The 60,705-nt window shown below is 41.6% G+C and overlaps 4 protein-coding genes across 4 annotated transcripts; 3 read left to right on the top strand and 1 right to left on the bottom strand.

The window, feature by feature from the left end:
* The first annotated feature begins 1,869 nt into the window (after positions 1-1,869).
* On the top strand, positions 1,870-5,198 carry tmem86b (transmembrane protein 86B). Its single transcript, XM_080723931.1, has 3 exons — positions 1,870-2,100; positions 3,360-3,603; positions 4,094-5,198. Exons 1-3 carry the CDS (start codon positions 2,050-2,052, stop codon positions 4,549-4,551), a joined length of 753 nt encoding a protein of 250 aa, XP_080580057.1. The 5' UTR covers positions 1,870-2,049; the 3' UTR covers positions 4,552-5,198.
* A 763-nt stretch (positions 5,199-5,961) lies between these two features.
* hspbp1 (HSPA (heat shock 70kDa) binding protein, cytoplasmic cochaperone 1) lies at positions 5,962-11,626 on the bottom strand. The gene is made up of 8 exons (XM_080724344.1): positions 11,569-11,626; positions 10,716-10,836; positions 10,227-10,443; positions 9,231-9,455; positions 7,644-7,799; positions 7,113-7,209; positions 6,913-7,024; positions 5,962-6,366 (listed from the first exon to the last, which is right to left on the bottom strand). The coding sequence occupies exons 2-8, from the start codon at positions 10,830-10,832 to the stop codon at positions 6,286-6,288; spliced, it is 1,005 nt and encodes a 334-aa protein (XP_080580470.1). The 5' UTR covers positions 10,833-10,836; positions 11,569-11,626; the 3' UTR covers positions 5,962-6,285.
* An 874-nt stretch (positions 11,627-12,500) lies between these two features.
* On the top strand, positions 12,501-23,982 carry LOC308283786 (elongation factor Tu, mitochondrial-like). The gene is made up of 10 exons (XM_080724280.1): positions 12,501-12,544; positions 14,669-14,715; positions 14,897-15,035; positions 15,755-15,921; positions 16,919-17,188; positions 17,818-17,950; positions 18,411-18,515; positions 19,779-19,930; positions 21,723-21,842; positions 23,798-23,982. Exons 1-10 carry the CDS (start codon positions 12,508-12,510, stop codon positions 23,972-23,974), a joined length of 1,347 nt encoding a protein of 448 aa, XP_080580406.1. The 5' UTR covers positions 12,501-12,507; the 3' UTR covers positions 23,975-23,982.
* A 27,132-nt stretch (positions 23,983-51,114) lies between these two features.
* kcnj12b (potassium inwardly rectifying channel subfamily J member 12b) lies at positions 51,115-52,431 on the top strand (the record flags this gene model as incomplete). The annotated part of the gene is made up of 1 exon (XM_080723172.1): positions 51,115-52,431. One exon carries the CDS (start codon positions 51,115-51,117, stop codon positions 52,429-52,431), a length of 1,317 nt encoding a protein of 438 aa, XP_080579298.1.
* Positions 52,432-60,705: the final 8,274 nt, after the last annotated feature.

The following is a 60,705-nucleotide window of genomic DNA, read 5'->3' as shown; positions in this document are numbered from 1 at the left end:
CACGATTTTTCAAAAATAGCAGATCTACAAGCTCGCAGCGCGGCACTCGGTGCCGCGCTGTGAGCTTGTTTATCTGCTATTTTTCAATAGTTAAAGCATAAAAATAATGGTTAAAGTGGTTCAAATCTAACGCGACTCGGGCGCGTTCCAGGTATTTGAGAGATAAATAGGGATTGGGGAAACAAACAAGGGGGACCAAAACAAAGCGACGCCACTTCATCTGCCTGTTGCCGGTTTAGGCTACACCTAGACCAGATCACACGGCCCATTTAAAACTAATACCAGGCTTTCCTCTGAGTTGGAAAGTCTGGTGATGCGAGGTTACCCTATAGGCTGTCCTGAAAACTGACCTTTTGTTCAAAAAGGGAAAAGGTCAACATTACATAATAAGTGAATGTCTTTTAGAACAAGAGATGTTTTTTTACGGGCTGGGGTTATTTAAAAAAAAACTGTTGTGTGATGCTGCATCCATTGGCAAAGTAAGACAAGTTGTAGGTTGGGAATGGCTTATTGTCGGTATCAGCCAGGGGTCTGTCCCCGTTACAATGCGCTAGACCCTTGGGAGATGGATTACTGAGGTGGAGCGCCACACCTACCATCAGCTCCCAGTACTGGCCGCACGACCTGCCTCACCAAAGCCATGCTACTCATACCATACGCGCTGAGTTGGCGGTACCCAGAATCTAACCCATGACCTTGTGGTCCACAGGCGAGAGTTCTACCGACTGAGCTAACTGGACACATCATTGGCACATGATAACAAATAGTAAAAATTACTGCCACCAGGAGCACAACACAAATTGCTTCATTGTAAGCTACCTGTTTAAGACATGGACATTGGGCGATGGTGGGAACTTTCATCACAGATGCCCAATATTTTACTACAGCATGTGCTCATGAAAAAAGATACCTTATTCTTCCACTACACCCTAGCCTGGTGGCACACAGTGTCCTCAAGTTACCTTTCCAGTGTCTTACTGTACCGTGTTTTGGGGGAAACTCTCTGCTATTATGTGAGATAATCTTGGCATGGAAAAGAGTGCAGTAAATTAAAAATGTAATACAAAAATGATTCCTCAATGTACAAACAGAACATAATCGGATACCATGAATGAGAAACATTTCCCCATACATTTAGCAGGCATAGGTGCTGTTATTAGAAATGTTCATGTTCATGTCAGATATACTATCAGTAGTTCAACTTTGCACTCTATTTGATGCTGTCATCTTCCAATTGAATGGGGTCAAAGGTCTCTTTGGCTGAACATGAAAACTCAAAACATGGAACACATTGATTATCGCAGACAGTGGTGTAAAGTAACAAAGTGCATTTACTTAAGCACATACTAGTTTAGTCTTTAGTCAAACATTTTTACTCCACTACGATTATTAGAAAACTTTAGTCACTTTCTAGATTTGGATTAATATTACATAACATACATTAACCACTTCAGCTCTATTTAAACTTTAGCTTTTTGAAAATAGCTGATCTATAAGGTCACAACGTGTCACATCACAACGCTTTGTGAGCTTGTAAATGTGCTATTTTCAAATGATTTTCATACATTGTATACATTTGAAACCTGTGAAAAGGGACATTCTGCATAATGGGTATTTTAAGTATATTTTGATGCCAATACTTTAGTACGTTTACTCGTAAGTAAATTCTGGACCTTCACTTGTAACAGAGTATTTCTACATTGCAGTATTGATATTCTTAATATTTAAGGTAAAAACTGTGAGTGCTTTTACCACCACTGATCACAGAGCTATATCAGACACATCCCCTGGCCTGCAGAGAGGATTGGTCCAAAGTTCATTGTTGTCTGAACACGCCAAAGAGACACGACACTGCTCTGGCGAGAGAGAGAGGACAGACTGTGAGAAGGAGACAGGGGGAAAGAGAAGCTAGAAGCTGGACAGTAGCATGTACATTTAAGTACCAGTGTGAATAAAGGAAGGGCTGAAGCAGGAGGGAAGACATATATTGAGCTGATAGGACCAAAAAGAAGGACGTTCAACACCTGAATCAGCTTCAACTTGGAGAAGATGGACATCCTGGAGACACACGCCTACGACAGGAGACAGAGGAGAAACACGGTAGCTAACCAGTAAGACTCCCTAATCGGGAGATAAGCGACCGTCAGGTCGCAGCGTGATTTTAGGCCAAAATGTGTAGGAGCAGTGTCCAAAAATGTGTTATAAAAAATCGGCCTGACGGTGGCGCTATATGGGACAGATCCATATTGATGAGATGAGTGTAGACATACTGTGTACCGATTTGCGTGATTTTAGGTCAAAATCTGTAGGAGTAGTGTCCATAAATGTGTTTTGCAAGAATCGGCCTCATGGTGTAGCTAGAAGAGGGCCATGTGAGAATTGATGTTGTGGTTTGGCAGGCAAGGAGTGTGTGCACAAAATTTGGCATGGATCGGGGCAACGGTTGCAGAGATATGAGCAGGGCAAAAGTGTGACGTGTGACGGACAGACTGACAGACAGACAGCTGGTTGAGTTTTTGACAGTAACTGCGACGTGACGGTCGCAATAAACCAATCAGAATGACATCCAGTGCATGCGCTTGTATTGCCTAGTACAGTGTTTCTCAACGTGGATTCCAGGGACTCTGTGGGTTCCTTTAGGGAGGTCTAAATTGACCCATACAAGTCTGTAACTCTGACAGTGTAGAAATGGAACCAAATAAACCCTAATGGGTCCATTTGGTTCCATTTGTACACTGTCAGAGTTAAGGGGAGACCTTGAAATGTGAAGGTTTGAGAACCACTGGCCTAGTACACTGTTTCTCAAACTTAAATTTCAAGGCCCCCTTAACTCTGACAGTGTACAAATGGAACCAAATGGCCTAGTAGGCTGTGCCACTGGTTCTGGTGCAAACACAGTATAATTGCTTGTGATCTTTGCAACCATTTGGCAGAATGCGATTTGTGATGTTTCTTTTCAATTCAATTCAAAGGAGCTTTACATTGCCAAAGCAAGTTTCAAAACATAATAAAAACAGTTGAAAATGGGGAACATAATATACAGTTGGAGGGGGTACAGCATTGTGTAAACAGAGCTATGTCACATTTTGTGACATACCCTGTACAGTACAGGGTATGAAGCTTTTTTGAACAAATATCATCATTTCTTTTTTCTCAATACAATTTAAATAGCATACAAATGAGGGAAAAGAAAAAAGCCTCAAATTGAAAAGGTGTTTAAAGGTAGCAGCTCTGTTTATGCTGTATGTGCAGTAGGTCAGGATGCCATTCAATGGTTTTAATGCCACTATGATGCCTTCTCCCCCCCCCCCCCCCCCACACACACACCACCTTTACTCTCTCATCTCCCACTCTATCAGTCCTGCATTCTCTTTCTATCTCTCGTGCCCTTCTTTTTGGCCACTGCTGCCCATTTCTACCTGTGGCACGTTGACTCCTCCCCGTCTGTCCTGACTGCAGGTGTTAAGACAGCCCCGGTAGTCCTGTTGGCTCTGACCGTGCTGAGTTGGAGTGGAGCGCAGAGTGTCCTGGGTGTGGCAGGCGGACTGGCCTTCTCTGCCGCTGGGGACTGGTGCCTGGTGTGGCCCGAACTGTTCCTCCCAGGTACAAGGCTGTGATGGAAGAAGTACTCACAATTGTTAAGGAACCCCTTTTTGTGTTTTTACCCTGCAGGCAGGGAACATATTTTTGTGTTGTTGTTGCTATGTAATAGCAACATTGTTTTGTAATTTAATAAATATTCTAGGTTTTTCTGAAAACTTAGGTCAGGCTTTAGAAGGCATTTTTAGAATCAGGTCTAATTGGGATATGTAAAAGTGTCAATACTGCAATGTAGAAGTACTCTGTTAAAAGTCCAGGATTCAAAATGTACAAGCGCAGAAGTAGCCTATTTGGTGTCAAAATGTAGTCTACTTGAAATGTACAGTGAAATACTGTTCTTGTTCATCTGAATAAGAAATTATATTTAGATATGTCATACAACAAGATTTTATTATACATTTGCTGTCAAAAAAGTAGATACCCTTCTATGTGGAGCTCTTGCATTGCAATGTTTAATTCCATCAGTTCATGTTGGCTTTCACGTCTGTCCTAGGAATGGCAGCGTTTGCTGTGGCCCATCTTCTGTACTCCCTCACCTTCCTCTCCACTCGATATTCCACATATACCTCCTCATCCTCCGCCTGCTCCCGTCTCATTTACGTGATCCTGTTTGTGCTGGGAGGAGGCGTCTACGTCTACCTCTATCCGTACCTGCAGAAGCTTCCTGACCCAGGAGTACTGACTCCGGCCGTGGGAGTGTATATATGTTTGCTCGTCCTAATGAGTGGATTGGCCTTTCAAACCCGCAGAGCGGCCACGCTGTTAGGGGCCATGTCCTTCATGGTGTCAGACCTGATACTGGCGCTCCATACGTTCAAGGTGATGGAACAGGTGGAGCACAGGTGGAGCATTGTCATGGTTACCTATTTCTTGGCTCAGCTGCTCATCGCTGTGGGAGATATCCAGGCAGTGGAGAACACGGATGACCTCGGGAAATGGAAGAGGTCTTAGTCAGAAGCCTGCTGGCGTTGGAAGTCTCAACTGTCTGCCTCACTTTTTATTCCTTTCTAAAATCCCAATAGTTGCTTTAAACAGCTTCCATTTCTCATAGCTTTTCTTTACATTATAGCGCTTGGACCAAGTCTGGTCAGCACTTGTCATTTGCTGGCTGTATTGAGAACCTTACTGTACCTAGTGGGAATGCCCACAAGTCATGTAAGAAAGGACAATTCATGTAAGCATTCATCTTCTGCGCGCGCGCGCACACACACACACACACACACACACACACACACACACACACACACACACACACACACACACAGTATATGCTATAATTTACATTTTATATTTAATGATATTTCCCATTCATTGTTTTTCAAATAACATGTATGGCAGAATCCATACTGTACATTAGTGCTTGTGAATATACATAAGTTGATAATACTTGATGTGCCTAATTTGTGGGAATCAAGGCCTCAAGGTTTCTGTTAGTCCTTAGGTTTCTGTTAGGCCTTAAGTTTAGGTTATTCATGTTGTACTGTATGCACACACACGTTGCTTCACTGAAGGATGTAATGTGTTTGCAGAATGTCCCACTTGTAAACTGTTTATGCACTGAAATTGACAACTGTACTAATAAATATGGTATAAAACTATTATTTGATGTTATTACGAGAAATGTTGACTCAAAAGTAATAAATGAGTAGCAAAAGTAATACATGAGTAGAATAATGTGGGAGAGAGGGAAACTTGAAGGACCTGGAGACCTGTTTTTTAAGAGATGAAATTAGCCAGTATACTGTACAACGCATCACAACGTGTTGCGGAGAGAGGGCGAGTGCCAAAGTCCGGCCGACGGCCGGCTGGACTTTGGCACTCGCCCTTACTGTGCGAGCTTATAGATCAGCTTAGGCAAAGAGATTTGGTTTAAATTAGAGGGCCAGGAAAAGACAGCAGGGGAACCTCACAGCATACTTCATAAGTAATGTCATGTATGCTGTGAGTTAACCATTTTCTAAAACATACTGCACATTGATTGATTTTCAAGGATGCCATGGATTCCATTAATTTCACAGGATGAAAATCAACATGCAGACATGAAACTTGCTTTATTTTTCATCATGCATTTCTTAAATAGGGCATTATAGAGAGTCAGGAAACAAAGGTCCGAGAGAGGATAGACATTCGAGACAAGACCGGGAGATGGATTTGACCTGCCAGGTCCTTCAGGCTCACATCTTTGCAATAACTGGCTGAACCAGAAGGTAGTCCGAAAATTGCTTTAATCTAAGTTACTTTATCACTGAATCTTTTATACATTTTTACAATGTACATTTATTTGGAAAGTCTACAGCTGAAAATAGAGAAAAGATTGATTTATGAATTCAATTCAAATTTCCATGACTTACAACCATACAATGTTTACCCAACATTAACCAGTGAATATCTGCAATATTTTAATAACTATTGAGAAAGTGTAAACAAACAAAACTTCAGAAATAAAACAATGAAATGGATAATGGTCTATGTACAATATATAGCCAAAGCTTTAAATAAATACGTAATGGCCGGTATGGTCCATTCACTTATCATCAGATTCGTGAACAATAGAGAAGTCTGCCCTCTGAGAGGGTTTCTGTAGTCCAGTGACATGGTAAATGTAGTCCAGTGACATGGTAAATGTAGTCCAGTGACATGGTAAATCAATGGACAGCATTCATTAACCATGGTACATGAGGGAGCTCAGCGATCCATTGTGTTATCGTCCCCCTGCCATCCACTGAAGCACACAGCTCTCAAGCGCTCACAGAAGTCAAGTTCTTCCTATGGGAAACAACAATTGCAATGCAATACATTTATATCAATCTCAAATTAGTCCAGATAAGACGACACAATAAATCTTTATGGCCTCATCAGTTGCTGAATTAGCTTTGGTCCATTTCTGCAACCTTCAATGAGGACTTTGCAACAGAGAGTACAATTCCTTTACAGTACAGCTTCACATAAGAGCAGTGGTTCTCAAAGTGTGTGTGTGTGTGTGTGTGTGTGTGTGTGTGTGTGTGTGTGTGTGTGTGTGTGTGTGTGTGTGTGTGTGTGTGCGCGCGTGCGCGCGTGCGTGTGTGTGTGCGTGCTTGCGTGTGTGTGTGTGTGTGTGTGTGTGTGCGCGTGTGTGTGGCCCTTATTGACCCTTACAAGTCTGTAACTCTGACAGTATACATTGGAACCAAATGGACCCGTTAGGGTATAGAAAGGGGAGAACTAGATATGTATAAGTTTGAGAACCATTGAAATAGAGGACTGCTGCTTCATCTGTTTTCCCATTAATTGACTGACACACGGTTAACACAATAATAATTAGATGCATTGTACCTGACACTCTTCTTTGCCCTGGAGGTCTTTGGCTCGCTGTTTGAGCAACTCCTCCAGGCTCAGAGAAGGACTCCTGCATTCTCTGACCCCCTGGGGGTTCTCCTCCACCAGACTACAAAGGGGATGAAAAAGACTGAATAAGGAGAAGTTCTAATGGTGGACTGGACTGAGCTAAAGAAAGCAAGATGAATGTTTCTTACCAGCAGAGGGCACCAAGGACGTGTTCGTGAAACGTGGAGTGGGGAGAGCGCAGAACAGACACCAGCTGTTGCACCATACCCATGGACAGAACCGTGTCTGGAGGAAAGATTACAAAGGTGATTAAAATTCATTTATACTTTTTGCACAATGCTTACCTGTCGACAATGTGTTTCAGTTGAAACTGTGTCATTTTCAGCCTTGCTAGCTGCTGCTGCTGCTAAGAAGCAACAAAAGCGTTCTCAATCCACCAGGCTCAGTGACAGTTTTGAGAACACAAAAAGTAACCTGTAATACTAAAGATATGAACTGTACAGATCCCATTCACAACATTTCAATTGCTATGTTTTAGCAGATTTTCGGTGTTATACAGCCCTTCATAATGTTCACTTTACTGTCACCAGTTCACTGTATTGCCAGAACTGTCAGCCGTGGCTGAAGTCCACAAAGAATGTAGGTTTAAGTGGCGAAACTGACACAAATACTTTCCCAGTTGGAATGGGTTAATGAGTCAAGTACACAACTCATCCTACCTTTCTGCTCTGGGTGCGCTGTGAGGAGGTTGAGCAGCAGAAAGGCCGACTTGGTCCTCAGCTTCTCGTTGTCAGACTGCATTCCTCTCATCAGCACCGAGAAGCCATCATGAGACAGGAACGCTCGGAGTCCCGCCTCCTGCTCCCTGACCAGACCTGGGGTGACGGATTGGAGAGGAAAGTGTTGTAGACAGTGTGTTTAATTTTGGACCACAATGCTTATGAGATCATTTTAAGATGAGACAATGTTATTCTCCATAGAGAAAAACTTCCTCTATTGCACCCATAAACTAATTTCATACCCATTCTGTAAGGCTTCTTTGTGGTATACAGGCAATCCCTGTCCCAAAATGAAGTGCATTTCACAGCATGGACAGTAACTACTATACCTACAGTAAATTCAGTGTCTTACTGCTGTCCCTGTCTTGTGCTATGTAAGCTACCAGTAAGACTCCCTAATCGGGAGATAAGCGACCGTAGGTCACTTATCTCCACAAATAGGGCAAACATTTTTTATTCCATAAACTTCCTGATCCATGTTGATGACATGAGTGTAGACATACTGTGTAGTGATTTTCGGGCCAAAACTGTAGGAGCAGTGGCCAAAAATGTGTTTTAAAAATCGGCCTGTAGGTGGCGCTAGAAGAGGGCCATGTGAGAAATGAGGGGTGGGCTGTCCGCGTTGCCTTGGCGGACGAATAGGTACTGGCCCCGGCTCTCCCGGACGCTCCTAGCCTGAGTTACGGCATTTTATGTGAGCTGCAGTGGCAGGGGGTCCTCCACTGGGGGCGCCACCACTTTTGCATCCGTTCTGGAGCACCAGGAGTGGGTGGTCCCCAGGAATTCCCCGTGAGCAGCTCCGTTGGGGTGGTCATTTGGTCATTTTTGCACATTTGGTATTTTTTTTACACCTGGGGGTCCCCCAGGGACCTGGGGGTCCCTGGAACTCCGGGGGTCCTTGGAACTCCGGGGGTCCTTGGAGGTTGTAGTTTGGCAGGCAAGGAGTTTGTGTGGAAATTTTGGCATGGATCGGGCCAACGGTGGGCGAGATATGAGCAGGCCAAAAGTGTGACGTGTGAGGTGTGACTGACTGACGGACGCACGGACACCTCGAGCAGCTTTCTGTAGTAAGATGCGACCTACGGTCGCAATAAATGTGTCACTAAACTGTATATGGCAATTGAATGATACTGATACTGTAGCATTCTGGGGGGTAATCTGCTAACAGGAATGTGGACAAGCCAAATGAATTAGTGATTGTACATGGCATACATACAGTACATTGGCCAACCGGTCCAGAATTATTACATTACATTTGTTATTATTGTTGTTATTAACTAAAAGAAAATCAGTTCGGCTTTTGATTTACTTTTACGAGTGCATAATGGTATTATGCACATATGTAATTTTAGATTATAGCTAGATATACTGTATAGCAACTAAAAAGGACTTTTTTTTTACACAAATCTTCTCTTCGTTTTGGGGGGGGGGCCTTGGCACGAAAAGAAGTTCGAGAAACACCGATTTAGAAGGTATTCGAAGAACCAGGCCTCAGGTCTTTAATGGGTGAACAAAAGGTGTACTCACATGACACGGCGTAGAGGGTCTTGACCCTGACTGTGGGACTGGGGTCCGTGTCCGTCAGCTGCAGCAGCTTGGGCAGCGCGCCCTTGTTGAGCAGGTAGCACTGCACCTCGGGCATGTTCTGGGCACAGGAGGCCACGAGCTGGGCGGCGCGCCACCGCACACCGCTTTGGGCGTGACACAGGCACTGGGTGATGCACAAGTCCAGTCCACCCAGTACCATCAGGTCTGTACGTCGTTGGGTAAAAAAAAAAAAACATTGTTAGAAAGGAGTTCCGTTATTATGCAAGTTTAATACTTGACAATGAATTATCGCTCAAATAATTGCGATTAACAATTTAATTGTGATTCTGTCTTTGACCATTGGAACATTGTGAATGAAAATTACATTTCTGTTTGGCTGTTAGGCTTTGTAAACAAAAAGGTGCACAGGGAAAGATATGGCAAATGTAACTTACATTGTTTAAGAACCTCATACTTTATATGAATAGTGGAAATTGCCGATCTACAAGCTCAAAGCGTCACACGCGTTTTGATCTTGTAGATCTGATATTTTACACTATTTTTGAAAATGTTTGAAGATAATATGAACATTCTTCAAAATGGAAATGATTATGACGATTATTATCAAAACATCATGCGATTATAGCAAACAATTGCAATTAGGCAATGTTGTAATAATTGTGACAGGCCTATCCAATGAATGTTGGAAATTTTGGCACATAGACTGATCACTCAAGAGTGGCAGCCATAACTGCGGTGTCAAGCTGTATCTATGTGTGTGTGTGTTTACAAAGCTTTCCTGCTATTCTGCTATCAGTATATAACATCAACACATCTCAAACTGAACTAAAACATTTTGTCGTCACTGGCTTATACCTATCAAAATGTACAGACAAACAATTGCCGATTTACTTAACCCATTAAGACCCAAGGCCGATTCAAAAATGTACATTTATTCATTCATGCCACCACATACAGTACAGTAGTACCACTTACCTCTGGCATTATCTAGGTTCTCACAAAAGTCTGACAGGAGCTCCAGAGCCGTTTCCCGCTCATCCTCTTCGTCTTCGTCTCTCTCCTCCTCTCCCTCTCTCTCCTGGACGCTCACGCCGTCTTGGCGTAGGACGGCCAAGCACCGCTTCATCTGCTCCACCTCGTCCATCTGTCCTTTACATACTTCTGCCAGAGCTGCTCGCAAAAACTCTTTCCTCTGGAACAAAGAGAGAACTGCAGTTTAGGGCCGTCACGGTCACATTAAGCTGACGATTAATTGTTAAGCAAATCGTTGCGATTAGAACTGAACTGTTTAGAACAAATGTGTTTTATTTGGTCTTTTAGGCTTTGTAAACAAAAGATTCAACAGGGTAAATATGACAAATAACTTAAATATACAAAGAAATGACTGACTGGAAACACTGCTACACTGGTGAGCTTATGTGCACCTGAACTAATAGATGTATTGGTTATTGAACATTGCTGTACCTCCTCTGTCATGGGTTCAACGGGGGCGGGGCCATCTGCAGCATCCCCAGCTTCTACTGCCAGGGCCAACTGTAGGACACCCTGGAGGTTGTGGGGAACTCGTCTGCCTTCTGCCATAGCTCTTTAAAATAGGAGAAGTCAACTTTGTTTTATAAACAAAAGCACCATAATGTTTGCTGGTTCACATAACAATAAATCCCATAATTAGGTACAATCCAATCAGTGTTGCAATGGTCTTGGGTCCCGCGCCCCCGACGACCCATATCTTTTTTGAGCCGGGGTCTCGCACCCACCGAAGTTCACACCTCGACAACCGTTTAACATAGAAACTAGCCTATTTGCATATCAATAGACCTGTATAGTAGGTGTCGAGCGACGTTCGCAACCCCCCAAACATTGAATCACCACTGCACCACTGAATCCAATAGAGCACGGAGCTTTGATAAATGTATCAGCACTTCAGCAGTTTAACTATGTCCATATGATGATGAGTTACTTATCCCATTTCAAACGCTACACAGTACAAACAGCTATATAATTTTAAAAGCACAAGCATACTAAAGACAATCACAATATTAACACATTTATTTTCATTAATAGACGTTAATTAACTTGTTATTATGATTTAGTAATCTCATGGTTTTCAAAGTGGATTTCAGGGACTCATAGGTTCCTTTGGGGGTCTATATTGACTGAACCAAATTTGGTTCCATTTGTGCACTGTTACAGTTAAGGAGAGAGCTTAAAATGTAAAAGTTTGAGAACCACTGGTGATGGTCTAATCCACCACCACACACCACCATCCATACAGCTTGTATTTGGCACATCAGCTGACCATTAGTCTGTAGCCTACCTTTCCCAGTGTCCAGAACAAACGTGTTAAGATAATTCCTCCTTCGAGTGTCTCCCAATAAGTCTTTAACAGGGTAGACAGGCAGCAGCACTTATAAATGAAGACATATGAACACACTAGAACGTTCTAGCTAGATGATCTCATCAGGATCTCATGGTGACAAGGGGGCCGCCATGTTTACCGTAAAGCCTAGACCAAACTGTCAGACAATTTTCATCATGAATGTGTAGTTGCGCCATAAATGAATGAAGAATGTTTGGGAAAACATACTTGCAAAAATAATGTATGATGACTGAAAAAGTAAGTAAATTAAGTCACCATGGGACTACGTATACACTCAGGATATGAGGGGGTTGTATTGAAGACAATAAAAATTGCAGATATAAAAAATGTATCAAGATATATATAGCCTATAGAGGGTATGCGCATGCATAAAGTGAATGACAAATCGAGTGGCACATCGAGTGGCAAAGTGATGATGAACATCATTTAACGTTGTTTAATGCAATCAGATAGGACCTTTCTGTTTGGTGTATGGGCTGTCAAGTGCAGAAAGTAGTTTTTTTGCCACTCAGTAGGCGTTCCTGCATAACTTCCTGGTATGATGATGATGTCACGCGCATACCCTCTATATATATAAAATATTATTAAGACATAATTTCAGTGGCTTGACTGCATTCATCAGATCAGTACATTTGTTCTTAAAAGGGGGTTTATGGTTCGTTTTAACTCATTTAATACAAAGTACAAATACAAAGTAAGTTTCTCCTAGCAAAGCTTCATATTTTGCGGAGAAACGTAAGAAAATGTGTTCCTATGAAAAAGTATATTGGTCAGAATAAAAACACATGCGTGGATATTATTGTAGTTTAGGTAATGCTAATGTAATGTATTTTGTAAATGTCGCGTCTTAATGACGCGTTCATTCAGGAGTTCAAGATGGCGGCGCTTCTGGGATTGCGTGCATGTTGCTCTGGTAAAATGATCTATTCTGCTAAAATACCTTGACTCAAGCCGTGTCTCTGTGTAGTTAATGTGATGATATTTAGATTTATATTTTATAAATATACAGAACAATAATAATATCAGTAGAAATGCGTCAAAACATGAGGATGCTGCTCTTCCTCAGGAGAGCAAGGTCACTGTGTGTGCATTATAAAATACCAGTAAGAACCTAACGATAGGACAGACATAAATGACATGAATTAACGCCATTGCGGTTAAGGGCGTTTGGTTGACAATATTACGTCTAATTTTGAAGATCGACTTCTCTGTGAAGTTTTAACTCTCGCCGGCTTCCCAAACGGAATGAAATGAATCCATTTGGCAGATGATCTAGTTCTGTTCAGTGTTTCTCTAACTTTCACATTTCAAGGTCTCCCCTTAACTCTGACAGTGTACAAATGGAACCAAATGCACCCGTTAGGGTTCATTTGGTTCCATGTGTACACTGTCAGAGTTACAGACTTGTATGGGTCCATTCAATTTAGACCTCCCTAAAGGAACCCACGGACTAGAGTCCCTGGAATCCACTTTAAGAACCACTGATCTAGTTAATTAAAGAGAAAAGCCACCCTAAAGCAGAGCTCACATTGTGCTAACATTATTGATCCTTATAGCTGCAATGTTCTTGAGTTTAATGACGTTTGATACAATCAGATAGGACTTAGATGTATGGGCTGTCAATGGTTGAGGTTGGAACTCAGTCATAATAATATAATAATAGATCCAGAGTTGCACGTTGCGGCTAAGTCAGCTCTAGAATTTACCTTACTACAGTATTGTCACTCTGCTATCAAAGAGAGACTTATGCAAATTCAGAAATCAAAACTTGCTGCACATTTTAATATAAATAACTTATAGTATTGTAACGTTAAGCGGACTGAGTGAGGCAGCTCGCTCCCTACTGGGACGCGAACCCTGGTCCCCCACTCAGCAGACAAGGCAAGCATGGCGGAGCGAGTTACGGCCTGATCTCTTGCAGGGGTTAAGTTATATTGTAGGGAGGATGCGGTGTGTGAGTTATATTATAGGGAAGATCTTCCCTTTAACTTGCAGTCGTATCAGGAAGATTTTGTTTAAATATAGTTCTATATTTTACATTGACTTTGAGTTATGTTGAATGAACCACGTTGAACTGAAGCTACAGTAAGGCAAATGCTGGCTGGCATAGAAATAACTGGAAATCAAACTTGGTTTGACAGTGTTCCTGATGCTGACATCTACTTTGATTATCCTGAACAATCGATATCTGTCAACTTGGATCAACTCTGTCAATGTCCCATCTTAGGCCATGGCTACACAGAGCTGGATATTTCATATATCCCGGTTTTTCAGATATCCACATAGAAAGATATCTAGGTCCACAGCACACGACAAAGATATCTAGGTCTAACAAGCACACACACAGTAAAGTCTTCAGAGATATCCGGGTTCCCTGTCTACACGGATCCAGTGAATTGGATCTTTTTCAATCTCTCCACTTATTTATCCGGTTTAAAAAATATCCAGTTTCACAGCCAAAATATCCAGCTTTGTGTGGCTGCAAGCCCCAACACCACAAAAAAATGTCTAGCTTCAGAAATATCCAGCTCTGTGTAGCCGTAGCCGGCACCTGAGAATCCCACTACTAACTACAAAGTACTATGTTATGGTTTAGAGCACACAACACAATTTTAAAAGCAAGGTATTTCGTTTAAAAATCTCAAGCACTCAACAAATCAGTCAAACATTTGTTAAAATTGCTTTTAAGTAAACTGAAAGAAACGTCTTCAGTTCCTAATTTTGCTCATTCTACCTTCAACATTGTTGGCTGACTTTTCATGAGATTGGTCTTGGATGGGCATTTGTTTCTCTGAACCAGAGATAGTGACAGCTAAAATTGTAACCTCGCCCAGTGCCCACCTCTCTTGTAAGGCGGGCAGGTCACACATAAAGTCAAGTTCTTTCCACAACTGTAACTGTGTAATTCATCATTGAATCATTTTACAAAATAGTTAGGTTTTAAACCTTGAATCAATCCTTTATATTATTGGCGGTAAAGATGTTGGAGATTTGTTTGAGATAAAACATTCCTCACATTTTTATTTTTGCTGTTTAGCTCTCCAGATTTCCTCGCCAGGCCTCCTGCACAGTTCCTTCAAACTGGTCAGTTTTTGCACACATTTTTCATTCACAGCAGATAATTATGGATCTGTTGAACATGACTAATAATGTCAGACATTGTGATACAAGGCAACACCATCCCACCATAGTACTGCTAGTTCTAAGAAGAACAAAAAATAAAGACAAAATCACGTCTCTCCATTGTTGTCCATCTGTGTGATAGTGTGCTGTACCCCTGAGTCGGCGGACATTTGCTGCAGAGGCTAAGAAGACTTACTCTAGAGAAAAACCCCATGTCAACATCGGAACGATTGGGCACGTTGATCATGGCAAGACCACCCTGACTGCAGCTATCACCAAAGGTAGAGAGAGAGAGTAAACCAAATGTCTATAATGTAACTTTAATGGGATTTAGAATCGTGAAATGTTATACTGACAGATATTTTAATTGTGAAGTAAAATTTTCCTGCAGCTCTGCGTGTCTAAATTTGAACCCCTTAAAACCTATATACTATCTTTTGCTCTCTAGCTTATCTCTTGCCCAGCCTATCGACAATCTCACAATGCATCGTAACGTGTTGTGAGCTTTTAGATCTGTTATTTTCACTGATTATTGGTCTATTTTTGCTTAATGTTTTCCTATTATGAAATGTCTAGAATAGGGATGCAAGGTTTAAGGTGGATATTTTATTGGAGACATGCATTACTCTTTCAACTCCTATTCACTTAGTTTAATTATTGTCATTTTGTTGTTTTGGATTTCCTTGACCTACACTTTGTTCTAGGCTCCAGAGTGATTTAGAACTGTAAAAAGACATTAGACTTAATAGCCAATCGGTTTTTATACCACATCTACTGTAGTATCAACCAGTAAGAGAAATTAATCTCACTACCTCTGGGGGAAATTGGGAATCAGAGTAATTGATGCTTTGGCAATGTGAACATATGTTTTCTCCTGTCAATAAAGCTCCTTTGAATTGAATTGAAATTTAACTTAATTCCAAGTGCACACTTAATATTTTTTGGACCTGTGTATATGTGTTCTTTAACTATTATAATAAAACCTATTCCTTGGCCTCAGTGCTGGCAGAGGCTGGTGGAGCAAACTTTAAAAAGTATGAGGACATTGACAACGCCCCTGAGGAGAAGGCCAGAGGGATCACAATCAACGCCTCTCATGTGGAGTACACCACAGCCAACAGGCACTACGCCCATACAGACTGTCCTGGACATGCCGACTATGTCAAGGTACACCACAGTCCCAAACATTTTATTTTATTTCATCCATCCATCCATCCATCCGCTTATCTAGTGTCGTGTCTTGGAGGTAGCAGTTCCAGCAGAGAACCCTTTTCCCTGGCCACATTAGCCAGCTCTTACTGGGGGATCCTGGTGCTCTGTTTGCCCTGTGGACTCTTCCCAGCAGGGCATGCATAGAAAACCTCCATGGGGAGTCAACCTGACCTAAATGCCTCTAAGACAGGGGTCTTCAACATTTTCAGGCCAAGGACCCCTTATTTGAGAGAGAGATGAAGCAGGGACCCCCACAACCTTTTCATAGATTCCATATAGTTTAATTGTTTGACAGCACGATCATCAGTGTATTTTGGAATCAGCGCGAGGCGTTGTGATCTTGTAGATCTGCTATAATCAACTTGACCTTTCACTCTGTACTTAGTCTGCTCTTTTTCCCCTCTGTACTTAGTCTGCTCTTTTTCCCCATCTACACCAAACCTCTTTGCGGAAAATAGCCGATCTACAAGCTCGTAGATCTGCTATTTTTGGCTAAAGTTCTCAGAATATGGACACTAGGGTTCAAGTGGTTAATATAAAAAAGGAGAAAAGTTTTCTATCACACAAAGATCTGGAGTACCCCCTGTAGTAACTCTGAGGACCCCCTAGGTGTCCCGGACCCCCTGTTGAAGACCCCTGCTCTAAGCATTTTCATATTTATTTACTCCAGAGAGGCTGACACTAAGGGTGTTCTGAAAAGGGTTAGTTGAGGTGTGTGTAACTGTGTACATTGAATTGCAGTTTTCTACGTCTCTAAATAATAACTATTTAACTCTTCTACTGTGCCAGGGTAAAAAAATATCATGCCGTACATTTGACTTAGGAAATTGTTAAATATTAAATAGGCAGTCATTTCATGTTCTTTGTCATTATGTGCAACCTTTGATTACGAACCCGTAAAGGTAAACAATAGAACATGATCCCCCCCCCCCCCCCCCCCCCCACCCAATAGAACATGATCACAGGCACGGCACAGATGGACGGCTGCATCCTGGTGGTGGCCGCCACCGACGGCCAGATGCCGCAGACCCGGGAGCACCTGCTGCTGGCGCGGCAGATCGGCGTGGAGCACGTGGTGGTGTTCATCAACAAGGCCGACGCCGTGGACGACAAGGAGATGCTGGAGCTGGTGGAGCTGGAGATCCGCGAGCTGCTCACAGAGTTCGGCTACGACGGCGAGAACACGCCGGTCGTCATCGGCTCCGCCCTCTGCGCCCTAGAGGTGAATTGAATAGTTTTAAGATGTTGGATTCTCCACTCCAATTTGAGATCATGTTTTTGCCCCTGTCTGTGTATCTTTGTGTGTGCATAGCTTAGCTTGCAAACCACTGGACCATTCAGGGTCTTACTTTGCCTGCACAGTCCCATTAGACCTCAAATTCTTCAAATTGACTACATGGTGGCGCTATACCAGGTCGCGTTGCGTTCTGGCCTATGGATATCCAGAACCATAGGTCAAATCAAATAGGTCTCGTGGTCTGTTCAATCCCGCCCGCTACTTTACTTTTGACTGGAGTAGTCAAAGTTGAATTCGGTTGAAAAGCGGCAGACAGTGGAGATAATGGCTGGCAAGCAGCAAATTACTTTCTGGTCCGATGTGAGGTTAAAATCAAGTGGGTCGCTACTGATGCTTACTGTTCTGAATGTTTCACTGAAGAGCTGTGGAACGATATCAATGCAGTGTTAAGTCTGTTCAACCAAGAATCACGTGGCAGAAGCTCCAATGTGCATCCATCTGTTTTCTAAATGTGACAGGAGGAGGGGTAGAGCCCTCTGTGAGTGTGAAATGCTTGCATGGCGTCAAGGGGAAGATGAGAGTATCTGAACAGTGTGCTTTGTGTTCCATCTCAGAACAAACAGCCTGACATTGGAGCGAATGCTATCCTGAATCTGCTGGAGATTGTGGATAACTATGTTCCACTGCCCAAGAGAGAGCTCGAAAAGCCTTTCCTGCTGCCCATTGAAGGTGTCTACTCAATCCCAGGTATGGCAAGACTAACCCAAACCACAAAATTGTATGTGGCAACTTACATGTTGTCCATTTCCAGTTATCCTTAACCACTTATTTTATACTTTTATACTTCTTTACTATACGTAGGGGTGGGCGATATGGCAAAAATATTCAAATGTCATGATCTTCTTACAATATAAATGTTTTCTTCGCGTTTTGTACTGAGCTGTACAATCAAACTTTCATAATATAGTTCTAACTACCGTACCCCATTTAGACCTGAGCAGCTTCACTTACTTAGTCGTTCGATTGTGTCTTGCGGTGAAAATCTATAAGCTCCTAATGCATTGTGCATCCGCTATTATTGAAAGATTTCTGATTTTTGCCTTGGCATGCAACATTTAGATAAAGTTAGGGCAATATATAAAGTGTTAATTCTTTGTTTTCTTTGTATTTTTTGTTTGCTAAGCAGCTAATACTTTCTTCTTTACAGGCAGGGGCACTGTTGTTACTGGAACATTGGAGAGGGGAGTTATCAAGAAGGGAGATGATTGTGAGTTTGTGGGGCATAATCGCGCCTTCAAGTCTGTGGTCACAGGTGAGTGAAAGGGGAGAACTAAAAAACCATCTCTTTCATTTAGATCCGATTTTATAACGCAACAAATAGTATTCAGTAGTCCAACACATTTTAGACACAATGATGTTGCTTTTCTTTTGTGTGTACATCAATTGGATTAAATCCAAGTAACAGGAAGCATTTCTGACTTCATCACTAATAATATTTGTATGTGTATGTATTGCATCCAAAATTCAGTGACAGTTATAATCTAAGATATTGGTGATTTTGTCATTTCTCAGTGTTTAATCCAACAAAACAAATGCAACTAAGCGGTAGTTTAAGTCCTGATGCAGATTCAGTCGTATTACATTTAAACGGTACACTTCCCTTTTGTCCTGTTCGCATTATTTCACTCCCAATCTTCAATCTTCTGCCAAAATCTTCAGATTCCAGTCACTCCAGCACTTGCCCTAGCCTTTACGACCTTGCAGGCTTATGCAAAGGTTCAATTGTAATTTAGACCCCTTTTTTTAAAGAAAGTTTAGACCAGCGCTATTCAACCTGCTGCATGCGGCACCTGGGGCATGTCTGTGTGGCCCGTCATGGTCATACCAATACAAATATATTTTTCAGTTTCGCTCCAAAACACCTAAGAAAGAAACTATTTTTGTCTTGTTTTATGTAAGACGTTTTTTGTAAAATGTTCTACATTTTGTGAATGCCTGTTTCTAGATTTGGAATCTAGCCTGAACAAAAAGTTATGTTTTGTTTCCAAAATGTTATTTTACAGTAGGTAGGTATTTGCCCAAGAAAGTGTGATATGGCTTAATTTCAGCTGAGTATTAACCTTTTACCACTGATAGTTGTCCTCTGATTTATTGCAACAGTAATGTTCTCTTCACGTTTTGTGAATCAAGCCTTATCTTATCTTTTTTGTTCAATGAGGTTTGACCTTATAGACGGAAACGTGGCTGTTTTCTGTGCATTTCCTTAATTTTTTGACTAGTCATGTTATGTAGCGTGTTACAAACTCATTGTCTAAACGGCCAAATTAGGGCCGTCATTTTTAGCTTGCGGCCCTTGGACCTTTGGTATTTAGCTGAGTGGCCCCTGAGCCATCTTAAGTTGAGTAGCCCTGGTTTAGACTGATGATAGGTATTTGATTTACCTATGATCGTAGATTATTAACTCTCTGAATTTGATGTATTACCTCGTGTTTACTTGATTAACTGTAAATTGTTCTGGACTGAGAGCGTCTGCAAAATGCCAAAATTTGTATTTCATTCCTCCTGTCTGGATCAGGTGTTGAGATGTTCCACAAGTCTCTGGATCGGGCAGAGGCAGGAGACAACCTGGGCGCTCTGGTCCGAGGTCTGAAACGAGAGGATATCAGGAGAGGCATGGTGATGAGCAAACCAGGATCCATCATGCCACACCAGAAGGTCCAGGCACAGGTCTGAAGCAATGTTGTTTTTGACAGCACATTTTGATTTAGTTTTAGTCATAGTCTTTTGAATAAAATGTAATTTAGTTTTAGTCATAATTTAGTCACCTGAAAAGTTTTAGTTTTAGTCTAATTTTAGTCGACTAAATATCATAAGATTTTATGGCGACTAAATCTACAGTTGATTTACTCAACTAAAATGTATTTTGGCAGGCCATAATGGCATCGTAATGACTGATTTTACACTTGATTGCGTGCTGAAAATAGCCGATCTACAGCGCGACGCGTTGTGAGCTTGTAGATCTGCTATTTTCAGCACACAACACCTGAGAGCAACCAAACATAAAATGACACTTCAGCACTAGTCCCTCCCTAACGTTTTAGTCTAGTTTTTATTTTGTTAACGAAATTGTCAATATATTTAGTCTTAGTTTTAGTCATGACAGCTTAGTTTTTTTCATTCATTGAATTATTCCAACACTTAACGGTTAACAAGGCTAGGAAGTTTCCCCAATCAGTTATGATTTGGGGTGCTATGGCTTCTGCAATGCTTTTTTACACAATATTCTATTTTTGGGGGGGATAGACCTGTATATTGTCACTGTCTTTTCTATGTCCAAAAACCTATTTAGTCATAAGCTCTTAATACTTTTCATTGGTTAAATATTTATAAACCCTACTGTACAGACTTGTAGGTTTACCACTTTCAAAAGTCAGGCAGAAATTCACAATGTACTTCAGATGTGCTATTTTCACAAAACTAGCTTTACAGTCACACTCTTTTAAGAGAATGCAAAATCAGCATTTTTAAATATCTTCACCCTGGCCTCAGGTTTCCAAAAAGTCCCCTATTCAGGGTGTGGATGAAAGGCTCAAAAAGGCCAAAAGCACTGAAAAGGTTATATTTATTTTTTTAAATACCTTTTTATATAGAGTAGAGTAGTATTAATATAAACGATGTGTAACTTATCTATAATTGTGTGCCTGTATATAATAATTGTATTACATTACTATTGCATCAGATCATTTAATTTTATTCATAACGGGGGCCAGTACTGTTTTTCTTTTTTGCAGAGTCAAAAGTAATGTTCCTTTGCCAGTGGTTACAATAATAGAGATAGGGAAAGTCAATCGCCTAACCTTAATGTCAAGTGGGGATGTTCATAGCTGAATGTGTATAGAGCCCACCTGGGAAGCAGAAGGTTGGATTCCTGTCTCCGGCAGAACAGAAGTGTCCCTGAACAAGACACTTAACCCCTAACTGCAACCCTGTACTCCTCTGTGAGAGCACTAAGCACTAAGCTGGGTGAAGCTGAAAGGTGAAAACTGAAGTTCCCCCACAGGAGGAGATAGATCTAAGGCAGGGGTCTTCAACGTTTTCAGGCCAAGGACCCCTTAGCTGAGAGAGAGATGAAGCAGGGACCCCCACAACCTGTTCATAGATTCCATATAGTTTCATTGTTTGACAGCACAATCATCAGTGTACATGCATTTTGGATTCATTGTGTTTTAAGATATGTAACCACTTTAACCGTCAATACCTAATAAACCTGACCATTCACTCTGTACCTAGTCTGCTCTTTTTCCCCTCTACACCAAAGCTCTTTGCCGAAAATTGCCGATCTACAAGCTCACAATGCGAGGTGTTGTGAGCTGGTAGGTCTGCTATTTTTGGCTAAAGTTCTCAGAATATGGACACCACGGTTCAAGTGGTTACCCCCTAGGGGTCCCGGACTCCCTGTTGAAGACCTCTGATTTATTACTTATTAAGTTACCTCTGTGATGTCCTCTCTCTTTGTCAGGTTTATATTCTGAGTAAGGAAGAAGGAGGAAGACATAAGCCATTTGTCACCAACTTCATGCCCGTTATGTTCTCTCTAACTTGGGACATGACGGCTAGAGTCAGCCTGCCAGAGGGAAAGGTTTGTGTCTGTCTGTTACTTTTAATCTCTCTTTGGTCTCTAGTGGGACTCCTTGGTCCCACTAGAGCAGTGGTTCTCAAACTGTGGTACGCGTACCACCAGTGGTACGTGAGGCCCCCTCTGGTGGTACGCAAGGAGTCTCCCCAAAAAAGAAAAAAAGACTGGGACTGTTGCGATGTCAAATTTCCCCAGCATGTACCGCTCAGCCAATGAAAACATGCGTTTTTACGCTTGCCCTAAATGTACAGCTAAGGCCATCCAACCACAAACCTTTCCTTAGATTGACAGCCGAAGCCAACCAATCACAAACATCCCCTTGCCGAGGCAGGAAACATTACATGCATGCTGCTGCACAGCGCGCTGCGCGCAGTGAGCGACTGACTTCACACACTTCACAGCAGCTGCACTCACTGACTGATCTCACGTGCACGGAGAAATGAGAAGCATACAGAGAGGTGGATGTGGAAGTCAACGCCAGTGCATAATCGGCTGTTTCTTCAGATTTGGTGTTGAAAAATAAGTCAACCTTGATTGTGTGGATATATTTCGAGTTTAGAATGGAGGAGTTAAAAACATAGCGATCATGTGCTGCGTAGGTCGCGCCGTACGTCCTCCGCATTGTCACGAGGAAATAAGGAAACATGCAAGCAAAGCAACTCCAAGATTGTAGCCTACAGTTCAATGAGTAGTCATTTACCCATCAAAATAAATAAACTCCTCAAGCTTACAATACAATGAACGAGTCGCCGCTATCCACGAGACTGCGACGCCTTGTGAGCTTGTAGATTGGCTGTTTTCAGTGTGCAACACTGCACCGCTAAGAGTTTAGAACCAGCTTATTTAGAGAGAGAGTCGAGAGATGAAGCAGGGACCCCTTAGCTGAGAGACAGATTAAGCAGGGACCCCTTTTAGCTGTGAGAGAAATGAAGCAGGGACCCCTTTTAGCTGTGACAGATGAAGCAGGGACCCCTTATAGCTGAGAGAGAGATGAAGCAGGGACCCCTTTTTAGAAGGTAAATAATAAAAGTCTGTTGCACTAATGTGCTGATGAGTCAAATATTATAACCATTATTAATATTATAGCTGAGAGAGATGAAGCCTTATAAAGGTCTGATGAGTCAAATATTTGACTCATCAGACCTTATTATTAATTTACACATTTGACAGCACTTTTCCACGTCCATTTGGTATTGTGCTTTTATTTTATTTTTATTTTAAGAATGCTTATTTTTCACTGTTTCTACAGTTACAAAATCAAATAATAGTCGTATCGTATTATTATTAAATGTTAATTGGAATGCGTATAATTAATATAAATGCCTCCTGGTTGGGATTAGGGTAGGTGTAGCATCGCTGGGATAGGGTACGTGTAGCAGTTTAACATCAGTTATTGGTGGTACTTGGAGAGCCAAATATTTTCTGAGGTGGTACTTGGTGCAAAAAGTTTGAGAACCACTGCACTAGAGGCTTTACATTGGTTTTCTGTCTTAGAAATTCATCAAATATGACAGAGACAGTCTCTCGTGGCTAAATATGATTTGCCATTATTATTATGGTGCTGTTTTTATGTGAAATCACTGAAGAGATTATTCCCTTCAGAAGTGGTATTGGGGTGCCGATGGCCTAGTGGTTAAAGTGCATACCACACATGGGCTCTAATGCATCCTGAAATCGAGTCGCAGGCTTGATTCCAGAGCCCTACACTGCGTGTCTCTCACACAGACCTACACTGCGTGTCTCTCACACTTCAACTGTACTATCCAAACAACGGCTGAAAAAGCCCCAAAGTCTGTATTTATGTACTGTTGTATCCATTGTTGATATTAACCAAATACATCCGATTTGGAATGTAAGGCGCCCCATCTCAGAGCGCCATGTTTTTTTAGGCTGTTCTGTCGGTATTTGAATACTTGTAAAATGGACAGTGACCATAACTCCTTTCTTTTTCCCTACAGGAGATGGTGATGCCTGGGGAGGACACCTCGTTGATACTGACGCTCCGCCAACCAATGGTTCTGGAGAAAGGCCAGCGGTTCACTCTGCGCGACGGCAACAAGACCATTGGCACCGGCCTGGTCACGGACATCCTGACCATGACAGATGAAGACAATGTCAACTTTGGGGGCACATAGAGGGCCAGGGGGAGGGAATGTTGGGTGGGATGGGCTGGGGAGGTTGGGGTTGGGGTTGGGGTCTGTATGTGTCTGGTGGTCACTTCATGAAAATGAAGTCCAGCACACATTGTAGATACAAATAAGTGAGAGCTCAGACGAGTGCATGGCTCTATTGTGAAATTCCCCCTCCAAGTTCAATATAAAAAATTCCTCTGTCTGACAAAAGTCAAGTTAGTTTTAGCTTCTGTCCTTTTCTCAAATTATCTTGATTTGTGTCAGCAACAGGAATTTTAGATTGAACTAGGAAAAGGTTTAGCCTATTAAAACCAAAAAACATTTAATTTCAACAGCACTTAAGGGAGACGGGAACCGAGAAACTGATTGCTAGAGATAACAGGTGATTTCCACACTACAGTGCATTACCTGTGTTTTTATTTTGGTTTGTGCTGGAAGTAAGATCTAGGCTATGTGTCTGGGGTGTTTACGATGGTGAGTCAAGGCCTGAAAGTAGGCTATTTTGATAAACAGCTTGGCTGGTGATGAAAGGAAGAATGTCTGAAAAGGTTATATGTTCAGCAGTTTAATGTTGAGTTAAGACTATTAAACCCCACTGTCTGGTTATTAAACTGTACTTTGTTGCTTGTGTAATAAAATGTATTTAATAATAAAACAAATGACTTCTCCGGTGTCTGTTTTCTGGAGTATTACTGATTCAGCCAGAAAGGGAAACATACAAATATCTTCAGAGTTCAGTGGGGCCGGAGAGATGACAATCCTCATTTGAATTCATTAATCCAACAGATGTTGGTGGATCTTTTTGCATTATAAATAGGCCAGTCTACTTTTCATAGTTTCCCGTATGTTGATTTTTTAACAAAACAAAATGTCATGACAATTCAAGTACTGGAAAGAAAGAGGCCGCACAGCTCTTCAGCCACGATGCAAAAATGTCATTCAGGGTACATGGACTCCTTTTCTGGGTAGCTATTGTACTTGGTTCCTGCCATAGGTATGGAGAGCACAGAAGTTTGACTCCTGACTGCCATGTTTAACCATTTTAACAAAAATAATTATATTAATATCACACCATTACTGGATAGAACTGGTCAAATAGTTAAACATATTAGGCCACTGGTGGACAGTCACAGGTCTAGTATAGGAAATTAAATCAGTACGTTGGTCACAACCGTTTCCCAGATTCCCTGTGACAAACTAACTGAATACCTTGGATGACATTCTACTTCTCTGTAGATTGTTTCATGAGGGAAAACCAATTCAAATGGAGAATCCATCTGGTTTTCTCAGACCTTTAATTTCCACACCATTTGCTCATCTAATTGTGTGTGTGTGTGTGAAAAGCATAGTTTATTTTCCCAATAACATGCAGTAGGCCTGTACAACATAAAATAGCTTCTTACTGTCCTGTCCTGCTAGCTGCATGTTCAATATTTGATATTTAAGTAGCCTATTGTAATACCTTAGTAATTATTGAAATATAGCATACAGTATTGGTTACATGAAATGTAAAGGGTTTATACTGCCATCTAGTGATGATTTATTCATTCAGTACTTCATTAGACCAAATGTGGGTGAATCAAGCCACTCCAGTCTCCAGGGTTCTTTCCCCCATGTACTGCATTGTGGATGTAGTAGACGATGCTGTCAAGTCTGGTATGATTAGGCTACAAAGTACAATGTTGAATAAGATTTGAGTGTAGAATTGACCCATAAGGATTACATTTTACACTGTAGACAGTAATGTTTTCCTATACAACCAACCGACTCCTTCGAATACACCCAGCATTTTTATGTTTATAGCCTATGATACTGTTTATCATGTTTATTTGACAAACATAATTATGAACTCTAGCTACCATTAAAATATGTTCACTGAGATGGATGAGACCATAATGCAGGGTGCATTGGTGGAGGTAATTATAAGTTGCATAATAGCTGCAAGTGGCAAGTGGAGAATAACATATCTTTCATACAAAGAATGAAAATGAAGAAAATAGACAATTTATTTTATAATTTAGACATATAATCAGACCTGCACATTCAAGTAATTGACTATAGTTCAGCCTTAGTGTTACGATTCTCTAATATTAATGTAATGTTTATTCATAGTGGCAATTCATAGATTGTTGACCTTTCGTGGTAGTATCCTCGTGAAAGTGGTAGTGGAAGTCCAGCTAAATATTTAGACCCACAAACTCTCAGGTGATGGTGATGGATGTTAGAATCCTCTGCTCTGAAAACTGGTCCCACACAGATCCTATCGAAGCTTCTGAGACTACTGTGGGGCTCTGGTTCTCCACAAAGCCCTTGTTGAAGAGCATAAAACCTGTTTTGCTGGCGGGAGATGGCCTTGGCTTGTTCATGTGAGAATGCAGGATGCTCTCCCGCTTTTTGAAGCCTCTTTAAGTCTGCACCGTCACAGATCCCACCTTCCCTGTCCAGGTTGTCCTTTGCCTTGGCCAGTGCCAGGTTGTAGTTGTACAGGGATATGAAGGCTTGCAGCTGCTGCTCTTCTCCGTTTCTCCACTGTGGTGTAGAGCTGCTGCATCCGACGCACAAGGTCTGTTCTGTCTCAGGTCCCTCTTCTGCTTCTCCAGCTTGTCCTTTTCCTCAAAAGGGCATACCGGTTCTAAGTCTCGCAGCTGCTCATCTTGCCTCTCCAGTGTAAGGCTTATGTGCACCACACTTGAACGCCACTTGCAGTCTGCTTTCTCAACTTGTAGGGTTTCCATGGCTTGGCTTCCATGGCTTGCAGCTTTATCCAGGACTTTCTTTGGTTGAGAAAGCTCTGTTGTCTTTATCTCGTTGTTTCTCAGGTTGTTGTTCTTCTGCTGCTGCTGCTCTGTAGTCTCTGTAGAGAAAGATGTTTGTGACAACAACACGTCATTCTGTTTCTTAAGGTCTGCAATAGTCTTCAACAGTTGACATATCATTTTTTTATCTTTTTTTCTCTCCCTTCTCATTCTGAAGATCACGACATCTCCGGTCAGCAGCTCTTTCACCATGTCTTTAATCTTGTCAGCTTGCCATTCAAACCTTTGGTCTCTCGTCTGATCCCACTGGTCGGTTGTTGCATGAGCTGATACAGTGAGCTTGGATACATCTTCCTTACAGCTGAAGTCATTGTCTCCTGCAACATCCTGAGCTTGAGGTGGGGTGTTGATATTTGTATCAGGCTCAGCTGTACTCTTTGATTGTCCAAAGAAACGCTTATTAACTGCTTTCAGGAAAGCTTTTCCTGACCTCCCCTTGCTGGATCCAGGAGCATTAACTGTCACTGTGCTGTTGTTGTCCATTGTGAAGTAATCGTTGTAGAAGATGATGGTTGGTTGATGATCAAGGGTAGATGAACTCTAGTCTGTTAGATCAACTCTGTTACTCGGTGAAGAATACCAGAATGAAGCTCCAAGGCGCTCTTTGCGCGTTTTTATTCGGACGGCGATCGTGACGTCACACGCGCCAAGCCAATCCGCGGAGCCATGACGTGGTGTTGGGCCAATCAATATCGTCATACTTGTGGATATACCCGCACGTGAGTTTATCAACAAACAAACACGTTTATCAACAAACAAGTGACGTCAAATGCGCTAACCCAATCCGCGGAGCCGTGACCTTGTGTTAAAAGTTGCGCTGTGGTAACCATGGTAATCAACAAACCACCTGGACCTGGCTGGATGCAACTGACATAAGGCCCCTTTCAATTACTTTTCATGCGTCCTGTAAATTGGCTATCGCTGTCCCGCATTCTGATCGACAGGCACACGTTTGAAATGTGCATTTAATTTAATTTTATTTTCATTTTGATGGCTGTGTGAAGAGAACGTTGGAGCATGTCATCAGGGGGCGTGCCGCGGTGTGTGCGTGCATGCGACTGTGCGTGTGTGCGCGCGCGCGTGCGTGCGTGCGTGTGTGTGTGTGTGTGTGTGTGTGTGTGTGTGTGTGTGTGTGTGTGTGTGTGTGTGTGTGTGCGTGCGTGCCCGGCTTACTGTTGTCAATCAAACAGCCGGGTACACGCGGGGAAAACAAGGAAACGAAACGTCCAATTAACAAAAGCAACAAGCAGGGAAAAACCAAAACACAGCCTTTTAGCGACGCGCTTAACACTGAACATTGTAACGAATTAATTGAAATGGAGGAGGATGAACGTCAGGAAACTACCACCACGGCAAATAAAAGAAAATGCAGTTATAACAAGGACTGGGTCTGGGAAACTAGGCTATTAATCCGTGGGTGAAAAAAAACAGTGCAAGACGAGTCTGAAAAAGTGATGTTTGTCAAAGTCGTTTTTCAGCCAAAAGCGGAGGCTTCACAATCGGAGGCTTCACAATCTATGGACGTTCCTACTAAACAAGATTCCACAGATAAGGTAACAGCAGCTGAAATATAGCGTTTACCACACTGTGCAACACTCCCAGTCATGCAGGTCAGAAGACTGTGGTAATAAGCTCTCTTCAGTTATGTTTCCAGACTCTGATATAGCAAAGACAATGACATGTGGACGTAGGCCTACACAAGCAGCATCCATAGTTACAGATATGCTTGCACCTGACCTGCCAGTGTGCAGACTTGTTTGAGAGAGTTAAAAACAACAGTGGTTCAACCTATGGGTTCAACTCCCAATAAGTGACAAAAAAGCCCACACTCCATTCTTTTCAGTGGCTTCAGATGCTTCTAATCATGGCACAACAAAGCTGACATCATAGTAATAACAGCAGCAGCAGCAGCACCCAAAAGCTAAAGGCAGACAACAGTGTCATCATCAAGGCAAACTGCATGGCCCACATAATACACAACTGTGCGAAGAATGCTGGAGACAGGCTGAACATTGACTCGATAGTGAAAAAAATATTCACAGGTGCTTTTCAGTACCTGCACACCATACAGATGCACTGAAAGCAGTGTTTGCATTTGTGAAAGAGGAGTATCATGCTGTATGGAGACACATACCCAAAAGATGGTTGAGTCTGCCCTGCTGTCAAGAGGCTGCATGACAGCCGGGCAGCTTCAAGAGCTATACTTCCTGCTGTCACTGGGGTAGAATCAGTGCCCAGAAGCACAGTGGCAGCTGATTAAAAAAGATCAGGATGGTGAAGGGCAGCCCCTTGAGCTACAGGTCTACCTTGCTTTCCTCAATAATGTGCTGAAGATCTTCTGTGAGCTATATGACATCATGTTCACTCTAGAGAAAAAGCTCCATCAACGACAAATTGATTCCTACTTTGGAATGGAGGCTAATGATATCCTCCAACAGTTCCCAGACCAAGAGGCAGCAACGATCAGAAATGATTTTTCCAACTTCTACAACGTTGCACTCAACTACCTGGAAAAGTGCTATGACTTCACAGAGAACAACAATACCAAAAGAAGAGCAGGTTCACATTCTCCCAGCTCAATGATGTGGTGGAGGCCCTACAGATCAGAAGGAAACTGGAAATGGATGAGCTGTATGATGAATACTGTGTGACTCTGCCGCACCGGCAGGAAATAGTGGAAAAGATAGCTCCTGTTTTCGAGAAGTGGTCACAACTACACCAAATCTGACTGCGGTTGCATCCTTCATCTTCAGCACCCCCATCACCAACGCTCGGGTAGAGAGAGTGTTTTCCCTCATGAATGCTGCCTGGACTGACAAGAGGAATCGTTGCTCTGTGGAGCTTATCAAGAGTGAAATACAAGTCAAGACCAACTTTGAATATACATGTAAGGAGTTCTACAGGTATGTTCTTAAGCAGAAGGCCTTGTTGGAAGCAGCACACTCAAGCAAGAAATACAGTATAATCCCAAGAAGAACATTAAGTAAGGTAAGATAAACATTGTTATATAGAATAGTTTGTTAAACAATTTATTGTGGACTCTGGGTCAGTATATTGCTAGATTTGAATGATGTGCTGCTATTACTGTTTCACTCACTGCCAGGTGCTTTCTATGGTGCTGAATGTGCATTGTCTGTGTGGCCAGGCCTGCTGTTGCTGTGATGGAGAATACTGAAAGACTAAGTTGTGATGGACAAAACCTAAAATGTTTCATGCTGGTGGTTTCCTTGGTTCTGGAGACTTGAGTTATGATGGACAAAAACTAAAATGTTTCATCCTGGTGCTTTCCTTGGTTCCGGAGAGGAGACTTGACTTGTGATGCATGCACAAAACCTACAGTAAAATGTTTCACCAGGTGCTTTCCTTTCATCTGGAAGTGCATAGTGTTGCTATGGTGTACAGGTTTGTTTACAATTTAATTTATGGTTATTATTAAGTTGTAATAACCTCCAGTCCTGACTATATTTATTTTATCTATTGTTTTATGTTGTGCAGTGCCTGTCTAATTTGAAAATAATTTGCTGTAGTTTTAGGAGGATGCTGCTTTGGTCAAGTTAAAATGTCTTATACTACTGCACTTGCTGCTCTACATTTATCCTTGTGACTTGACTATTAAGATATGCCTCAAGACATAACACTGCCTTGGCCACAGAAGTGGAAACTACTGACTTGTCTTTATTGTGAGCTCCTTATTGGATGTAATTCATTCATGTCTACCAGATTTACCTCTTGTCCTCTTCAGGTCCGTTTGTCCAGTAAATACTGATAATTTCAAATGTATATCTGTTGTTAAGTTTGTATTTGCATAGTAGTTCTATTATAGTTGTTGTTATAGTCATATTATGTGCTACTGAATCAAACAGATGGCAAGCTGTGCCAATTTTCTTTTGCATTCTTCTACTCATTTCAGGTGTTTTGGCCCCCCAAAAGCCGAAGGCGGGCAGCCGAGCAGGCGTCCCATATTGTCCCCCACAAACATACTCTTTAGTTTGTCCCACATCTGGTGACTTGGGATCTGGTCACCCTATACGGGGGTGGTGGGGAGAAGAGCTCTGCTCTGTTCTAGTGGTTCACGCACTCATCCTTATTGCACATTTGCAGGTACAGAAACGCATAAAAGAAGCAGCCCAGCCCATTCATATCAATTCGGACAGAGATAGAACAGTTTATTGCTTTACTAATGGAGCTATCATGATGACTTCACACAGAACCCTAGAGAAGATGCATAGGCCTATTTATGACATTTTGCCACCACGTGATGGTGACAATCAACAACATTTGAACGTTCTGTTTTTGTTTCAGAAATATCCACCGTTGTTATATGAGCTTGCCTACTTTCTTTAAAATGCTGTGCAGGTGATTATTATTTAAGTGTTGGAGTTTGGAAGCGCTCGTTTTCAACAATGCAACATCCTGCTACCTCCTGCGTTATGTGCAATGGTACACTCTAGGACCGTTGAGTGATTTCAACGAGCGCTTTCAAACTCCAACCACCTGCACTGAATTTATTGACAGAAAATTTCTCCAAATCTTTTTTTTAAATATATATATTTGTTTTGGGGCTTTTATGCCTTTATTGGATAGGACAGTAGACTGACAGGAAATGGGGAGTGACATGCGGCAAGGGTCGTCCGGATCGGGAATCGAACCGGCGACGCCACAAGGCACCGATTCCATGCCTATGTGGCAATGCCCAAGTGGTATGCACCTGGACCAGTAGGTCAGCAGGCGCCCCAGCTCATAACATGTCTGCGGAGATTTATTTATGAAACTAACACATAACAGAAAGAAAGGGGATAATTCGAGCTTTCCGTTCAGCTGCAATGTTGGTGAGTTTAATACAATCATAGCACTTTTCTGTTTGGCTGTATTGGCTGTCAATGTTTGGTGTTGCAACTCTAGACTATTCAACATAGGCTATAGGCCTATATTTTAAAGAGTTGCAAGTTGCATTAATATTTAAGGTAAGCAATAAACACCAGAGAACATCATTTATATTCAACAAAAAGTAAGTCTATAAAACAAAATGGCTACTTTATATCAAGAAGGGTCAATATGGAATTGAGTAAATCTGGTGTAGCCTATAGCCTACTGGTCTACAGGAAAACCTATTCTCTTACACCAGTGACCAGGGGTATATAGGCTACATATATAGGCTATACATATGATAATAATGGCAGCCAGAGACTGACTTGGTTGGCTGTCTCATGTCAATATACAGTCATGATTCTGACCACTGTGCAGAAGAAAATTCAGTGAGTGACTAAATTGGTTGAATGTGCTAATTACCACACTGTACAACAGTTTATACACCAACACACCACATGAGGGCGATAGAGTGGTGCCTAGCAATGAGGTGTTCATGCCCATAACATGGACCAGCCTCTTACTAACAATATTAAATCCACTTTCATATCTTTTTACTTGTATTATATAAACATTTCCTGGATGGATGATTGATTCATACATGGAAATCTCCTTACTTGTAAATCTCCTTACTGTTAATCTGCTTACTGCCTTATTTTAATAGCCTATTTGGTGAGAAGGTCTATTTAAAATCCTCTTAAAAGCCTTTTACACGTCCCCCTGTGATATAATAAAGAATGTCCTTATTATGTTTTCAACAGCCATGTTGGATTTAATACTGATGGAATCTGTTCTCAGCCCCCACATAGAATAGCTGTTGGTGATATAGCTTTACCTTATGTATATGCCATCCCATCCCTACTATCTTTCAGGGATAGTAGGGGTCAGCAACCTTTTTGAAATTAAGTGCCATGTTTTTGTTTTCTAGATTGTCAGTGTGCAATTTCAACATTCATTTTAATGACACCACATCAAAATTCGGACATATTTTGATTGTCAATACATTGTTATAACGATCATTAGACTTAGAGCAATAACACCCCTATCACCCCGAATCCCTCCGCAGTCAAAGTTCAGAATTTTAATGAATGTAGAATTATGTGCAGGATGTAATTTGCTGCGAATTGGGTGCCTTAATGTAATTGACCACGTTTAAAACAATATTTGATTTAAAAATATAAATCCTCTCTCTCATACTTCTGCCAGTGTGCCAGTGATCACCCTCCCCTGTGCCAATGTTGGCACCCGTGCCTAAGGTTGCCTACCCCTGTTGTATAGGCTAATAATGAAAGGTGCTGTATTTCTCAAACACATCTCAAACAGTTGCTTAAAGGACAAATTCACCACTTTTCAACCTATCTTTGTATAATTGGTCCTCACTAATGTTCATGATAAAATAGCATATTTGTTCTACTTGGTCTGTGTGACATCATCGATTTGGAATCCAAGCTAATATAAAATGCAGGCTTTCTACTCCTGAAAAGTTGCAATGTTAAAGTGGAAGCCATTGTTCTCGCGATAATAAAAATCTAAATATATTTTCAAAAATATTGTTTAAAAAAAAAAGGATGTCACAAGATGATGGGTTTCTGAACTTCCCACAGCTCTCCTAAGAAACATTTTTTGCTATTTTATTATGAACATTAGTGAGGACTTATTATGTGAAGATGTGAAAAGTGGCAAAGTCGTCCTTTAAATTGCATTATAATAATTTTAGTATATCTGCACTGCAGTATTAATCTATCTATAAATGCGTGTGTGTGTGTGTGTTTGTAATCCGCGTATCTCGAGAACCGTTCGTCCCACCGGCTTCAGATTCGGCACGCGCGTTCCCCGCCACGGCACGGAGTGCAGTGCCGGGTCTCGACCCGACCCGACGAGCGGTTTTCCCAAACCGGCGCGAAACGTTCGGAATCTCCTTATGCGGGGTTGATTGTTGACATCAGGCTGTTTCTGAGGAAATCGGCGAAAGCTCTGACTCATTGTGACATCACTTCATAAAAGGCTCTGACATCACGTACGCCACATGAGTCAACAAAAAATCTCTGTGAGTGTGTATGTATGTAGGTAATCCACGTATCTCGAGAACCGTTCGTCCCACGGGCACGCGCGTTCTCCATATGGGCATAAAATGAATGCCCCCATATGAGAACCGTTCGTCCCACGGGCACGCGCGTTCCGTCCCACGGGCACGCGCGTTCTCCATATATGGGCATAAAATGAATGCCCCCATATATGGGCATAAAATGGATAAAGGGACACAGACAGACAGATTCAGAGATCTCCGAGAACCGTTCGTCCCACGGGCACGCGCGTTCCGTCCCACGGGCACGCGCGTTCTCCATATATGGGCATAAAATGAATGCCCCCATATATGGCCACGGCACGGAGTGCAGTGCCGGGTCTCGACCCGACCCGACGCGCGGTTTTCCCAAACCGGCGCGAAACGTTCGGAATCTCCTTATGCGGGGTTGATTGTTGACATCAGGCTGTTTCTGAGGAAATCGGCGAAAGCTCTGACTCATTGTGACATCACTTCATAAAAGGCTCTGACATCACGTACGCCACATGAGTCAACAAAAAATCTCTGTGAGTGTGTATGTATGTAGGTAATCCACGTATCTCGAGAACCGTTCGTCCCACGGGCACGCGCGTTCTCCATATGGGCATAAAATGAATGCCCCCATATGAGAACCGTTCGTCCCACGGGCACGCGCGTTCCGTCCCACGGGCACGCGCGTTCTCCATATATGGGCATAAAATGAATGCCCCCATATATGGGCATAAAATGGATAAAGGGACACAGACAGACAGATTCAGAGATCTCCGAGAACCGTTCGTCCCACGGGCACGCGCGTTCCGTCCCACGGGCACGCGCGTTCTCCATATATGGGCATAAAATGAATGCCCCCATATATGGGCATAAAATGGATAAAGGGACACAGACAGACAGATTCAGAGATCTCCATATATGGGCGTGAAATGGACGCAAATAGACAGATATCTCCATATATGGGCATATATGGGCAGACGTACGCCACATGAGTCAACAAAAAATCTCTGTGAGTGTGTATGTATGTAGGTAATCCGCGTATCTCGAGAACCGTTCGTCCCACGGGCACGCGCGTTCTCCATATATGGGCATAAAATGAATGCCCCCATATGAGAACCGTTCGTCCCACGGGCACGCGCGTTCTCCATATATGGGCATAAAATGAATGCCCCCATATATGGGCATAAAATGGATAAAGGGACACAGACAGACAGATTCAGAGATCTCATACGGCATAAAGGGACACAGACAGACACACAGACAGACGGATACAGAGATCTCCATAAATGGGCATAAAATGGACGCAAATGGCATATATGGGCATAAAATTTACGCAGAATCACAAAGATCTCCATATACGGGCATAAAGGGACACAGACAGACAGATTCAGAGATCTCCATATATGGGCGTGAAATGGACGCAAATAGACAGATATCTCCATATATGGGCATATATGGGCATAAAATGGACCCAGAACTATATCTGCAGTGATCTCCATATATGGACATAAAATGGACGCTGACAGACAGACAGATAACAGATATCTCCATATATGGGCATAAATGGACACAGGCAAACAGATGGTCAAAACGGGTCCTATGACAACAGGTATAATGGGGTTTGCATTAAAGGGCGGGGCATTCATTCCCTATTTACGTTGTTCCGAGTTGGCCAGGTCGCCGACTAGACGCTGGGCCGCCCGAAGGGCGGCCCAGCTTCTAGTACTTTTAATTACGGTAAGTAAAACATGTGAGTTCTTATTCTCCATCACTTCAGACCATTGGACCTATAGTGTCGGTCCAAAAGCCTGTTTCTGCCAGCCTGAACCTGTTTGTGTAGCCTGATAATTATTCTGTGAATCCTACCTGTAGGCTGTGTCCTGTTCCTTTACTCAGCCTCTTAACTAGTAACCCTGTTTTGCCCCACAAATCTTGCCTGCTCATTCCTGTGCTTGAGTCTAGCGTCTGAATCCTGACACAGTTGCCTGATTCTCTGCCATGTTGTCTCTTTAGTGACCACAGAGAGGGGCAGGGACCTCACTATGTGCTGTATGTAGCCAGTGGTGTAAAGTGACTAAGTACATTTAGGTAAGTACTGTACTTAACTATAATTTTGAGGTATTTGTACTTTACTTGAGTATTTCCAATTTCCAATATTTTGACTTCTACTCCACTACATCTCGGATCCAAATATTGTACTTTTACTGTACTTTTTTTACTGTACTTTTACTCAAGTACATTTTGAATTCTGGACTTTTACTTATAGCAGAGATACATATTTTAGCCCGTTCTGAACAAGATGAGCCGAGTGCTTCAGAGGTTTAGCAGCAGCAGTGATACCTCCAGTCCTGTAGTGTTTGAGGTGCTCATAAACAGATCCCTGGAAACATATATATATATATGTGAAATGGATTAACATTTCTATAGTTTGGTAGAAAAAGCATACAATGTCTATTTTACTTCATAGCAAGAGAAGCCAATATAATTTACAGTAATGTAAAATGTACATCTGTCATCATGATGTGGAGGGTATTGTATTGTGCACACTGCACAGGTGTTGTGGAAAGGACAATATAAATCATGCCCCCACAGCCAGGCTATTTCCCTCATGCAATGATGAATCAGACCTCACCTTACCTTTATTTGAGTTAACCTTTAAAACTTGTCACATCAATGAAAGATAATGTAGCACTGAGCAGCAACACTTGCATAAATAAAGAAACACACACTCAACCAAAAATGTACATATATCCTATCCCCATTTCTTTCATGTTGTGTCTACATACACCTGCGGGACTGGGTCTGGGTCTAGTCTCTGTTGTGTTGGCCCACTATTACACCCATTCCTCAAGACTGATTAGTGCCTGATGTTAGAACACCAGCGCACACAGGTGCACCTGCTCACACTGCTAAAATAAGTGGCCCATTTAGCCATGCAGAGATCAATTACTGCTGTCTGTAAGGTGCAGGGGTGTCACACCAAATTCTGGGCCCTGGGAAAAATAGCAGATATACAAGCTCACAGCGCGGCAGTGCCGCGCCGAGTGCCGCACTGCGAGCTTGTAGATCTGCTATTTTTGAAAAATCTTGAACATTTTTGCAAGTCTTTGAATATTTCAAATCCTTCTCATCTCAAAATATTTAGTTCCAGGGACCCTCCAGAAGCAACATTTGAGTTACAAATGTTCGCTTAAAAAATACATTATTTATACATTATATTCAAAGATTTTCACTCATTTTCACAACTTTTCAAAAATAGCAGATCTTCAAGCTCACAGCCGCTCTGCTATTTTTCAACAGCTAAATAAGTAAGGCCCCTCCACCTTGGGCCCTAGTGACTCAGTCCCACTCCCCCCCCCCCCCCCCCCCCCCCTCATGTGACGCCCCTGGTAAGGAGCACAGATGGCGCTCCAATCAGCGACTGTAGTCTGCCTGGCTTCCTGCCCGAATGTTACATGTCTTATATTCCTTCCTCCCTCCTCTCTCTCTATTCTACTATTCTACTCCATTCTTCCAATTTACCGTGGCATATATTGATTTATATTCATGGGGGGTGATAACGTTATGGCGGTATAAGAAGAAAACACGGTACGACACGTTGCATTTCTGTTTTTTAAATAGCAGATCTACAAGCTCACAAAGAGTTGATGCAAGAAAACAGCTTATACACATTATTCTTCATTCTTTTCTCCCACTGTTGACATGTAGGTCCCTCATTTTACATCACTGCACCTCAACAGACATACTGGTTTACAACTCACAATTCATGGAATAAACATACTGCATCTAGTCTTATGGTTTATGGTGTCGTTGCTACGGACTGTAATTCACTTGACATGTGATGGCTTTGCGTTGTGAGCATGTAGATCGGATAAGGTTGTTGACTGGTTTTCATACTGTATTATTACTACATTATATCAAATAATTTAGCTGGGGACCCCCTGGAAAAATCCCAAGGACCCCACTTTGAGAACCACAATATAGACAGAAGTGCTCTTGAAACTTTGGCAGGGGCACAGACCACACAAAATAAATGTGTTAGTTTGATCCTTAAACTCCACCCTATAGGACACATCTTCTCCTTGGTCATTTCATTAGCTTCAGAGTGGAGGAGTATATATAGCTGTCGGGCAGAAACCTTGTATCTCCATATTTATCTACAAGCTCAACGCATTACGACATGTTGTGCGCTTGTAGATCTTCTATTTTTGCAGCTTTTGGATTTTTGTATAAGACAACGTGTTTAAAGAGGTAGTGCCATAGTTTTGTCACCACCCACCTGAAAACCAGGCATACTTGTAATGAGAAGGTGGGTGTGGCCACATAAAACCATAATTTGAACACTTTCTGTACACTTCTTTGAAAAAGATAATAATAAAATAATAAATTAAAATCACGGCACATTGTCTTTAAGTGTCTGTGGGTTGTATACATCCATCTGTTTCCGCGAGATTTTACTGTAGCATTATGTGTTGGACACATCCGGAAAACAGCTGACATCCAAGCTCACATCGCGTCACAGATGCAACCGCTGTGAGCTTGTAGATCACACTCGGCTGCAACACCGGAACTGCCGCACACCTTCTGCGCAATGCACGATGGAACGTTGGGACGTTGGAAACTTGTGGATATTGAACCAATATTAACAAGAGCTTGTGACTATATAATAACTATACGTTGGAACACAGGTTTTTATTTTCCATTTCCTGAAAAGCAACGGTTCCCACCCATCAGTGACGATATGCACACGCACGCACGCGTGCGCACGCACGCACGCACGCACACGCACACGCACACGCACACACACACACACACACACACACACTGCCTGACAGGCTTTGTTGAGGTCCACAGGTCCTGGCCCACTTTGTCCTGCTGCATCTGGCCAGTGGCTTTAAATAACACACAGGATCTCCCTATTGGCTGGGGCTCTAGGTTCACTTTTTCATTGCAGCAGTGGTTCTCAAAGATGGGCCCAGGGACCCCCAGGGGTCCTTGTGGGGGTTGCAGTGGGTCTTCTTTGAAAAGTGTGGAATAATATTTTTAACACAGATCTTCTCTTATGTGGGTCCCTGCCACAATAATCTTCAGATGGGGGTCCTTGACATGAAGATGATTGAGAATAACAGCCTTTTAGCGTACTTGTATCCATAGCCTACTTAAAGGCCTGGCACGCTCGCACAAACAAACACACACCCTTACGAAACACATGGAGACACATCAATACTGTATTAAATCCCAACAAACAGCCACACGCAGTCACACACACTTATAGTGTGATGGAAGGGAGATTTTTCGGAATGGTCTGAGGACTCCACAGTTTTGAACAAGCGCGATCAACCACACACCTGCTGGCAATACATCTGCTGTGTTCAGCGCATTAAGCAGTAACCTGCCTCTTTTCTTAGGCTTTGCTGTTCTTTGCAAACTCACTGCCGACAACAAACTCTGCTCTTAGCCCACTTGTTTCATGTTTTGTTTCACAGGAGGACAAGAGAGCGGATCAGCAGTTCCAATAATGGACTGACCCAGATTCACCAGAGGTCACCACTATGCGAGGAGGAAGCTGCAGACGTATGCTGTGTAGTACGATGATAAATGAGGCAAACGAAGCCGTGGAAGCCCTAGGAACGTACAGACGGCCGAGGAATTTAAGGAAAAACCTGAATAACCTGAGTGGAGGAAACATGACCAATGCATCTGCATTGGACTACAATCGTCGTTTCCCAAACAGTGGGTCGTGAGCCTGTAGATCGGCTATTTTCACTACTTCTTAAAGAGGCGGTGCCATGATTTTCCCCCCCTCTAAAACATGATTATCAGGTATTATGATTATACTAGGAGGAAGATTTTTTCCAAAAAAGTGTACAGAAAGAGTTAAAATTATTATGTTTTTATGTGGCCACACCCACCAGTTCATTGGTATGCGTGGTTGTCATGGTGGGTGGTGACCCAGCTGAAGTTAGCCACACCCACGTATGTTGGGTGAATGGTAATTAGGGGAGGGGTTGATTCTGTGATGTAATAAGTATCTGTGTTTTTGGACCGGCACGTTTGACCCCACAAGTTGGCAGCCTACAGCTAAAACCCAAATAGAAAGGCAATACATAATTGCTCATAACAACCGCACCAGGGGGTCTAATGAAGTACTGCCAACCTCCTAGACACATGAAAACCAGAAAAAGTACAAAACTATGTCACCGCCTCTTTAAACATTTGTTTTGTAATTCTTTGTGATAGTGATTGTTATTTCTGTTTTTGATTCATGAAAATGTTAGCTTTTTTAGGAATGTTTTTTGAAAAAGTTTTGAATTAATAATAATTAAAAACAAAATATGGGAAACAAAAAATAAAGGGACCCCAAAAAATGTGTCCGAGACCCACAAATGGGTCCCGACCCACTGTTTGGGAAACGGTGTGTTAGCCTACTTGCAGACAGACAGACCCTCTTACAGACGGCTTACTGTATATGTACTGTACATGTATATCGTTGCTGTCGGAACAGAAACCTTGTATCTCCATATTTTAAGTTTTTTATCATAACTTAACACCCCTACTTCTTGATCATACTGCAGCGTCTCATCAAAAGTAGCAGATCTGCAAGCTCAGTGTAATGATAGACCATTTGTTATCCCACTTTGGATCTACATTGAATCAACAATTAGCCGATCTACGTACAAGCTTACAATGCGTTGCGTTGCGGCTCATTGTGAGCTTATCCATCTGCTATTTCTGATGAATGTCAATGTACTGTATGAGCTCACAATATGTCACATTGTGATGTGACCTGTTGTGAGCTTGTAGGTCAGTTGTTTTCACTGTTTCTTGAATGATTTGGGGGAGAAAATACAATAATGACATGCTCGAAATTGCTGGTGCTAGGTTGAACTGGCACAATAATGTTATAATTTTTTTATGAAGTAATTAAAAATATATACTGTATTAATTTATTTTTCCTTTCCTTTTCCACTTGCCCCCCACCTCCACCCCTGGCGTCCCTCTGGGGGTTGCGGTCCCCACTTTGAAAACCTGTGTACTAAAGCCAAATGGAGGATGGGGACATTGTGGCATTCTGTCACTTCCTGTCAGACCATTTCTCTTCCATCGGCCACTTCAACCGGCTGCTCCAGATAAATGACGTAATCTCAGGTAAGGGAAACTGGGAGAAAAGTGTGTGTGTGTGTGTGTGTGTGTGTGTGTGTGTGTGTGTGTGTGTGTGTGTGTGTGCGTGGCCAAATATATATAATTTTGTCAGTCCTTCAGGAAAAAGAAGTTGCATAAATACAAATTTAAAAACATGTGAAAATTGCAGATCAACAAGCTCACAACGCGTAGAAATCTGCTATTTTGGGGCGCCCGCTGGCCTACCGGTCCAGGCGCATACCACTTAGGCATTGCCACATAGGCTTGGACGCCTGGCGGCGTCGCCAGTTCGATTCCCGATCCGGATGACCTTTGCCGCGTGTCACTCCCCATCTCTCCCCCCATTTCCTGTCAGTCTGCTGTCCTATCCAATGGGGTCTTCAACAGGGGGTCCGCGACCCCTAGGGGGTCCGCGGAGGTTCTGCAGGGGGTCCGCGAAATTATTGCTTGATAAAATAAAAAAAATAAAAAATCCAAAATTTTGCCATTTTCCACATTTATGTTAAAAAATAAATCATGATTCTATCCATTTTGAATAGCTTGAATACATGATTACTATGCAATTGACAGATTGTTGATATTATTGACATTTGTTCTCAGTTAATAAGTAGTATGTTTAGAAATGGTAGTGGTACGGCCCACCCTGCTCGCTGTAACTTGTACTTGTTTAAAATAAAAAATATGTCGTAGCCCCGACCCCCCCACCCTACGAGGTGGTAGGGGGTCCCTGCTCCATCTCCCCATCAGTATGGGGGTCCCCGGCCTGAAAACGTTGAAGACCCCTGCAATAAAGGCATAACTAATCTTAAAAAAAGACAGCTGCTACCCGTGACTTGTAAATAGATAAATCTGCCTTTGTATTTGATGTTATGCTTTTGAAACTGATATTATCCTAGATAAAGTATGTTCTATCTGTCTGTCTTTCAATGTTACCGGTATATGAGTTACTTAAAGTGTGGTTCCTGTGGAAATAAGCCTCGGCTTTCTAGGATCTCCTTTTAGTTGACCTTGTACCAGTGATTTGTACTGTCATGAAACTGTACTTTTTTCTATTGCAAACCTCTAATTAATTCTTCAATCAATCAAAAAAAATCTATTTTCACTACTAAATAGGGCTTAAATTTGGGCTGCATTGAACATCATTCATAACGTGTGACGTATCTTTTGGGTCTCGAGCTGAAAGGTTTAGACAACACTGATATGACCTCATCATAAAACCATCATATATCATACAGTATGTGTGTCATATAACCTATATCATAGCCTAAGCCTAATATGCCTATCAAATACTTTATGGATTTAATCATAATATCCTTTCTATCCTGGATTAGTATACAGGTAGGGGACTGTTAATGCTGGCATCATCTGTCCTCTCAGATGGTGGTACAAGTACAAGAAATACAATTATCTACCCATAGGTTACTGTCCATCCATGCATTAGATTTAAAAACAACGTTGACAGAGTAAGATAGTCCAACTCACTGAAATCCCTTTGCTCAATAATATGTGACAGTTGCACGTTTAGATGATGTGTCCTGTTCTCTGCTGTACGTACAGTATCACTATGGTTCATGTCACCCCAGGACTGCACAGTCGATTAATTACTTAACCCTGAGCATCAGGTTGCCTCCCTGTGCTAGAGCAACACTCAAGGGGGGGAGGTGGGGGTTATGACGATCTCATAGTCTCGAAATGCCAAGTAGCTACAGTGACAAATTGAAAGGGAGGGGGGAGAAGTAGAGAGCGCGCTGGAGAGGAGAGGAGAGCAGCATGCAACAGCTCAGGGGATGTGGGACAGAGAGGAATCTGCTGCAGAACCAGATCAGATAGCAGAGAGATACTAAAAAAGTGTGAGACATAAGGAGAGGAGAGAGGGGAGGCCAACGGGACACTGACGAATGGCCAGGACTCTAAAATAAGCTCTGTGGAATTTAATTTTCGATTGGAGTGGACCCCACAGAGCAAGAGAGATCCTCATACAATATTGACCTTGAATAGGAATATCTGCGTACTGTAGTTGTGTCTTCATAGGGGCTGAGATTTCTCCCCGTTTTGGCAACATGGGACACAGGTCGAGTTAACAACTGACCTGAGAGGACCTTGCGGTTCTTGCTTCTTCTTCAGGTAATGTGGATGCACTGAAACAAACAGTAGAACTAGAAGGGATAGACATAGACAGACATGAAGGACTTGTGTGGAACATTGGAACCTTTCTACCTGATGTGGACAGAGTGGTTCTACTCATAGGGGAACTGACAGAAGACCAGAGGAACATGCAGCAGTCTGGCTAAGGAAGGACCAAGGAAAACCTGAAGCTCTGGAGTTAGGGGGGATTTGGAAAACAACATTTTACTGATGTCCAGAGGAGTGGGAATAGCATTAGGTATGTACTGTAAGCTTGTGGTTGTTCTGTAACTGTAACTTCTAGATGTTCCTGCAGTTGACAACCTGTAGATCTCTGAGTTCGAGACTCAAGTTCAAGACTTTGATATTGGTTTGTGTCATTAATAGTTTAGTTTTGGATGGAATGACAGCTGGACATTTATGTTCATCTATGTTTTCATTCTCACATTTTGGGATGGGAATTGATGAGGTTTTATTTGATATCAATTCCATATTCTGCTTATTGATCCGATTCTTTATCGATCTTACTGATTCCTGATCGATATTTATTGTGGAAGAACACCTACTGTACTGTTGTGTTTACCAACTGTTTTACCATCTCTGAGCCGGAACCCTGTGTGGAAATAGTTCCTTTTCAGCAGTGCAGACACATGACGTCATTGTTTTGCAACAAGCAACTGTCAGAAAAAAACATTTATAAGGTCAGAGAAATATAATGTCAATTCTCAGAGAAAATTATTTAGATTCTATTAAGATTCCGGTTATTGATACCCTTTCCTAATTTTGCCACAGAAAGTGTTGAAAATGAAGGTTTTTTTTAAATAGATTCTACTCTTCTTATTTTTGTCTCCGCCAAGCCAAAGGTGTGGCAGAGAATATGTTTTCGCCCCTGTCCGTCCATCCGTGTATGCCTGTGTGCGCGTGTCTTTCCAGCTGTCTGTGAACAGCTAATCTCTGGTACAGTTGGCCAGATCAGTGTGAAACTGTGCACGCACACTCCCTGGAGGCCAGAGCAGAACTGTTATAGCGCCACCAAGAGGCAAATATTAGCTAAACACGTGTTTGTCTCCGCCAGGTCGAAGGCATGGGGAGACTGTTTTGCACCCTGTCCGTGTCATGTGATCGACATGGGTTTGCTGATGTTCCATATTCCATCCTGATTGGCTAATATTGGCTTCCAAAGTTTGCAGGATTGGTCCGTTTGGAACAAAATGCCTCAAATCGTGAACACAGCTTGTGATTTCCTAGAAATTCTGCACGCACATTCCGACTAGGTCAAGGAACAAATGCCATCCTTTTCACATGGCCTGTTATAGAGCCACCAGCGACTTTTGCAAAACTCATTTTTGGAACAAAATGCCTCAAATCATGCATGCAGGCCGAAGAAGACACCTCTGCCCCAAATCTTTTCACATCGGCCTGTTATAGCTCCACCAGGAGGCAGATTTTTGCTAAACCGATCTTTCTAAAATACTTCTACGTAGCTTGTCCAAACAACACGCCAGTTGGTACACATTATCGCTATTTTTTCATATTCCATCCTGACTGACAAAGATTGGTTCCAGAGTTTGTGGGGGTGACACGTCTTGCACAAAATCAGTAATGTAATGTGTTCCCAATTGCTGGGAAACTTTGCATGCACATTCACACATTTCTGTCATAGCATGTTTTCTTCAAAACACACGTTTTGCTACTGCTATTACTACTACTTGTCCAAATATCACACAAATCAGTACAGATCAGAGACATGCAAATACGATGAGTGCTGAACCCAGATCCTAGCAAAGAGGATAATAATATGGTCAGTGCACCAACCGTCTGAGCCAGCCACCAGGCACCCCAGAATGTTAAGATATTAATATCCCTCATACACTCCATGTCCTGCTTCCTAGCAACCAGAGCATTTAGAGCTGCTGAGTAAAAAAAAAAAGAAAAGAAAAAAAAGATATATACACACCTCAAAATTTGTGCCTGTCAAAAAACAACTCAAATTTGGTGAATAACAACGAGGAGCATGCAACACGTAGGGGTTGGTTGGAACTACATATAGGGCATAATGGCTAACGTGACATCTTTGACATGTCACACAGATTATTTAAAAGAAAGTCTCCAAAATGACTATGACAAAAAATGTAATAATAAATACCTCTTTTCACTTATGAGAAGTAAATAATAACTAAATAAAAAACTAAGCTAGATGATGACTAAAACTAAGACTATATATGTCACAGTTTGTTAGAGAAACAGGACGGTCGAGAAACGGAGCACTCGTCGTGCAGCACGGGGCGGAACGGAGCCGCTCGATTGTCCACGACATTGCAAGCGGCGCGCAGGCCAGCGGACCTTGGTCCTGCTCTTCGCCCCCGAGCACCGCAGGTGCGAGTGGGGATGCAATCGTTGGTGAATGCAATCGTTATATTTATGCCCAGGCCGTAAGGCCTGGGCAAGCCCACGATAAACGCCCTGTCCAAGTGACTACAATGGAGCTAATGGCTAGGCTAGGCTAGGCTAGGCTAGTAAATAAAGAAAGAGTCGCAAACGAGTGACGTCAGCGCCTTCACTAGTGAATGGCTGTCGCATTATAACTCTATGGGCTGTCGTCGCCACCTGGTGGTGATTGGTGTGTGGTGAACGACAAAACAAGCGCTCTTACATAGAACGTCCTGAGTTACCCAAACATCCGGTAACATATATATTTACAATTGTATCAACAAATAAAAACTAGACTATGGAGGGACTAGTGGAGAAGAGGTTCAGTAAAACTAAAAGGCAAGTTATTTTATGTTTGGTTGTGCTCGGGTGTTGCGCTCTGAAAATGGCAGATCTTGTGAGTTTGTAGATCAACTATTTTCAACATGCGTAAAATCAGGCATTACGACACCATCAGGCCCGCTTAAATCACCTGAGTCAACTGATAGTCTGGGGGCCGAAGCTGATATTGAGACGTATGCAGCTCTCTCGGGGTAGAAGTTGCCAACCTATTCAGAACTAATCTTTAACCCCGAAAAAGATTTTTAGGTCATTTTATCACTGTATACTTAAAAGTGGTAAAATCGGATTTTGCTGCTATAATGTTGAGCAGATTTGCAAATGTAATTATACTGCTAATGTGGTAATGTAATGAAAATACAGGTAGCAAAGCTAATATTAGTTGATGCTGGCTAAAGTGATGATGAATATTTTTTGGAGGGGTGGGATGGAGGATATGGCTGATTCTTTGTGTGCAGTCACACCTGGTTATCAAGGAGCCAAATCTGATATTGACTTGACCTAAGATAACACCTCTGGGTAAAAGCACACAACCTATTAAGTATTAATGTTTAAACACTTGTCATGTTCTAGCCTGGTTGTAATCTCACAAATCAGTACTGACAAGTTATTTTAATTTTGCTGCAATAATGTTGAGCAAGTTGCATTATGTAAATGTACTACTAATGTGGTAATGTAATGAAAATGCAGGTAGCAAAGCTAATATTAGTTGATGCTGGCAAGAGTAATGATTAATACTAGTAGGACGCCTCAGGGCGACATGCGACCTCGCCCTAAAAGGCGAGGTTGTTCCAATTCTTGGCCATCAATCAAAATGTTCAGTCAAAATCCTTCTTGGTGTTCAGCCAGGCATTTATGACAAGGGTCTTCAACAGGGGGTCCGGGACCCCTAGGGCGTCCTCAGAGTTACTACAGGGGGACCTCTTTGGTGCTTTGGTGTAGAGGGGGAAAAGAGCAGACTAAGTACAGAGTGAAGGGTGAATTGTATTACCGGTAAGTATTGACGGTTCAAGTGGTTAAATAAATGAAAATCCAAAACACATTGATGATCGTGCTGTTAAACAATGAAACTATATGGAATCTATGGAAAGGTTGTGAGGCTCCCTGCTTCATCTCTCTCTCAAGAAGGGGTCCTTGGCCTGAAAACGTTGAAGACCCCTGATTTATGGTGTCCTGGCTAACATTTGCATGGCACTCTTTGTCACCGACCTCATATCATACATCATCATGTACATGGTGGGAGAGGATGATCATGTTTCCTCATGTTTTTTTTTTTTGCTTGATAACATAATATAAGTTACCGTGTTAACATAATTACGTACCCTTTGGTAGGCTACATGTGCCCTACATTAGGTCACCTCCTGCATTTTATGTCATGCACTTTGTAACACTTGTGCTCTGCTCTATAAATTATACATTTTATCAAGTGATAATTAAGTGAAATGTGGGCATTTAGTTAAGATTACCAAATGGTTTCATTATGATGAGATATTTTCAAATACAGAGCACTGGTGTTGAGACAATGGATTATGTCAAGGAGTGTAATGTGGGTCATATGATCCATTCACTCTAGTCTACACTGTACTTGTACTTTCTGTTCTTCTCGTTCTCAGCTAACCTCTATGTTTGCTGACCTCATCAGTCACAAAAGTTCCCTTTAAAGGACAACTTTGTTTTTTTTACAACAAGGGTTCATATTTTAGATAGTCATTAGAGAAAAGAAAAGATGATTGTTAAAATGTTTTCAAATACAGCTTTCTGTCGTTTTAGTGATTTTAACGATTTTGATTTGCATGCATGCCCCAGGTTGGGGGCATGCATGCAAGTGACTAAATATCTATTTTTAGACACAATAAGGCCTTTCCCAAGATGCACCGCTATCTTTTATGGGCAGATGTGACTTATGGGGGCTGGTGTAAATACAGTAGTAACAAAGAAATTGCCGGCTTATTGTGTCTAAAAAGACATATTTAGCCACTTGTACGCATGCCCTACCCACTGAAATCAAAATAATAAAATCACTAAAACAATAGAAAGCAGTAATTGAAAACATTTTAACACTCATCTTTTCTTTTCTCTAATTACATTCTAAAATATGAACAAAGTTGTCCTTTAAACATCTTAGATTAACAGCTTTACTGGGATGTTTTCTCTTCTGGTGTGACTGAGGGGTGTCATATCTGCCAGTCATAGATGGGGTATGTACTACACAGAATGACGTCCTTAAAATAAAGTTATACTTGTTTGCGCATCGTGTCACACACCTAAAACCTAAAAAATCTACCAGTAAGACTCCCTAATCGGGAGATAAGCGACCGTTAGGTCGCAGCGTGATTTTAGGCCAAAATGTGTAGGAGCAGTGTCCAAAAATGTGTTTGAAAAAATCTGCCTGATGGTGGCGCTATATGGGACAGATCCATGTTGATGAGATGAGTGTAGACATACTGTGTACCGATTTGCGTGATTTTAGGGCAAAATCTGTAGGAGTAGTGTCCAAAAATGTGTTTTAAAAAATCGGCCTGAAGGTGGCGCTAAATGGGACAGATCCATGTTGATGACATGATTGTAGACTAAGTGTGTACCGATTTGCGTGATTTTAGGGCAAAATTTGTAGGAGCAGTGTCCAAAAATGTGTTTTAAAAAATCGGCCTGAAGGTGGCACTAAATGGGACAGATCCATGTTGATGAGATGATTGTAGACATACTGTGTACCGATTTGTGGGATTTTAGGGCAAAAATTGTAGGAGCAGTGTCCAAAAATGTGTTTTGCAAGAATCGGCCTCATGGTGGCGCTAGAAGAGGGCCGTATGAGAATTGATGGGTGGAGGTTGTGGTTTGGCATGCAAGGAGTGTGTGTGCAAAATTTGGCATGGATCGGGGCAACAGTTGCGGAGATATGAGCAGGGCAAAAGTGTGACGTGTGACAGACTGACAGACTGACAGACTGACGGACAGCTGGTCGAGGTTTTGATAGTAAATGCGACCTGACAGTCGCAACAAGCTCACAATTGCGTCACAGCAATTTGTATGTGTGTTGTTGTCAATGAGTGATTGACAGACTCAGGACACAAAATAGTACTAGTTACTATGTTTATTAATCTGGACTTTCTCTAGAGCTGTCAGAATTACTCAGAGACTCAGTGAGCACAGTCAAATCCTGGATAGATGGATGGATGGGTAAACACTGAGGATTTACTGTGTAACCTTTGAAATTATGTTGTCCTTTTCTCACATGGAATTACACATCTTGAATTGTCTGGGTCTTTTTGTCCCTGACGAAGGCGTGGCCAAGACTATATTTTTTTTTTCAGCACCGCTGGCCCGATCTATTTGAAACTGTACACACACACACACACACACACTTCCTGGATGCCAGAGCAGAACCTCTGCCCCAAATGTCTCCTGTTATAGAGCCACCAGGAGGCCGATTTTAGCAAAACATTTTTTTTGATTACTCCTACAGTTTTTGTCCCAAGATGACTCAAAACGGTACACATTATCTCTATAGTCATGTGATCAAAACAGATTCCATCCTGCATCCTGATTCGCTAAGATTGTTATTTAAGGTTTGCAGGAGTGGTCCACTTTGAACAAAATACCTCAAATCATGACCCCAGTGATTCCATTCACCTCTATAATGACTGAATTACGAACATTGCTGACCCACAATAATGTACCGTGGAGCACTTTTTCTAGTTTTTAAATGTTTTGAAAGATGTTCGCCTATAATGACTTGACCAAAATAGGTATGCTAAGTTGAAAATGGTGATGTGGGTTTCATACATTTTTAACTAGTGAAAATGATTAACGTTGTGACTAAATATGGTTGATATGGGATTGCCATCATGGAAAGTAAGGATTTTGGGCATACACGTTTCTACCCAACAGTGACGACATGCTCCTTGTTAGTCAAGAGGGCCCGAGTTCAAATCGGACTCCAGTCTTATGTGTCTACTTTGTCTCCAGTCTCTCTCTCTCTGCAATACTCTACAGTCTATGGATGTCAAATACAGTACATCTTGACATGCTTATAAAGCCAGGGGAGAGGGTCTCTACCATTGAAAAATGACATTAGAGCAAACTGCTCTACTGTTGTTGACTGCTTGGTTAATGCATATGGACCTGAATCCCTGCCTCCCGGTATAAGCATAGTGCTAAACGTTGACCTTGCACTTGACCTTGCACAAAAAAAAGAAAGAAAGAAAGAAAAAAAAAAACATTAGCATAGGTCATGACCTACCCCCAACTCATCTGCCAAGTTTGATCCAAATCGGATTAAAATGTCAGTGCTGTCACAGTGTATACAAATAAACAGATTGGTATAATGTGTAATCAATGAAATGGCAAGAAAACCATTGACAGGAAAGCTTTGACATTGGCAACGAACAATATATAACTAATGTTCAAGCTTGTAAGATAAAAATACGTGTAGATAATGTCAGTAACACAGCTTCAACATGAACCACCATGACCATGGTGAAATACAGACAGTAGCTCTCATTTATATGAAAGGGCTGCTCAAAGTGTAGCAGCTATTCTTAGAACTGAATTACTAATAAATCTCACTGCCAGATTTAGAATGAGATGACATTATCTGATGGATTCATTAAAGTCCCAAATGTTCCTTCAGGTCATAATGCTTAAATATTCTATTGTAGTAATTTGAAATGGCTGGTTGTTGACATTCTATACAAATGAGCGTGCATTAAGACTGGGCAATAAATCGAAAATGAATCCATATCGAGGTATCAACATGCAAGGTATACATATCGACGAAGGTAGCTTGAAGGTATTGGTGTATGTGTCGAATTAATGAATAGACACTATGCATGCATGTAGCACATGTAAAAAAGCAGTCCATCTGTAACCAGGTGTGGTACTTATTTCAATAAAACCTACGTAACCCTTCTATGTGTACTGTGCAGTGTGCATGCATGGATATGCTATTCATTATCTGGGTTAGGCAGGCAGTCGACCTAAAGCAGAAAAACATTACAAACTATATAATGCAATTGGTTTTACTAATATCGTGAGTAATATCGATATCGAGGTATCCAACCACATTATCGAATATCAAAGGTTTTGCAAATATTGCCCAGCCTTAGCATGCATTGCCTTGCAACACAACTACATTTATATTGATCAATGCTCATCTGTTCTTCTACTACTGATTATTATTACAGTATGTAGTGTACACTAATATATTCTCTTCCTTATTTTCCACACAGGGAACTGTAAGCGTATCCATCACAACTCCACCAGATTACAGGAAGTTTGCTTTTGGAAGGAGCTGGTTGTTTCCTGTGAAGCCAGTCCTAACTGAATGAGACAGAGACTCTACACACCACCACTTGGCTGTGCCTGCCTGAGGCATGAGTGTGGGAAAGGTCAGTCGCTTCAGCATTGTGTGTGGTGAGGAACCGGGCCTACGACTTAGTACCATGCCTGCTGTGGGCAACAGCTTTGGCAATGGCAAAATCCAAACACGACGAAGATGCCATAGCCGATTCGTCAACAAAACAGGACAGTGCAACATCCACTTTACAAACATGGATGAAAAGCCGCTACGGTACATATCTGACATCTTCACCACCTGTGTGGACATCCGCTGGAGGTTCTTGTTGCTGCTGTTCAGCCTGGCGTTTGTGGTATCCTGGCTGGGATTTGGCCTGGCGTACTACATCATAGGCCTCATACACGGTGACATGGTCAAACGTGCAGAGGATGACGTCTTCGTTCCTTGTGTGATGCAAGTGAACACCTTCGTGGCAGCTTTCCTGTTCTCCATTGAAACACAGACAACCATTGGGTATGGCGCCCGCTGCGTGACGGAGGAATGTCCGGCTGCGGTCTTCATGTTGGTGTTCCAGTCCATCGTGGGGTGCATCATCGACGCGTTCATGATCGGAGCCATTATGACTAAGATGGCACGGCCAAAGAAGCGTGCCGAGACTCTGGTGTTCAGCAGTCACGCGGTTATTTGCATGCGAAACGGAAAGCTGTGTTTCATGTTCAGGGTTGGTAATCTAAGGAAGAGCCACCTTGTGGAAGCTCATGTCCGGGCCCAGCTTGTTAAGCCCCGCGTCACAGAAGAAGGCGAGTACATCCCCTTCGACCAGATCGACATGAACGTAGGCTACGACAATGGTTTCGACCGACTCTTCCTGGTCACCCCCATCATCATCACACACGTGATTGACGAGGAAAGCCCACTGTTTGGCATCAGCAAGCAGGACCTGGAGTTGTCTGACTTTGAGATCGTCATCATATTGGAAGGTATGGTGGAAGCCACAGCCATGACGATGCAAGCGCGCAGTTCGTACTTGTCTTCGGAGATCCAGTGGGGTCACCGCTTTGAGCCGGTCGTCTTTGAGGAGAAGCGGCATTACGTGGTGGATTACACGTACTTCGACAAGACTTATGAAGTGCCGTCCACTCCGCGGTGCAGCGCCAAGGACATGGAAGAGAGAAAATTCCCAACGTCCAGCGGAAACTCATTCTGCTACGAGAACGAGCTTGCCATCAACAGCAGGGACGAGGAAGAGGAGGAAGAGGAAGGAACTGCAGCAGCAGCAGCAGCAGCACCGCCACCAAAGGAGGAAGACAGGAAATGCTTGCCGGAGTTGACGAGTGAGTTGGTCACTTCCGGACAAGATCAAAAGTCCCACAGTGAAGAATCAGAAATATGACCTTGGGGTGTTGCTTTTCTTAGGTCTGTTGACTGGTTGTTTTCTGACGCTGTGAAGTGCAGCTGTCATGTGAAGACGTACAGTATGAAATGGTAAGTGAGTGCCATTCTACAGCCATGAGGACACCGCTTTGCAACAGGGCCAGGGACGGGCGCTCCGCTCTCTGGCAGGCAACGAGGAGTTCAAAAATGGAATAAGGAAAGCTTCTGTCTTGCATAAGGTGGTTAATGAGATTTGTGAAATGCAGGCAAAAACTATACATATTTCAACTTGTATATTTTCAAACGGCATGAAAATTGCATACTGTAGCATTGAATCGACATTTTGAATAGATTTGAATGATTTGGACAGCATTCTGTCTTAAATTCAGTCTTATCCACAAATACATTGCAATATGGAAAGTAGAAAAAACAACGGGATACCAGGACACTAGATGTCCTAGATGAATAGACAACTACATTCTTAATTATACAATATTACCCAATCACTTGGTACTGTACAAAAAATGGCTATTTACAGTACAGATGGCTGTGCATTATGCATTATGGTCTGACTCATCTCACTAGATAAACTGATAGATGACACTTATGAAAGGGATCATGTGAAATTATATTATACATTATTTTACAAAGTAGAAAATTCAGTGTTGCTTTCTGTGCAATTTATAAAAGTGAAAGAAAAAGCCAATGGTATATCTTATCTATTTACATCTGAGCCAGGACATACTGCTGCACGTGAACAAATATTAAGTATGAACTGTAGATAGATACAGTAGATAGAAATACCCTGGGTAACTTCACTGTAGAAGAACTAACCCGATGAATGCACTCTTTCAGACTATTTAACAAATGAACAAAACCAGAGTTACCAGATGAACATATCAACGCAATGGAGCCTTCATCAGGGTCCAAACAATTGTGGCATACAGTAACTTTAACTGAGCATCACCTGAGTTTCCTATTGGTGGCGAGACATCAACTGGAAGTGGATGAACAGAAAAAGTGACTACAGCACTTTTAACTAATTCTCAGGTTCAAATTATGTGCAGTGAATGGAACTAAAAATATACCAAATAAATTTGATTGTAGGTTATATTATATTACCTTAAAGAGACACCTCCACTCTCCTCAACATGTTAACAGGTCATTTAATTGGTTTTAAGCATGCAAGTTCTTAAGCTTCAGCTACTCCTCCAAATTACACTATAGTTGACAAACAAACTACTGTAGTAATATAAATAATAAGAAAACACCAGCAAGAGTACTGTAGATAAGTTGTGGATGAATCTTGCAACTATAAAATCTTTGCCTACATGTAGGCCTTCTATATGTAAGCACTAAGCAGCGGAACAGAATGAACAGAATTGCACTTTGATTTATTTTACAAGAAGAAAGTTGCCTTATACAGTAGACTACATATAGATCTTGTCTTGATAGTTTGGAATGACTTTTCCTCTTGAACATACTATTCCTGTAGTTCTCAAGGTGAGATCCAGGGCCTGTAAGGGTCCATGGCCTAATGCATGTCAAAGTGGGCGACCTTGAAATTAAAATGGTTGAGAGTCACTGCTGTGTAACTGTACAAATCTTCTCTTATGGGGTATCTTTTCAAATGGGGGTCCGTGGCCAAATATATATCAGCGACTTTGGGTACTTTGGGTAGCTCTATAAAAATATGAGCTATTATTATTAATAATAATTATTATTATTATTATAATTTTGGGTCCTTGGCACGAAAAGGTTTGAGAACCACTGTTCTATTCAAAGTGAAATCAACAATTAGGATAATAAAACAAGTAAGCTTCGCACAGAGGCATCGTGGGAGGTTCAATTGCAGCATATATTCTCTAGGGACAGCTAGGGCTTAGAGTCTTAGTCTTATTAATGTATGTCTAGTTTATTAGAAGGATTGCTGTTTAATCTCATTGCCTTTAATTCATCAGTGTTGTATTGCAAGAAGTATTGTTATGAAGAGTTAGATATAAATAAAGTGTATTATTACTATTGCAAAACTGTGCAGAAGCATGCTACAAACACAGGACTTTAATATGGGACATATCCTCATGGTTAGTATTGATTAGCCTGTACTTGATGGAGATTTATTAGAGAAGAAATGTCATACAAAGATTTGACAATACACAGTGACAATTACATTGTACTGTAGGCCTACACTGGTAAGACATACAGAAATATTTGCTCAATCTTGTAATCATCTTCAAAAAGAGAGTTTTCATGTGCGTTATGAACATAATGTGGCTAAAGCTCAGTATAAATGATATTAGGATTCTCAAGGTTATTCATTATTATTTATTCCATAGTGATTGGAAATGTTTTGACCAGATATAGCCTCTTATATTTCCTTTGTACAACAATCTCTACTTTCATTGTGTTGTTCCAGCCTGTGCATTATTGTGTATATTCAATACAAGTATCAAGTAATATTGGACACTTACATTACTTTCAACAATGGTAGCATATACAGTATGTCTATGTGGCCTACATGATATTAGCATACAATGTAAATCAAATGGGGAACACTGCAGCAGTAATTCTACCCTGAAATAGTAAGTTAACATACCGGTATATTTGGAAATGTTAAAATGTTTTACTTTGTTTTAGTTTTTCCACAAATAGAAGCCTTATATTTTAGGTCAGGAACTGTTCCACTGTCTCAAAACAATGTATTTTCTACCAGACTCATTTGTTCTTTAAAATCTTAAAATATGCTTTGGATAACAGTCTGTGTTTGCAATACCAATATGCACAAACAGCAGAGCCTCTGTTTCCATTGGTAAGACTAAACAGTATTACAGGCTATCTTTGTACAACAACATGCATTCTTAATTTTCTCTTACCATATGTCACCTTTGATTAACAATATGACTATATCAAGTGCAAATCAAGTTCATCAGATAATAACCCTCTTCTCCTGAGTGACTGAAGACATGCTGATGATGGCTTGACCTCTAAGAACTGTCTTCCATTGATGCTAGTTGGAGAACCCATGACCAGGTTTGACCAGTTGTAACCAAGTACAACCAGGTATGACCATGTTTGACCAGGTGCAGCTTATTTTCTCCTCACAGTGTATGGTTTCTCTTATGTGAGAATCTAATAGAAAACTGATATTTAAAATGACAAATATCAAGTAAATGATCTAAATAAAACATGAAATTCTGACAAATTGTAGTATTTCTTTTTATTATTATTTTTTTCTTGTCAAGTATTTAAACAATAAAAATATGAATTAATTAGCTGAACAATTAAGAAATTATACACAGGAGGCCCTGGTAGATTGTATATCAAATCACACAGCTACGGGTGATTTAAAGGAGTAGTTCACCCCCAAAATGACTTTTTTTCTATTGATTACTCATGCCATGGAGAGTAGAGTTCAATAATATCTTTAGTTTTTTGTCACATTCCTAAGACATAAATGTGATAACAATAAATTTACCCCCATTCATTTCGGATGGTGACCCGTTTCGAAACGGGTCACCATCCGGAATTTTTGTCTTAAGAATGTGACAAAAACCAAAAAATATTATTGAACTCTACTCTCCATGGCATGAGTAATCAATAGAAAAAAAGTCATTTTGGGGGTGAACTACTCCTTTAAATGCCCATATCCCTCAAATGTTTTTATTATACAGTTACTAACAATAGACCTTTTTCACAGCAGAATAGCTAAACACAGGTGATACTAATCACCTCCTGTTCTATCCAGGTCAAACAGAGGAGGGTACTGCTGCTGCATGTTGTGTCACTGGAAATACTGCTGCACAAGAGAACAGGGCCTTAATTAGTATCATGGTAACACCTGTGTTTACACTAACACTACAATTCCATGTCAAATATGGCTGCCATGAAGAAAAGCTATATATAGCAACCAGATTCACCCACAATGTAACCAATGATGTTTCTAACCTGAACAGCGTAGTAGGCCTAGTGAGTTATCGTGCTTATTCAACAGAGAGCTTCAATGCATAGGCTACAATTTACAATAAGCATCTGCTGAATAAAATGCTTGTTGTGTGAATGTGTGAGTGCCACAAAGAGTGTAGAGAAAGGATATATGGATACCTGTCTCCTCAACTTAAAAAAAGTTGTATGGCTATGCATGGGATTGTGTGAGCAGGGGCGTCACAAGGGGGGGGGGGGGGGGGGGGGGGTGGGACTGGCTTACTAGGGCCCAAGGTGGAGGGGCCTTAATTATTTTATACTTTAGCTATTGAAAAATAGCAGATCTACAAGCTCACAGCGTGGCACTTTTGAAAAGTCATGAAAATGTGTGCAAATCTTTGAATATATGTATTTTTTAAGCAAACATTTGTAACTAAATTTTGCTTCTGGGTGGTACCTGGAACTAAATATTTTGAGATGGGGGTCCGTGGCCAAATACATATCATTTTGGGGGTCCTTCACGTGAAAAGGTTTGAGCACCACTGACATAGAAACATAGGTTTTTCAAAAAAGGAGGAAGAAGGATTTGAAATATTCAAAGACTTGCACAAATCTACAAGCTCGCAGCACGGCACTCGGTGCCACACTGTGAGCTTGTATATCTGCTATTCTTCAATAGTTGAAGTACCCAGGGCCCAGAATTTGGCACGACACCCCTGTGTGTGAGATGGTGTCTGGTTGAGGTTTCTTCTTTCACTCTTCTTGTTCTTTCACTCTTATGCAATGGATCAGCAACGTGGATTATAGCCAAGTCATTTCCAAGTACAGAAATTACTTGGCTGTCTCTCCCTGATTCCACTCCCCTGTGAGTCCATGACCTTGAATATTGGTAATTTTTTGGTGGTTGTAGTAGTAGTAGTAGTAGTAGTAGTAGTAGTAGTAGTAGTAGTAGTAGTAGTAGTAATGGCATCTAAGTACAGATAATCTACAGAACACTCAACTATCAGCATATTGTGGTCTAATTTATATAATTGGTAACCAGAGTTCTTGGCTTCTGAAGAATTCAGCCTGAGTATCAAACAAGCAAACAACTTTGAAATGCTACACCGCTGTACATGCAGAGATTCGAACAATTTATAGAAACTCATTTCAATCTACTACATATAAACAAATTGTCTATAATTTGCTATACAGATTTTTGTTTTGTTTTAAAACTTTTCTGAGACACACACTTGTTATGAATTGACTTTTGCTCTCATCCTGAAAATTAAAAGAGACATCTTTACAGTTTAATCGCTTCATATGTTTAAGTAATTATGGAGATGTAAACAACCCCAGCTGAGCACTTCACTCATGTAGTTGTGAGTGAGAGTTGCTCCTACGTACCTCAAGCCTGGCAGACATATTTGATTACAAGCAGGCCGATTTATTACAAGAGGTGCTGACACAAACAAACATGTGACTACTGGAGAATTGGTTGTATTCATTTTACAAAGAGGCTATAATACTGGTTCCTTATAGTGCACACATCTGAGTTCAGTAAATCCAATGAAAGCTATAGTTAGGATTGTTAAACTGACAACTGAAAAGCTTGTCGAGGCCTTTGTCCTTTAATGTACAAAAAGTACTTGTTGTAGATGTGTAGAATGCCCTACTTCACAAGTTCAAAATGTTATAATTTAGAAAATAGCCGATCTACAAGCTCACAATGCGTCACGATGGATGAAAGATATATCTAGGGCTGAAGTGGTAAGTGTGTTTTGTAATAATAATCAATATCTACAAAGTACTAACTAAAGTTTTCATATACTTGTAGTGGAGTAAATTAAAGTACAATATTTCCCTTTGAGATGTAGTGGGGTAGAACTTAAATAAAACTATTGAAAATTGTATACCTCAAAATTGTAGGCCTACTTAAGTAGTACTTGTACATACTTAAGTTAACACCAGGTAAGGCAAATACATGACAGTTGAATATAGGTAGGTAGATCAGTATCATGTCAGTAGCATGGTTAGTATAATGGTCAATATCATGGTCAGTATCATGTCAGTATCATAACAGTAGCATGGTTGGTATGGTATCATGTCAGTATCATAGTCAATATCATGCCAGTATCATGTCAGTAGCATGTTTAGTATCCTGTCAGTATCATGTATCATGACAGTATCATGGTCAGTATCATGTCAGTATCATGGTCAGTATCATACAAGTATCTTGGGGGCTGAAGTGGAATTAGAGGCCACATTTTGTAGACTTACAGGTGCCCCCTCCCCTACAACAGCACTGCAGTGGACAGGGAGTTCAGGGAGAACCTGGTCTGGTCACACCATCAAGATGGCAAGAAATGGCTCTTCTTCCTCTGCAGCTTCATCACTGCCTGGTATGGAAATGCGGCCGCAAGGCCATGTACAGAGGTTGGTTAAAGCAGTGCGGCACATCACCAGGACTCAGCTGCCAGCCATGAAGGACCTCTACACACAGAGGAGTAGAATGAAGGCCAAGAGGATCAAAAGGGGCCAGCAGTCACCCCAGCAAAGGCCTGTTCACTCTGTTCATGTTGGACTGGAAAATTGGGGCCTGATGTACAGTAGCAGGCTCAGGGACACCTTCTTTCCCTAGGCCACAAGACTCCTGAATTCAGAACAGTGACATTGCTGATGTGGAATACACTGACACCATTGCGCAACATACTAGCACAGCACATGTGCATCCACAGTATTCAGTGATCACAATTACACAGCACTGCTCACTTTACCATCACTACTGGAACCATTGTGGAACGTGTGCTCATAACCTACCACTACTAGGCTCCATAATCCCATTCAGCAGCATAAAAAGTTAGCTTTTAAAATCATAAAAGGAGTTTAACACATGGCATGCTATGATTGCTAAAATAACAAAGGGTGAAGGAGCAGTTTTATATATTGGGGCGCATGTTGTTTTTACCATCTCAGCAATCTAGTAAAGTTCACCAGTACCTAAATATCTGTGATGGATACACTATGCATCAAACTTTGTTGTTCCTTGCCCTTTAGAAGTGCAAGCCAACATGACGAAGGTTTGTCACGCTCAACCTGGGCCACTGGGAGTCACAAGGAAGGAAGAGAGTATTGGTGTCAGATTTTTATGAGGTGCTATGCTATGCATAGAAAGGTGAGCCAAAGGATGAGAGCACCTTAGGGATGAACTCTTATATATTCAGTATTATTATAAGCAAAGTTACAATGCCTTTTGCCTGTTGATACACAGGACACCATAAGACATTATGATATGAAGATATCATATAATTAGACGATATTATAAACTCTTATAATGAATTAGCTAGCAATTCTTTTTGCCCTGGACGTTCTCATCTTTGACAGTTTGTTCATTTGCCTGATTGTTTATGGAAAGAAGCTTTCTTGCAGTCTGTTGCTAAAAGCTTTGAGACTGCGTAGTTGTTTTCCATGTGGCAACATCTTGAACAGACTGTGGTTGGGATGGTGTAGATCTTTGATGATGACGATTCCTTGGGCTTTTTTGACACAACGTTTGTCGTACAGGGCTTGGATTGGGGGGAGATCACATCTGTTTGTCTTACTGGTACCTGCATGTGCTCACAGGGGACAATCAATATCTACTGTATCTATCAATAGATATGGGCTTTATAGAAAGAAGTCACATCTTATTTTTCAAATATCCCCAGCACAATTCTGCATGTCCCTGGAGGTACCTGTGCCCTAGTTTGAGAAGGAGGTGAGCCTGGGTTATGCACTCTCACAGAGTTACAAATGGATCAATTAACATTAAAGATTTTATGGTGAACAGTTAAAATAAGGTTATAATAGAATGGGTTAGCTTACTGGTGTAAACATGTACATGCTGACATTCTACAGTGCCATCTGGCTGTGCCTAATGTTTTCTTGTGTATGAGCATGAGTACGATATCAGGAGATGACACATATCATTCTAATACATCATCTGTACTTATGTAACATGAGCAATGATGAGGATGGCACATAGAGAACATTAAAAATGCCCATCATTAACAACATATTTGTGGCTGCTATTGACTGCTAGCAGTGGTCATAAAATATGTTGACATAAAGAAAAACATTCACATTACATCCAACATGCTTTTTTGTTGTTCTTTTTTTGTGAAATCCTGTGTGAAAATGTATGTGTCCAGAAGGGAAGAAAAGGACAGGGGTATGTGCTTAACATGACAGGATATATTAAATACTATTTTCAGGCTGCTACACAGAAAATCCAGTCCAATATTGCGCTGATCAGAGCAATGGTCACGAGTTATGGACATTTGAAATGTTAGGCAGTACTGTTCCATGCTGTATCACTGCTATAGTTAGTGGCCCATACAGTATGTGTGCAATT

Source organism: Nannobrachium achirus (genome assembly GCF_963921795.1).
Source record: "Nannobrachium achirus genome assembly, chromosome: 4".
Lineage (NCBI taxonomy): Eukaryota > Metazoa > Chordata > Actinopteri > Myctophiformes > Myctophidae > Nannobrachium > Nannobrachium achirus.
Note: the sequence above shows the minus strand (reverse complement) of the source record. Positions and strands in the feature narration are given on the sequence as shown.

Excerpts from the sequence above, each read along its gene's own strand:
- hspbp1 (XM_080724344.1), bottom strand. The coding sequence starts at position 10,832 with ATGGCAGAAGGCAGACGAGTTCCCCACAACCTCCAGGGTGTCCTACAG. Across the intron at positions 7,025-7,112 it reads GTCCTTGGTGCCCTCTGCTG|TCTGGTGGAGGAGAACCCCC; the intron begins GTAAGAAACATT and ends TCCCCTTTGTAG. Across the intron at positions 6,367-6,912 it reads AGGGCAAAGAAGAGTGTCAG|GAAGAACTTGACTTCTGTGA; the intron begins GTACAATGCATC and ends TGTTTCCCATAG.
- tmem86b (XM_080723931.1), top strand. The coding sequence starts at position 2,050 with ATGGACATCCTGGAGACACACGCCTACGACAGGAGACAGAGGAGAAAC. Across the intron at positions 2,101-3,359 it reads GGAGACAGAGGAGAAACACG|TCCTGCATTCTCTTTCTATC; the intron begins GTAGCTAACCAG and ends CCACTCTATCAG. Across the intron at positions 3,604-4,093 it reads GCCCGAACTGTTCCTCCCAG|GAATGGCAGCGTTTGCTGTG; the intron begins GTACAAGGCTGT and ends CGTCTGTCCTAG.
- LOC308283786 (XM_080724280.1), top strand. The coding sequence starts at position 12,508 with ATGGCGGCGCTTCTGGGATTGCGTGCATGTTGCTCTG. Across the intron at positions 15,922-16,918 it reads GACATGCCGACTATGTCAAG|AACATGATCACAGGCACGGC; the intron begins GTACACCACAGT and ends CCCACCCAATAG. Across the intron at positions 17,189-17,817 it reads CCGCCCTCTGCGCCCTAGAG|AACAAACAGCCTGACATTGG; the intron begins GTGAATTGAATA and ends GTTCCATCTCAG.